This window comes from Myotis yumanensis, unplaced genomic scaffold (genome assembly GCF_028538775.1).
Source record: "Myotis yumanensis isolate MYYU_CA2020_CCGP unplaced genomic scaffold, mMyoYum1.0.hap1 SCAF_12, whole genome shotgun sequence".
Lineage (NCBI taxonomy): Eukaryota > Metazoa > Chordata > Mammalia > Chiroptera > Vespertilionidae > Myotis > Myotis yumanensis.
Genome location: NW_027223763.1, coordinates 60254094 through 60326182, shown reverse-complemented (window position 1 = coordinate 60326182; position 72089 = coordinate 60254094). Strand labels below are relative to the sequence as shown.

The 72089-nt window shown below is 41.9% G+C and overlaps 1 long non-coding RNA gene across 2 annotated transcripts; it reads left to right on the top strand.

The window, feature by feature from the left end:
* The first annotated feature begins 21275 nt into the window (after positions 1-21275).
* On the top strand, positions 21276-69929 carry LOC139020553 (uncharacterized). Of its 2 annotated transcripts, XR_011473328.1 has the most exons (4): positions 21276-21525; positions 61052-61151; positions 68532-68768; positions 69612-69929. It is a non-coding gene; the product is annotated as an uncharacterized lncRNA (long non-coding RNA). The 2 variants fall into 2 exon arrangements; XR_011473327.1 differs by lacking the exon at positions 69612-69929 and having other exon boundaries at positions 68532-68937.
* The last annotated feature ends 2160 nt before the right edge of the window (positions 69930-72089 follow it).

Below are 72089 nucleotides of genomic sequence, written 5' to 3'. Positions count from 1 at the left end.
GGGGTCTGGTACCTGAGTATATGATGATTCCGTACTAAGGTGATACCTAAAGTAGTCCTTGAGAAAAGCAGTGAAACCAGCTAAGATCGGACGAAGTGGAGGCTTGATGGGGCTGAGCCATCAAGCTCGGAGTCAGTGCATTGACATGAACGAACGATGCTGATGAATCAGAATATCTGCGAAGGCTTCAAGTTTCAGTCTCCCGGTTGGCCTCAGAGATTTATTTTCAGATCTTGTTTTATTTGTCTCTGCTGCATAGTAAAACGTGGGTGGGCAAAATTCTCCCCATTCCAGGGACCCTGCATAGACTGCTGTAGGGTTTTATGGGACTGATGCTCTGTTCCTTTTAGAGGGACAGTTAGGCCCAGTGTCTGTCCTCTTCTTAGCCAGCATCCATCAGCCTCTCAACCTCCCGCCCCCACCTTTGAGAATTTATGGCAGCTTTCAGCCAGGCTTGGCTTAAAGCCATTGACCTCTGTGGCCTGCGTTATTGACCAGAACACAGCATCTTCTGCCCACATAATATATGTCTCTTTATCTCCCTGAAAGGAAAGGAAATGACGCTTGGAATAGCCAGGAACACAATAAAAATGAGAGAGGCTTTCCCGTGTTTTGCTTTTTTTTCTTTCTTTTCCTTTTCTTTTCCTTTTTTTAAAATTTGTCCATGGCATTTTGGCTTTACAAAAAAATCACACTGAGATGGGCATGTGTGCTAGGCAGCACTCTGAACAGTGCATTGGGAGGGCACCCTCGGGAGCAGGCATGGTGGGTCAGAAGGCCTGTCCCAAATAAAATCATTGTGCGAGTGCTCACCTTGAGTGTGGGTGGAGTGAACAGCTCTACGTCAGCAACACCTCGGGACTGAATCTATGACTCATTGACATCGTAAGCCCCCAGAGACCCTGGAGAAAAGCAGCAGGGCTGCCAGGCCCCGCATGCCCCTTGGGGGAGGGAGCACAGTGGCACAGAAGCCAGGAGCTGGGAGAGGCATGAGCATTCATCTGGTTCAAGCTCCTAAATTGGCAAATGAGGACATGGAGGCCCAGCAACAAGAGACAACTTACCCAAGGCAAACAGGTGCTAGAAACAGAGCCCCCCACGAATATCTGAGTCCTTCAAAGCACTCCCTATGAATGCTCCACAAAATAAAGACTCAGAGTACCATCGAGTAGCAAGGCTGTCAGCCAAAGCCTCGTCCATTCCCTGTTCGGGTATTATTTCCGAAATCCTGTACTCAAGTGTCCTCACCGCCCTGAACACGCGATCCCAGATGCCTCTCCCTGTCACCTTCGGACAGAAGCTGGGAGCGGCCAGAGGAAAACTCCGAAGGCAAACGGTGCAAACACGTGGCACTCGCAGACAGCTTTGCAGCCTTGGACAAGTTCCTTACCTCTCACCCTTCACTTCCGGTGATACAATGGGGATGGGAGCGCCACCCCTCCCAGGGGTGCTGTGAGGAGTGAGATCGCTGGCAGAGTGCTCAGTCCATTCGAGCACTATTGTGACAGCCTGGGGTAGAGAGAAACTGTGTCTGAGCCCTGAGCTGCTGCCAAGCACTCGGCCTGAGCTGGGGCGTTTTATCTGGGTGTCTCGGGGCTTTCTGGAGAAGGACTTTTGCAGAAGTCATAATATTTAGCCTCGCTGTAATTCACTCAGGGCTGGCACCTTCCTAGAGTGTCAGTTCTGGTAGGTTTAGAGGGCAGACCACCTAGGGGGCGCCCTCCTCATTGCAGAACATCAGGAGAGGTTAACATGCTCAGTTATAGCACAGACACTAGAGTCCAGAAACAAGATTACTAGCAGAAGACATACACCATCTACCTAGTTATATTTATGATCTATCATAAGCAGTCATCTATATCCATGAAAATAAAAGTTAATGGGGGTAGCCACCGCAGGCACCTTAGGAGTTTTCCCATTTCCATCACCATTTAATGATGGTTTGTTTGTAAGTTTTATATGCAGACTCAAGGAGACACGCTGCAGCAGACACCAGAGTTTTAAGTAAAATCTGTAGAGAGAAAACTTTGAAATTAGAAAATTCTATCTGGCAACTTTATTCCCCAGAAAATTGGAGAAAACAGGCAGTATTGAATCTTAGCGATAAAACAGCTCAGCTCAGCTTATGAAACAATTTAAGAACCACTCACTAGAGTGTGAACAAACCAGGGTAAGTCATCTCTCCAGATCCTCATCAAAATAAGGGCAAGAGCACTAGAAACTTGTAGGTTCAGATGAGGTTTTAGTGTCTTGCTTTAACCAATAATAATAAAAAACGTAAAGCAAAAAGAACCTCTTTCAGGATCGGTATCTAATTCTTTAAGCTAAGACATTTTAACAAGCCATACTTCTATTTATGACCATGAAATTTCTCTCTCAAAGTAGTAACAGAGTGTCAAAGTACTAGGACATTCATAGTAGCCTTAAAACTATGACCATATAAATCAATTGGGACCTTAAAATATTTTTATCCTGTTTAGAATCTCATTTAGTTTTTGTGAATTTTTCTTTTGGAGAATAGCATATTAAAGAGCTTATCAATTCAATCCTAAAAATTGAATTTTTATATCATATTTTAAAAATTGGATGTCCAACAGCAGGGAACTGACTGAAAACCTGAATATATAACAAAAATGATGGGTGAAGCAGAATTTTTAAAAATTTTTTTGCAAAAAAATGTCTAGTGGCCAATAGTATTAATGCTAATATCAGCTGGTTTATGTTCTCCTTTTCATATATTTGCTTTTTTAAAAAACTTTTTTTTATTGATTTCAGAAAGGGAGAGAGAGAGAGAAATATCCATGATGAGAGAGAATCATGGATCAGCTGTCTCCTGCATACCCCCTACTGGGGATTGAGCCAGCAACCCAGGCATGTGCCCTGACTGGGAATCGAACCGTGACCTCCTGGCTCATAGGTCGACGCTCAACCACTGAGCCATACCAGCTGGGCTATATTTGCATTTTTTAAAAATATATTTTATTGATTTTACAGAGAGGAAGGGAGAGGGATAGAGAGTTAGAAACATCGATGAGAGAGAATCATGGATCAGCTGCCTCCTGCATACCCCATACTGGGGATGTGCCTGCAACCAAGGTACATGCCCTTGACCGGAATCGAACCTGGGACCCTTGAGTCCGCAGGCTGACGCTCTATCCACTGAGCCAAACCAGTTAGGGCTATATTTGCATTTTTAATAAACATATTGCTTTTGCAATAACCAAACCACAATTGCTAGTGTAAAAATTAAATTTGAGTTTCTGTGCAATGTTATTTAATTGCTGAAGCACTGGAAATGTAACCATTTCACCCAAGGCTGTCCCACCACATGTATCCTGAAGATACCATTAGAACACAGTTTTCATGCCCAGAGAAAGGCACAGGAAATACGCATGCATATATGTGGTTGTGCTTATAATAGTACTTTATCTTTGCACAGACACAACATATATCTCTCTCAGCTTGACTGTTGGGGTCCATGAATAAATTCCAACAAACATTGATTAGTTGTAATCTAGGTGCTCGTTGGAAACCACAGCTTCAAAGCTCATTGTCGCCTAATAATTTTTAGTAGCTCAGTTGAAAGAAATTCAATTTTTAATTTTTTTAAATTAAAATAACGATTCTGTTATTACAAAACTAAATCTACTTTTCCAAACATTCTAAGTCTATGCCTAGATCAAACAGGCGTTCCCATGGAACTATTTATGTGACGGCGCTTAGGTGTGACTCCTCCCGTCCGGGTTGAGCATCGCTCTGAAGGAAAACAAAATGATACATGTCAGGCATTGTTGAGGATGCTAATCACATCTCCATGTCTTTTTTAGGAAGACCTCAGGGAAAAAATTTATTCTGACATTTCCATTGCAAGAGTAGGCAAAAGTTCCCCCCGAAGAACTGGTTTGCTTCCACCTTGTGGACATTATGAAGCGACTGACCAGGGTCCCTCTTTTGATTGCTCTTACACAGCTCGGAGACAAATGTGTGCCCAGCTGTGGCAAATGTGAGAACCAACGTGGGGTGTGTGTTTAAAACGAATTCACTTAATTTTATGTTCCCGCCATGTTTTCCTTTCTCTCTCCTGACTTTGTTTTTTGCTTTAAAAAAAAAATCCACTAAACTAATACGTGTGTGGGGAACCAGTCCACAAGGATAGAGGAACTTACGGTGAAAAGCAGCAGCTTCGTGGCCCTCCGCACTCTGCCTCCACCCCCAGCCCACTACCCAGATCCAACCTCATTTAGCTGTTTGCTTTTAGTCCCCTTGGTAGTTACCTCCATAAATCCAGATAAGAGGCTTAACCTCTTCTTCTCCATTCATCAACTTGAGATAGTATTGCTAGACACCTTAATACGAAAAGGGAGGATTTAGCTCATTTATTCTCAACCTCCCCTTCTTCTAAGTGTTTTATATTCATATGACCCTTTTCAGTTCTACCATTCTTATCTTTGGAACTTTCAATAATATGCAAACCTTTTCATCAGAGACACCCCCCTTCCCTCTCAGCTTTTTGATCGTCTGTACTATTGTGAGCTGCCTAATTTTAAAAAGAAAAGTAACAACACATGCCAAAACAATACGGCCTGTAGGTCTTCAGGATGAATCCAAAGCTAAATAATTAGAAAATAGGAAGAATGGTAACACGGGCTAGCTTCGTCTCAAACGTCGCATTCCGCTCTTACTTTTATCATGGTGTCAGCCTCATTTACTGTTAATCTTAACGTTAGAGCTTAAACTGAAGTTTGAACATTGCATTGTAAACATTTACCCTGATACTCAGGTGAACTCCTTTTAAAACATTTTTTTAAAATATATTTTATTGATTTTTTACAGAGAGGAAGGGAGAGGGACAGAGAGTTAGAAACATCGATGAGAGAGAAACATCGACCAGCTGCCTCCTGCACATTCCCCACTGGGGATGTGCCCGCAACTAAGGCACATGCCCCTGACCAGAATCGAACCTGGGACCCCTGAGTCCACAGGCCAACGCTCTATCCACTGAGCCAAACCGGCCAGGGCCTTTTAAAACATTTTGTGGCCCCAGCCAAGTGGGTGGCTCAGTTGGTTGGAGCACTGTCCCATTCACCAAATGGTTGCGGTTTTAATTCCTGGTCAGGGCACACACCTAATTTTTGGGTTCAATTCCTAGTCAGGGCGCATGTGGGAGGCAACCACTCGATGTTTCTCATTCACAGCAGTATTTCTTCCTCTCTCTCTTACACTCTCTCTCTCTATCTCTTGCTCTCTTTTCCTTTCTCTGTAAAACCAATAAACATATTCTCCGGCAAGGATTATCATAAAAAGAAAAACATTTTGTGGTTACTTGAAGCCTTAGGTTTCAAAGTTTATCTTTCTGAAAATTGTAAAACACTTGTTAAACATTCCTTCTTTCCAATAGAAATGCTTGTTCTCCTCCTGGTCTCTTGTTGCCCCCATCCAGATGTTGCTTTAAGAGCTCCGGTGATGGGTTGTGTTGACTTCCAACCTCCTCACCATGGTTTAACGTGGTGACACCCCTCCTATGGGTTCCTCACCCTGGGTCACACAATCAGACGACCTTGCTGAAGAGCAGTTGGGATCGCTCTGGCCAAGACAGCAAGGGCAACAAGCTGGATTTAGCCTCCCATGCTGTTCAGCACAGCTCTGCCCCTAGACAGTCAATATGCCAGGTCCTGACTTCAAGTACAAGGGCTGCCAACCAGGCAAAAATTAACCCTGCACCCTGTCTCATGATGAGTAGGTATGGTAGGCCAAGTTGAGGGGCAGCAGGGAAGCAGCAAGGGAGGAGAGCCAGGGAGCAGCGAGGCTATTAGAATTGCCCAAGTGGTATAGTAGGGTCCAAAAATAGAGGGTAGGGGTGGGGTGGGGTCAAAGGAAGCATGCAAAGATGGCAGGAATTCTTAATGGGGATATGCATGGATTTGAGAAATTGTGTTTAATGTTTTAACATTATTTTATGTATGAGAAACATTTTTAAAAGTAATATATGAATACCTTGCTCAGAAATTTCTTGAGCGAAAAATCAGAAGTTACCAAAGGTTGAGAAGCACTGCTTTTAGATCCTCTGTGTACTTAATTTGGAATACCCAAATAAATCCTTTGATTCAAATCTGCCACGATTTATTATATTTGCCTGCTCTTAAAGTTTATAACGCACCATTTTAAATATCACAACATTGCTAGAGAAAGGTATTAACCTTGCACCTGGTCTGAACTTGTGCCCAGAGCAAGTGAATGAGTGTGGCAGTGACAGAATGGGAGGTGGGGGCGGGGGCATGTCTGGTGGCAGTTTTGCTTTGCTTTCTAATTTCCTTTAATAGAATGAGTCATTAGTTTGTATTTTCTGCCCAGTCCCTCTCAATACTACTGCTCATAAGTGCTGGGGTTGTGTGTGTATGTGTGTGTGTGTGTGTGTGTGTGTGTGTGTGTGTGTGTGGTGTTGTTGTTGTTGTTTGGGGGGGGGGGGGGTATTTGCTTTTGCTTTTAGTTCCTTCAGACTCTCTTGAGCAACCCCTAGCTACCCAGAACTAAAATCTTCAGCAGGAAGGATTTGGTACCCACCAGAGGCTCTTAAACTTCAGTTTGCTTAATAACCATACAGCAAAATAGAAAATGCACATTCTTATGCTAGAACTGTTACCGTGGAAGTGGGGTCCCCCTTCCCCCACTGAGTGCTGGGGGTGGTGGCCTTACGGTATCTCAAGAAAAAATTTTCTGAGACTCAAGGATGGTTGATGTTTATTTGCGTGGAATTACATCCCTGGGTTTCCAAAGTCCCATTTCCCTTGTCCAGTCATAGAAGAAGCGTAGCTGGGGCTTCCGTGGAGCTAGAAGCAATGCCAGTGTCCAAAGCTTTCGTTCCATGTTGCAGCCAAGGTCCTGCTCAGCACCGGGCTAGTTACAGTCCATTAGTCCATTGTGTGTGGGGTCCCCATGGCCGTGAGCCATGTGGGCAAATGCGGGGGAGCCAGGAAAGCACTTGCTCCTCCTGCAACAAGAGTCCCAAGAGAACCAAGAATGACCAAGAGCCAAGAGTTCGAACTCCTTTGTTTAGGGGATTAAATACATCAGATCTTCCCACGCTTGCAGTGGCCGAGCTGATTCTGGCCAATGACCTGTTCTCAGGTGTGACTGACAGTAAGCACCTTCCCTATATTCCCCCAGCTTTACCGGGCATGCGTTTATCTCCCCCAATCTGGTTGCTTCCCCCAGGGACCTGCTGGGAATGGACTGGTGGCTCCCTGGGAGTGTGAAGCTTTAGCTTCCTAGTGAAGCTGCCTAAACGACATGCCTGTAATATGTGGCCTTCCCTTTGCTCCTTTCCTGTTATTAATAGCTAGGTTAATTTCAATGGTGTCAGAATCCCCATCAAGGCCTTCTTGATTTCCAGTACCCTAGAGGTCAGGGCGGAGGCTGAGGAACCTACTTTTTACAGGCAACTCAAGTGATGCAGATGCAAGTGGTCACTGGCCCAAATTGAGAAATATTTTTCACCTGACCCTGTCCCTACCCCGCCTCCCTGGCAAAAAGTGGAACCAACAACATTTACCACCAGAAAAACAAAAGGCCAGGGCCACCAGGATGACTAAACTCACCTCTCTGAGATCCCTGCCAGCGTTCTTTCCTCCACCCCAAACCTCCACCTGTAAAGTCTTCTCTTCCCCCACCCACTTCTCCTCTTCTCCCTAGAGAAGGAGAATATAGTAAAACTAGTAGACTCACCACTCTGCCTTCCTGTCAACAGAATATTGCTGCCACCAATCCAATGACAACAGGGTCCCCAATCCGGGGCATGGAAAAAGGAGAGACTTGAATCAGATAAACAAACCGGAAGTGTGCTCCTCTGAGAAAAGTGCCTGCCCTGGTCTCTGATTGGTCCATTTTTATGTAAAGGAGGAATCCAATTTTGCACAGTTTGGTTGACTCAAATAGCACTGTCCTGATTGGTTAGAATCGTGCATTCTGATTGGTAGTTATGGAGCACCTCTGATTGGTCAGTAAAGATGCAAATAATGGTGCAGCTGCACAGCTCCAATTGAAGGGAACAGCTCTCAGCCTATTTGTCAAAATACATCATAACAGGAAGTCCTTTCTAAGGGTCAGCTCAGAGGGCAGAACCCTAGTGCTGGAAGCTGGTAGCTTAGTCTGTGGCTTTTCCCTGAAGTGCAGAGTGCAAGAGAGACCTCTGCCAGCAATGGCTGCTGGACCCCAGTTATGAACTTGAGCCCATTTAACCACAAGGAGTCCTTCTTGGCAGGTATATTCCTTCTGGGTCAGCAGGTCACACGTCACGCCCCCAGAGGAGCCGCCCCTCCCCAGCCTTGGTTAATTAACCACTCTTAAGAGGCTTGATGAGAATCAAGCAAAAGAGAAAGTTCCCTGTCTTTAAAACCCTCCGGGAAGTCCAGGGTAACATTTCCTCTCTGAAAGCTCTTTGCCACAATTTTCCCAGGGCTGCACTTGAGTGAAACCCCCAAAGGAAATTACCACTTAGATTAGGCAGGATGTGCCGGCTGCTTGTTTGGCCTCAGCTGCTTATGCAGCCCAGCAGGCAGGGCGGCAGCTACAGAGCCCAGCAGCCCAGCAAGCGGCCCAGGTTGCTGGCCCAGGAAGGGGGAAGTCGCTTGTGGGACTCAGGGGCCTGGTGAGGGTGGCTCTGTGAATTCATTGTTGTCATATAGAAATTATATAGACAGACCATACAGGGCACTTATCCTTGTTTGGGGGAGCTTGGGGTTACTCTCAAGATGAGGGGTTACCTGAGCCACATCTTGAAGAATATTCAGGATTTACCAGGTTGGGAAGGAGAAGAAGAAGAAAGAAAGAGGCTCCAGGGTATGAGAACGAGGCAGAGGATGAGCGGTAAGTCAGGATATTAGAAAGATGACACTTGTTAAGTACCTTCTATGAAGGCCACAGCATGAAGGGTTGTATGTGCTATGTTAAACAATTGTATTTTATCCTGCACATAAATCTTTGGGAGGATTTTAAACCAAAGACTAACATAATCAGACTTGTAATTTAGAAAGGTCATTCTAAGTCTTTGGCAACCTCCTTAAATCTCTATTTCCTCACTGGTCAAGTGTCAATCATACCTACCTTAGAGAAGCGTTCTGAGGATTAAATGAAATTGCTGTAAATGTTGAGCACTGTGCCCAATCAATTTTGATGGATATAATTATGTAAATTCCTGTCTTCACTGCACATGAGATGCAAAGCATGTTGGGAGGCAGGGTCAGAGGAGGAGCTGACAGAGAAATGGGACACGCGGGGCCTGGGAGGGATTTGGCGCGGTTCTCGCAGCCACGTAGCCATGAAGACTAGGAGCCAGGACTCAAGCTCAGGTCTGTCCCCCTCCAAAGCTCATGCTCTTTACCCCGGACCCTGACCAGAAACTTCTCCCTCCACCTTCTCAGCCTCTAGGTCTGCATCAAGAACATCACTCCAGAATCTCCTAGAGACCATGCTGGCTTTTCAGACACAAACCATTCCCTTGGAAAGAAAAGCCTCTGGCATCTCCATGCCCTGGCCCAGATCTCTGTGTGCAGCAGCTTTTCCTTGTAGAAGCTGGCGGGGGGTTTGGAAAGAGCTAGAAGCTGCCTCCCGGCTGGGGGAGGAAAACCTGGCCATGCCTCTGGGAGCCTTCCAGCAAAGCCCCTCTTTCTCCGTGTGCCCAGCTCGCGGGAGTCCCCAGGACAGAAGCCTGCCAGGCCTCGGAGGGCGCTGCTGGGGCCGGGCCGGCTCCGGGGGTGGGCGGGGGTCCTGGTGCACTGCGCCCCGGCGGGTGCAGCAGACCCTCCCCGTGGGCGCAGAGTGGCTTGCTGGCTGCGAGGCCAAGGGCAAGAGGCAGGCAGGCGTGGTTTCATTGCTTGGACCCCTTACCGAGCTCAGTGCTTGGGGCTTGCAGAGATATTCTTGAGTTTCAGTTCACACCCCATTGGATTTCCCTTCAGCCTGAAAGCTCACAGGGAAGGGCAGCTGAAACAACTGAGTGTGGTGGGCTCGCCCCTCAGAGCCATAAATCACACCGCCGCCGCCACCACCACCGAGGAGAGGAGGCCAGATGAGAAACTGGGCCCATCCTGGGCTAATTCACCCCAGGAATGTGTGTGTGTTTGGGGTGGGGGGGCAGCAGGGCATGTTGGGAAGGGCGGTATTTTCCTTGCACACCTGCTTGGGTTTTCATGATGAAATGTTTCCATTGTGGCCCTGAGGTGTGCTTCCTGAAAACCAGATTCTGCCCAAACGACGAATAACCATCGAGCTGCACTTCCCATGGCCAAACAATGCCCTGAGCACTTGACTTCCAGCATTCCATTTGAACCCCAGGCGGTAGGTGCCATCGTTCTCCCCATCTTGTAGAGGAGGGACTGGACTCGGCTAGAAACATAGCAGAGCTGGGGTGTGAACCAGGCAATTGAACCTCCCATCAGGGAGCCCACGCAGGGAATTCTCTGACCAGAGGCCCAGGAGCCCCTCTTCACAGGATTCCCAGCAGGGGGCCGCGGGCCCTGGGGCTGGGACACCGCATCTGGGTGAAGGCTGGAGGTGCCCGTGAAGGCCACCTGCTAAGATCCCTTGTGACTCAAAGCCTCCTGGTGCTATGGCAGGCCCAGCGGGAGGAGGGCAAGCGCAGTCTCTCTTCTGCCAGCATGGAAGGCCCCCCCCACCCCCACTCCCCGCATTGGGGACTCAGTCCCTGGTCTCCCTAATCTTGTTCTTCGTGAGCATAAATTCCATTAGCATTAGTGGGAGTGACCCTCTGCCTCAAGGGGGACACCGATTTCTATTGTTGTGAAGAGGCCTGGTTGACCCCACCCTGCTGCCACCCCAGTTCTAAGGTTCACTTCCTGCTGCTCTCCACTGGGGTGCCAAAGCCTGGCAGCCGCTCTCCCCCAGCCTCTGCAGGCTGGTGTGCAGCATTTGGTTTGGTTTCTCGGATTATTAAGTCATTTACAAAATAAAACTCATGTGCTCTTTAGAATATTTAAAAAAAAAAAAAGCCACGGCAGCAGTCTGCTTTCTCCAGTCTCCTCTGAGTTCCTGCCTGGTGAAAGGCCAATTCCAGTACAATGAGACATGGCAGATCTGGAACCTATTTGGTCTGCATTCCCTAAACAGAATACAAATTTATAATATCCTGATTCACGTAGTCTAAAGCTGCCTCTTTTTTTTTTTTTTTTGGTAAAATCTGCATAAATAGCACTACCCCTAAGTTATGCAGAGCAGACAGTGGGCCCATTATGAGGTATGAACACCCTGACCAGGGCTGGGTGGCATTTGAAAAGAATTGTGCGAAGAGCTGGGAGCGAATGCTTTCGGTGAGCAGGGGAGCTGAGGCGGGCAGAGAGCCAGGGTCATCGCAAGAGCCCTGTGTGCTCCCAGACAAGCCTGGGCCGGCTTTCCTTGAACTGAGGTGCTGAAAAGAAAGCCACGTAACTACAGCGCAGAGAAAGCGAGACGGAAAATGGTGAAGTCGAACAAAGGGGCAGGAAGAAAAAGCAGAGAAACAAAAGTGTTCCTCCCCGTGCAGGGTGAACGGAGCCGCCACCGAGATCCCAACTCAGTCCCCTCCCGCCATCTAGTGGTCACAATTGGGGACTGCAGGAGGACTGCCCCAGGAGATCTTGACACCGGAGGTGCCCAGAGATGTCTACCTTCTGGTCAAAAGAGAAGACATACCCAACAACACAAGGGGTAACTTGAGCCAAAATCCTCGCCAGGAGAGCAGACCCTTTTCCGTGGGAGGACTTGTTTGTTTTGGTTCGAAATACTGTGCAATTAAAGAACAGATGTGTGTCTTGCTCAATCTGCAGGTTAACAGAGGTTGGGATTGGAAATTCCCGAGCCCCTAGCAATTTCTTTAAAAGGACCACACGTATAGCACTAGATTAAAATTTCCCTCGGGAAAAGCCGGTTCTTAATTAATAAAGACTATTTGTCACTTCCGTTTTCTGACACTATCCAGAAGCCAAACATTGTTAAGTTTTGCAAAGGAGAGACCAGGAGTGATGTTACATGGATTCACTGGCCAGAATCCACTCCCTAGGGGGGAACCCCAAGTTTTACCCCTGTGTACTAAGTATCTTTCCTTTGAAAAATGCAGATTCCTGCCCTGTTTTTTCTCTGCAAGATTGTCCCCATTCTCACACATGAAATCTTTGTGGTTTCTGATGATCAGATCTTGATTACTAGTGTTTTGATGAAGTAGTCTTGTAAAATGTAGAGTGTTTTAGCAGCAAAACTAAGATACTAGGAATAAAATACATATGTACATAAAGAGTTACATTTCTAGAAACAAATATGTATACCCTGAGCGATTCTGCTTACCACAGACTTTGATATCTGTCCATGTCAAAAATTCTCATGTGTGTTAGATTCTAAGAAATTATGACCAGGAAGTACAACCTCTTAAAATTCCATCTCTCTGTGCCTATATATATATATACACAAGGTGAACAAAAATTGTCGCTCTAAGCATCTGTCTGCTATCTCTAGGCTCCTCTGTGTTCTTTCCTGATCACTGTCCATGTGTGTGTGTTGGGCTGCCTGACAGATACAGGTGCAGCCTAGAGGTCAGATGTTGGTTCCACAGCACATCTGTGCAAGTCCCTGAGGTCACTGGGGGTTCTGGATGACAATGTATGCTCCTTTAGATGAGGCAAGCTGTGCCTTACTTTGGTCCTGGAGACCGAGGGTCTAAGGATGCCATAGAAATGTCCAGTTTGATGCATTGGCGTCCTCTGGGGCCAAAGACCTGTGGTGATTGACTCCACTTGCAGCCTGACCTCCAAGAGCACTGAGTGGCACCGTCAGAGGCCCTGGCTTGGCTCCATCTGTACTGCATTCAAAGGCCTGATTCTCTGCTCGAAGAGCCAAATGAGCTCAAGGACAGCAATTATAGAGCAGACAATAGACTCTCTCGGAGGTAGGGAAGGAGAAAGAGGCCGAGGAGGTTGGCAGTTGCTTCGGTTAAGTCGTTATTTCACTTTGTGTTTTACCCTCAGAGATTTCGTCTCTTTTTTCTCCCCATGTATCCACCCCGGGCCCAACCTTGGGAAATTAACGTCTGCAGGCAAGAAAAAGTATTTATCTTGAGCCAAGTGACGGGGGATCTCTCTCTGGGCTCTTGGGTAGGATTCAGTTGGGAAAGAACTCCTTTCGGAAGCAATGCCTGTGACAGAGATTTGATTCGCAGTAGCACTTGACTTTAACTCTTGCAAATCAATCGTCTAAAATTTCAGTCCCAAACTGAGTGCTAATAGAACCTCCTATGGCATGACCCTGGAAGTAAGCATAGGCCGGAGTCAGTCCCTCTCTCGCCCCCTCCCCTCCTCCCAGGTGCCCCAGGATCGCTGATAAAATCAGTGTTACCCGAGGAGGGCATCCTCAGCAGCTTCTGCTGGGAAGATGTTTGGAAGCAGTGAGCTTCCCAACACCCATGCACACAGCTTACCAGAGCAGTGATGGAGACTTGACCAAGATGATATTATTCTAGAAGACACAGGGGGTATAAGCCATGGAGAGGGGAGAAGCGGGGAGCAAGACAACTGGTGATGGCAAGAGAAGTGGGATGGCAGAGTCTCCCCAAAGCAGCCATAATGGTAGACCCTCGGGAAGGGAACAGCTGATGTCTGAGGCTTTGAATGACACAATAGCACAGCCTCCCTAAATGACCTTCACATCTCTGCTCAGCTGGCTGAGAAGGACATACTGGCCACACTCTGTCATTTCTGTCTTCCTGGCTCCTTGACAATAGTCCCCATCACCTGAGCACACTGGGTGTGTGTCCCTGCTCCTTAAAGAACCAGGGATGATTGTGGCACAACCAAATGAGCAAAATGTCACTTCTTTTTCATGGCCCTTGCCACCCACTTCCCTCTAGAAGTGACCCTAACCCTCTATGAATGTGACCCTTTGGGATGTCTGGCAGAGTACCTTCTCCAAAGGTGCCCACTGGTACCTCCTGCCCCACGTGCTCTTCTGCCATGTGACCCTGCCGTTCTCCCGTGATGTGGGTGGCTTGTGACTGCTTTCTCCAAGAGCACAGCAGGGTTGCTGCGGTGTGGTTTCCATGGTGTGGTATAAATGGCAAAGGACTCTCCTCTTGGTGTGTGGCTGCATGGGGAGGGAGGTGGAGAGCCAGGTTAGAGGCGGTTCTGAGAGGAATGACTGCTTTTTTCTCATCAGGCCTAGGGTGCCATATCCTTTCCAGCTTAAGTTGTTGCATGTGTAGGAAGTATTATCAACTTGCTCTGGCCAAGTGTCTCAGTTGGTTGTAGCGTTGTCCTGTACACCAAAGATTGCGGGTTTGATCCCTGGTTGGGGCGCATACAAGAAGCTGTTTCTCGCCCTTCTTCTTCTCCTTCTTGTCCTCCCCCTTCTCTCCCTCCTCCTCCTCCTCCTCCTCCTCCTCATCCTCATCCTACTTGTCCTTCTTCTCCTTTCTTCTCCTTCTTCTCCTCCTCCTCCTTCTTCTCCTTCTCTTTCTCCTTCTCCTTCTCCTTCTCCTCCTTTAAAAATCAATGGAAACATGTCCTCAGGTGAGGATTTTTTAAAAGTAACATCAACTCAATGAGGGCATTTAAGGAACAGAAGGACCACCCCTGCCATGGTAAGTGTCATCCAGTGTATGATGCATCATAAGAAAGATGAAAATATGAAACAAGTGCACAAAAGGCAAAGAAATATAACAAGTCCTTTAGCATCTTTGAACACCTTTGCATCACTGGACACCTTTCTGTACATTCGGAAAGTGCAGGGGAGGCAGGGTTTCTGGAATTAATAAGCCCAACTTATTGTGTGTGCAAACAGGACTGACATCCGCAGAGCACAGTGCTGAGGGCCCACAATGCCTCTAGTGTCCCACAGACATGTTTAATGTCTAAAAATCTAAAGAAAAAAAATAACTTTTAGATAAAATAAAATTTTTAATATAAAATAGGAATATGCTTATTTTTTACCAGCACACTGATAAAATACAAGTTTTAATATTTAAGATATTGAAATATTTAAAATTGAATATTTTGTGTTCTTTAGGGAGGAAAGTCCTGGGGCAACCCAGTTGTCTTGCTAAAGAGGCTCCGACGTATCCAAGTTTCTCTCTCTCTCTCTCTCTCTCTCTCTCTCTCTCTCTCTCTCTTTCTCTCTCTCTCTAAATCTCAGGAATCCTCTAGAAAAGAATCCCAGAAGGGATTTTTTCCCTTCAGTACTTCCCTGTTTGGAGTCTAGATGGCCCCATTGCTCCAAAGTTAGCCACGCGAAGTGCTCTGATTTACAATGTGCCTGCTGCCTCCTGTGGAGCAAGCAGAGGTTACTTCTTGGCGGAGACAGTATTCAGTGTGCGCGGCTAGAGGCAGGCCTGGGTTTCTTCACGGCTGTCATTCCTTTAAAACCTCAGTCCCCGAGGATAATCCATGGACAGTAAAACGTGGCCATTTTAAGCTATACTTGAATTATTGAGCATGCCAGGCCTGCATGAAAAATTTAAATGTCTGGGAAAATAAATAGGGTGCATAAAAAGATTTTATTGAACTTCTCCAGTCAAGGAAGAACAGTAGATGGCTGCCTTCTTTCTTTCTTCATTTCATTCTTTCTTTCTCTCTTTCTTTCATTCATTCATTCATTCATTCATTCATTCTTTTTTTGTTGTTGTTTTCATCAAAGGAAGTCCCTGCAATTTGTTAAAAGATCTCTTGGCTCCCTTGAAATGAACAGACTCAAACACTTAGGGACAAACTAACAGAAAAATTACAGCTCCCCGAGGCAATCTCATATTGAGGGAACTGGCTTATAAAATTTTTGAATGAAACACTAAATTTTCCACTTTCAGGATTCTTAGCCCAGTCTAGATGGTTGCTCGTGAAATGATAACAATGACCTAAATCATTCAACTGTATTTTTTCTAGCTGCTGGGGAAGTTCGTGCAACTGTGTGTGAATAGAAGCAGGGGAAGCACGGGCATTTCCAGGGCTTAAAAACCCACTCCCAGCCTCTGGGAACAGGGGGTCATGCGTTATGTATCTGCTTTTAATTTGTGTCTGACATCCATGGAGGCTTCTTAACCCTTTTCTTCCCTCTTGGCCACTTTGGAAAATGATTTGCTCCTATCAGGTTAAATTCAAATTCCACGTGAATAATAGATGCACTTTCCGTAATGTGAATTGCCCAGCTCGGGGCCTCTTGCCTGCGAGGTAACCATGATGGAGGCTCAAGGAACGAGGCAGGGGCGGGAAGCAGCCTTGTGCCATGGGTTCCCTGTGGAGATGTGCGCCTAAGCATTGTGCTATCTCCTGGCGGGGGGAGTAAGAATCAACTAAACTTTTTCAAAATACGCTCAGGTGAGGGGTTTAAATGCTTCCCCAGATTATGAATATGTGTTTATGTGTATGAATGAAAAACGAACTTTATTTTCCAAATGAGCTGAATTGTTCAATATTGCACATGGCATGGTAAGTTCTAAGTTCTTAGAGAAGCTGTTAAAACGATCAAAAGGTGCCTCGTGTCATTAAGGGAAAGTGAAGGAAAAATACAGGTGAATGGTTACTGTTTACCACAGCACATTTTGGGGAGCAGGTTGACACTTTATTTTGGACGCCCCCCCCCAATAAATAAATAAATAAATAAATAAATAAATAGAAACAGTTCATGCAATGTGTCCACAATACCCTAAGCTTGTTACTCATATTGAATCACTTAAGCCTCAAAACAACCCTATGAGGTTAGGTCCTATTATTATCCCCTTTTTACAGATGGGGAAACAGGCACAGAGAGGTTAAATAATTTGTCCAAGGTCACAGAGGGCATATCACGTTTGAATCCAGTTTGGTTTCAGACTCCATCTTCTTACCCCTACAATCTTCTGCCTCTCAAATCCAGCTCCAGGATGTAGCTGTGCTCTCTCTCCGCGTCCCCTCAGAACCCAAGGTTCTCATCGAGGCAAATAGTTCTCTACTGCGGGGAGGACTCTCTGGTCATAGACACTGGTCACACACAGGCCTATGGGAAGTGCTGGAGAGCTGACACCACCCACGCCCAGCAGCTCTCAACAGTGCCCAGCAGGAGCTGGTGGATGAGCACCAGCCGGAGGCACGCCCTCGTGGGTCCTTCAGAGGCTCCGGGAGCACTGAGCCCACAGGGTCATGTTGTCTTTCATGTACCCTGTTCTGCTTCCTTTCTTCCCTGTCTCACTTTCCTTCCTGAAACGCCCCCCCCCCCCCCCTTGTTAAGCACCCCTCCCACCAAAGTAAACATCTTGTACTGAAGTCCTTGTCTCAGAGTCTAGATCTGGAGAACGTGGGCTTTGTCATTTGAAAAACCATAAATGCTAAATTAGTCATTGGCAAGTATGAGAAATGGTCCTAAAACAACTCTACTTCTTTGTATCATGATGAATTTATTCCCCACCCCAAAAGGATCAATCTGCAAGAAATGTCAAAATCCTGCCGGATGATCTTAAACATTCTCAGTAGATAATTTCTTTCCAAGCTGCTGTACTTAATGTATGTGGTAAATTTTTTCTTAACATAAACTTGCCTTTAATGTAACTTTTAAAAAATGGAACTATATCAAACATTGTATGACTATATCCCAAGACCCCAGATTATTTTTAGGCCCTGACCTAAATGGTAAGAACACAAGTAGAATATTGAAAATACCCAGGTCAAAGTAAGAAATGGCCTAGTCCAGGGGTGGGCAAACTTTTTGACTCGAGAGCCACAATGGGTTCTTAAACTGGACCGGAGGGCCGGAACAAAAACATGGATGGAGTGTTTGTGTGAACTAATATAAATTCAAAGTAAACATCATTACATAAAAGGGTACGGTCTTTTTTTTTTTTTAGTTTTATTCATTTCAAACGGGCCGGATCCGGCCTGCGGGCCGTAGTTTGCCCACGGCTGGCCTAGTCCATTATAATTCTTCCAATATATTTTAGAATACTCTGGTGTTATTTTTTTTCCACACACTATAGGTTGTAAAACTTAATAATATTTTTAATTTGCTCCACATGTTGCTTTTAGATTTATTTTGCCAAAATCCCATGTGAGCCTCTTTCACTGATCTTTTGAAGCTCTTCCCTTTCCTCCCACTTTATTTTCAATGAGCAACTATATCAATAAAAAGCAATAAACAGCCCAGCCAGTGTGGCTCAAGGATTGAGTGTAGACCTGGGAACCAAGAGATCATGGTTCAATTCCTGGTCAGGGCACATGCCTGGGTTGCAGGCTCATTCCCCAGTAGGGGGCTTGCAGGAGGCAGCTAATCAATGAGTCTCTCTCATCATTGATGTTTCTATCTCTCCCTCTCCCTTCCTCTCTGAAATATATACAAATTACAATGTCTAAGATTATGCAGTGTATTGGCAGCACCTCCCGCAGCACAATAGAGCGGAGCATTCTGAAAGTAACTGTCGAAGAGACGGCCAGGAATCCCTGTCAGCAGCTGCTCTCTAAGTGCCTCTCTTGGGGCCTGTTTGCCCATTGAGCTGAGCTCAGGGGGATGAGCGGAGGCAGCACTAGTCTTTCACACAACTGCCCCCCACTCTGCTCTGTGAAAGCATTCCCCTTGCTACAAGCTTGGGTGGGTTGCATAGCTTCCTGGGTACTTTCTGGTAATAAAAGTTCTGCAACTGTTAAATCATTAACATCTCATCCAGTGTAATATCAAAACGCCAAGCTTCACTTCATTTTAATCTCCCCGCGCCCGAGAATGGCCTGTCAGGCAGAGAGAGGCACAGGTGACTTTTCATTCTGCTCAGGTTCAGGCCCTGGGTGAGGAAGAAGGGAAGCTTAGGGCTTACATGGTCTCACTTGCCTGGGACATTGCACCCCGGCAGCGGGTCAGTGTGGCACTTGCACGGTGGCTGGCCTCTGTCACCGAACTTTGGCAGTTTCCTTGGGGACCTTCCTGTTGGGCATCTCTCAGGGCATTCTCCTGCGGCGACGATGCCACGTCTGGCTGGCACGTGGACTGCCCCCAGGCTTGGGGCTTCTCTTGGACCTCCCGTGGCTGGCTCTCTTTGCCCCTTGATTCCCACGGTACTCTTGGCAGCTGCCTTTACTATGGCTGGCACTGGGGACTTTGACGGAATCCACAACTAGACTCTTTGGAAAAATGTACACGGCTGCCCCTTCGCAGCAGCAGCAGCAGCAGCATCAGCAGCCTGCATCTTGGATTCCTCGTGACCCCGGTTGGCAACACGGGTGAGAAGAGGGTGAGAACCAGAGGTGCAGGAATTGAGAGGGGAAAGTGATAGAGCAGCAAGAGAGGAAACTGCAGTGAATGAATCTAAAACCCACAAACCATTCCTGAACACAGAAAGGACAATGCTGCCCTTTGTTTTTAAAAGCCAGAAAAAAACTATTATCCAAACATGACACAAATACCACCACCAACCACACGAGAAACACTCCTGATCAATCCTGCTTATGAATATAGACACAAAAACTTCTAAATACTCACAAATATAACGCAACAGGAAATTAAATGATATACCACAACCAAGTAAAATATTGCCCAGAATATTTTACTAGCTTAGTAGTAGGAATTCAGATATACACATGTCATGTCAGTTATTGGAATAAGTGATTATTTCAAAGGATAATAACAAGATAGGAATAAAATTTATCCAGATCCTTATTTTTTTAAAAATATTTTAGCAAGCCAGGAATATAAGAATGCTTCCTTAACACGAGGAAGAATATTTAATTTAAAACAAGAGCCAGCCATTTTCTTAACAGCAAAGCAAGCACTAGAGGCATCCCCATTGGCAACAGGAATAAGATAAAGATTTCTTCTGTTCCCACTATTATGTAATACCATATTCAGCAGGGCATTCATATTTAAAAAAGAAAATAGAGATAGCTATGGGAAGTGAAGAGACAACATAACACTATGCAAATAGTGTCACATCATATAACCTTAAAACTCTAAGCAGTGGTTCTCAACCTTCTGGCCCTTTAAATACAGTTCCTCATGTTGTGACCCCCAACCATAAAATTATTTTCGTTGCTACTTCATAACTGTAATGTTGCTACTGTTATGAATCGTAATGTAAATATCTGATATGCAGGATGGTCTTAGGCGACCCCTGTGAAAGGGTTGTTTGACCGTCAAAGGGGTCGCGACCCACAGGTTGAGAACCGCTGCAAAGCATCTACTGAAAAACTATCAAGATAGAGATTCGAGACAAAAATAGAAATTGAAATATTTATTGAATATCAGTGAGAATATATTTTAAATAGAAAAATAACAAAAAGCTTCTGTTCGCTATTTTAATAAGACACACAAAAACCCTAGGGATAAGCTTATGTGCTTGATCCATATGAAAAAAAAAAAAGCACCAAAGCATGCTATGGGACATAAAAGCAGAGAGAGATATGATGTGCCTGAATGGAAAAATGAATATTATAAAAATGTCAAAATAATTCATTATTCTAAATGCAATCCAAACCCAAATCTCAATGGGATCTAAAAATATTCGGCCGTGTGATAATAAAATTCATCTATAGGCAAAAATGTACATGAAATGCCAACTAGACCACAAAAAGGAAGAACTTTCAATGAGCACCAACCCTGCCAGATATAAATTGTAAACCCATAAAAAATACAATAGTATCGCTATATCACCATACAGTTGCAGTGACCAATGGCAAGGTTATTTTGGCCTGGCTTCGGTCAGGTAGCCTCTCTGGTCAAATCAGCTATGACCTAAAGCAGGAGTGGGGAATGTCCAGCCCGCGGGCCATATAAGGCCCAAGAAATCATCTGGCCGGGCCCTGCCAAGGCATTAGGGGTGCGTTCATTAAATGTTTGACCAAATATAGCAGGATGATTTTTAAGTTGATAATTTTGTATGGTCCGTGAATGATGTTATAAATATCCACATGGCCCTTGGCAGAAAAAAGGTTCCCCAGCCCTGGCTGAGGGACGAGGTCACATGGGGATCTGCATGGCTACTATTTATGTGCTGTGAGAAGGCACATTCTCTACGAAGAGAGTGTTGACAGACAAAAAGTGACTGCATCTCTGATATAAGGCTGCAGCCAAACCTCAAGTGGAGATAAGACCATGGGACCTCCATTTTACACAGGGTGGCTGGAGACCTTGGGGTCATTAGCAAATAGATGGTGGTTGAAGTCATTGGTTTAGAGGAGACAACCTGGGGAGGGCGGGGAGAGTGATGTGACATGTGGACGTGACGGAAACTGGGCTCCAAGAAACAGAGGGCAAGAGCCAATGAACGAGAGAAATAATTGTCAGAGAGATATGAAGAACACCAAGAGAGACGGAGAATAGACTTTAAAGGAGAGAACAGTTCCATGTTAATTTTTTTAAAGGATTTATTGATAGCGTCACAAGCCTTCAAGTGGAGGGAAAAGTTAGATACAGTGTTCTAGAAGTCAGCCACGCATTTGACAACATATTTCATGACATCCTTCAGGGACAGGATAGAAAAATAAAGACTGGATGACATTCAAATGGGAGGATTATCAATCAGGCAAATGAAGAATCAAAGGGATACAGGTAAATGAGATGGATCCACCATTGGAAGCTCTAATGTGAGCTAAGAGGCTCTAGCACAGTGATGGCGAACCTATGACACGCGTGTCAGAGGTGACATGGGAACTCATTTTTTTGGTTGATTTTTCTTTGTTAAATGGCATTTAAATGTATAAAATAAATATCAAAAATAGAAGTCTTTGTTTTACTATGGTTGCAAATATCAAAAAATTTCTATATGTGACACGGCACCAGAGTTAAGTTAGGGTTTTTCAAAACGCTGACACGCTGAGCTCAAAAGGTTCGCCATCACTGCTCTAGCATCATCTTTGCGAACGTTTTTTAAACTATGTAGATAGAAACAAGGATGACTTATTTATCCAATTTGTGAATAGAATAAGGCTTGGGTGAGGGGAATAGCAAGAAATTTCTGTGACAGAGGGGGTTCCACATGAGTTCAGTGGAAAAGAGTGGGAATTGTTTATTGTTAGATAAATGAAGGGACGCTGCATGTTGTAATGCAAAGAGCAGAGAACTGATATTCTAATTCTGGCTGATGGGAGAACTTGGCAACTCACTGAAACTGATGATTTCCAACCTGCACTTGAGTAAAATCCCTGCTGATGGGGTGGGAATAGGGAATTCTTGTTTGTAACTATTTTTCCAGGACATGCGAATGTTTCCTGGCACTGTCTCTGAGCTAACATCTGGGAACACTGACCTAAAAGCTCTCATAGGATCGTTTCTGAACTTGTAAAATTAGAGTTCATTGAGATGATCCTTAAGGTCCTTTCCAGCTCTAACGTTTGTGCCTGTGCTTCTGTAAGGAGCAAGTGTGCCTCTGCCAAGGGTTGCCTAATGTCTAACTGCTGGCCTTGGTCCCCACACTGGATATTTCAATACCTTCATGACACCACCTAGTCAAGAATCCTCATTCTGTGATCATAGTGAAGCAACGTGGTGGCTTTAAAGGGATGCTTACGATGTACACACACATTTATATCAAATTACTTGAGTGATTGGACAAATAAAACCTTAGGGTCTCAGACACTTAAAGGTTCAATGGCAGTTTACACAGACGGTTTCTTTCTCAAATGTATCCATATCTGTTTGCTTAACTCCAAGCGCATCCTTAAACATCTGATTTTATTCTCAATGGAAAGAGAAGCCAGCGTGCCAGGATAAGATCTAAGCAGGAATTAAAAACAAGTGATAATGGCTGTGCATGATGGGTGTTTCTCTCATAGCCACAGGTCAAGTTGATTTCCTGCCACAAAACAGACTTAATGGAGCAGTGAATGGAAGGCTAAGGTAGAGCCATTAACATCTCTTAGAGGAGATGCTGGCCATCCAATGAAACTGTCAGCAGTGGAAAAGCTCAGATCATAGCTCACCTGGGTTTCATTCGATAAACATTTATTGAGTTCCTACCCTGAGCCAAATACTTTTCTAAAGATGCTCACAGCCTAATGAGAAAGACAGACAGACTGCTATAAAATAATATAATAAAATAATGTCAGAGCATAGTAATGGATAGGCACACACAGCCACTATGGAAGCATATAGGACACCTATCTCCACCCTCTGAGAAGGGGGACTATGTGGTAAGGCTTTGTAGAGTAGGTAATAAAAAGCTGAGGTGTGAAGAATAAAGCTAGGAATCTCTGCAGGTAAATACAGCTAGGTGTCAGTGGGCAAGAGGAGACCAGGAAAGAGTGTTCCTGGTAGTGATGAGCTTAAGCACATACACAAACTGAGCATGTTCTGTGTGAAGACCTTCAAGGACAAAAAGCAAATCAGGGAACTACCAGAGGTGAGGTCGGAGATGAAGGCAGTAACAAAAATGAGAGGTGCCACCAAGGAGCTCAGACTTTCTCCTGTGGGAAATGGAGAAACTTTGAGATGCTGAAGGCCTGGGACTGACCTCTATAAATCTCACCTGGAGGAGAGACTTCAGGGAGCTGAAACCAGAGGCAGGAAGACCAGTTACAATGACCACTGATGAGTAAGAGATGATCAAGGCCAGTCTAGAAACAGGTGGTAGGGATGGAGAGGGTGGGAGTATTTAAAAACATATTTAGGTAATAGTACCTGCATTTGGTGATGTGTGGGGTGAGGAACAAGAGGAAACTGAGATGAGTTCCTAGGTTTCTGGTTTGGTTGATAAGATGGCACTAATTTAAGGAGAGACTATCTGAGAATGAGTACGTGGAGTAGATTACTCTGAGGTTTGGATGGTAGCTAAAGGTGGTGGAGATGACAGACTATGCATTTCAGGAAGACAGAGATAATAGGTCTGTACTATGCACCTCCGATATCCTCAGCACTTAGATCAATGCCTACTCTTGGTAAGCCCTCAATAAATATTATTTTGAATTAATGTGAAAAAGCCATTGGAAGGATCACTGAGATGAGAAATATTTGAGCATATTTGCAAGAAATGAAGAAGAAGCAACCTAAACTATAACAAATGGAGGGTGTGCTTGATATAAAGAAGGGAATTCAAATATGCCACCGCAAATATGCCACTTTGATATAAAGACTATGTTGAGCTGAAGGCAATTGAGAATCAGTTGATACAGGAAGAGTTCTCTTCCCTTCTCTCATCTGATAAAAGCAGGACATAAATTTCCCTTCATGAGGTGCCCTCAGCACCACCAAGAAAAAAAGAACAATTCTTAACCCAGAGATGGAAAGTCAACACCCAGATGAAGTTTACATAAACAGGCCTTATTAAAATAACCTGTATCTTCCATTAGTTCCCCCATATATTTCAGGTCACTTCTCCACTTTTTATCATACCTTAAAGCCCAAATCCTCTTCCCTTTGTTAAAATAAGTCTAATAGCTTTCTTGAGTTTCACTTCTTTTCTGTGAGTTCTTGTGCATGCAAATATTAACAAAAATTGTGTGTCTTTTCTCCTGCTAATGGGTACTTTGTTCATTTATCCAGGGCCCCAGATACTGAACCTGAGAGGGTAGGTGAAAAGCTTTTCCTCCCTGACAATAGTAAGGTCCCGAGAGAGGTGGGAAAGGGCAGGGTCAAGGGCACAGGTATTTCACAAAAGGTGAAACATCACATCTTCTGAGACAAGAGACATGTTGCCAAGGATGGGTATGAATACAGGTGCTTATAAGGAAAATACTGGAGTGTTGATAGAGTTTATGCCTGATGGGCTCTCATTTTCTTTGGTAAAGTAAGAGGCAGTCTGAATGAAACCATCCCTCTGACCTGCTTTCCTCCCCGAACCAATAGAGCCAGAAGGACTGGGCTTTTCATTTCCTACCTGACAGATCCTGAGTTATGCCTCCCTAAGCATAATTGAGGCCCATGAGGCACTTTATCTGTTGAAGGAGAGTTAAAGAAGTTTAGAAACTATTTTACAAAAAAAAGAAGGAAAGCCTAATTCAAGAGTTTCTATATGCTTTGAAACTCAGCAGTCCTTTCTTCTTCACCCTCACTCTCTTCTCTTAAGGTGAATTCTTTATCATGAGGATCTTCACTCCACTGAGTAAACAGAACCCTGCCAGCCTTCTCTACAAGCTGTGCAGACTTGTCCAGATGTGACTAAATCCCAGGGCAGAATAAAAAGCCAGGCTGTAAGCTGGGTCCCCTGCAATGCAAATTTATGAGGGTAGTTCATATCATAGACCCAAGGATTCTCTCATTAAGAGGTGAGTGGAAAATGTTAAATGTACAAAAGACTATAAAAAGAGCTGAGCAATGTGAAACAACAAATGAGAAGCCACAATGGATGCCATATTCATCTTGTCTGACTGAGAAAGAATCATGACTAATAAAAAAATAGACAAATATAAAAATAATCTTTATTCACCCCTCAAAGAGCATTGATCAAGGTAAATGTAGTTTTATTATTTTCTACCACTGATTTATTTTAGAGGACCAGTTTTGGTCCAATCCAGTGACCTTGGTCCAATTCAAGAATTCAGTCAGTCTCTATTTTTTTTAATTGAAATTATTGGGGTGACATTGCTTAATAAATTTATATTGGTTTCAAGTGTACAATTCTATAATACATCATCTGCATATCACATGTGAGTTTCCCACCCAAAGTCAAATCTCCTTTCCTCACCATATGTTTGATCCCTTTTACCCTTTACTGCCTCCACACCACCTCCCTTTCCCTCTGGTAACCACTAGACTGTTGTCTGTGTCTATGAGTTTTTGTTTGTCAGACAATCTCCTTGGGTAACTGAGTCTCTTTTAGCTAATAGTCTTTTGCATTTTCTCCCCCTTCTTTTGCTCCTAAGAGAGCATATGGCTATAGGGTATAGTTATGGTATGTGATCTCTCGGTGGGTTATAAGGGAGAGAAAGAGCCCATACATTCACACAAGGTCTTCTTAATCAGTGCTTCTGAAACTTGAAATGTGACATGAATTATCTGTGTATCTTGTTACAGCACAGATTCTGGTCCACCAGATCTGGGTGTCAATCCAAGATTCTGCATCTCTAACAAGATCCCAGGTGATACTGGTGCTGCTGGTCTTTGGATAGCCTTTAACCAGTGAGGGCCTAGATTCTGCAGGTCTCTGCTGCAACATATCTGGGCAGCTCAGCTTCTAGGCTGGTGGCCACTGAGGTATGACTTGTCCCATCAGACCTTTCGAGGTGACATGCTGGTTCTCACAACTGATGTCCATAGCCTTAGCCCCACCTTCCTTCCATTACAAAGTCTCTGTACATAGAGAGTTTCTTTGACTCTGCATAGCTCTGATCCCCTCTTGGAGCATGTGCATCCACTCACTAGGATGTGGAGGAATGTCTCAGTTCCCTGTATGCCAGACAAGGCATGGGAGTACAAGGCACAACCTCACACTCACTTATCAAGCTCCCTTCCACCAACTTTGCGCCATCTCCTGTGCCACATTAGAAGAGTCACATATCAGACTTCTTCAGGCTTACAAATTTCCTCTAGCTCCATGCAGGCATCCATTGTAGAGGAGGAAAAATTTATTTTCCTACTACTCTCCTGGGTTCTCCAGCTGGGAGCTTATAAATTATACTGAGAGAAGACAGATTAACAAAAGGACAGCCTATAAATTTATTTAAGTTTTATGTGACATATGAGCCTTCATAGGAAATGAAGACCCAAAGAAATGGTTATACCTGAGCTTTCTTTTTTTAAAAAAAAAAAAAAAAAAAAAAGGAACACAAAAGAGACTTGGGGGAAACACCCGGAATGCTAGTTTTCCTTACACATAGAAAAAATAAAGATAGAAGGGAGGGGGAAAGAGTGAGGGAGATAGAAGAAGAGAGATTGAAAGGTATAGGTATATACCCCTGAAAAACTCTGGGGTTAGGGCCACTGACCTCATGCAGTTGAAAATTCACGTATAACTTTTGACACCCCAAAAATTTAACTACAGTCATCCCTCAATATCTGTGGGGGATTGGTTCCAGAACTTCTTCAGATATAAAAATCCATGGATGCTCAAGTCCCTTACATAACATGGCATGGAACAATGCTAATTGCCCAAGGCCACCTGATGTTAGCAGTTGCAGAACTGGGACTCAAGCCTTCCCAGGCATGCCTGATGCTAAAATCTACTCTTGTAAGGTAATGGAGCTCACCACGATAGACCAGTAGGGAAGAGGGAAGGGAAGCTAATTATGAATTAATATTTACTGGGGGTGATAGATATTTGTCAAGCTTTGTGACCATCAACATTTTTGAACACCTTTCCTCTATTTAGATAATTTTCCAGATTAAAAGTCCTGCCTCCCAAAGGTAAAATCCAGACATTTTCTCACACAAAAATGGAAAATGCCACTCAACACACACACCAGCCCCTAGCTGGTTTGGTTCAGTGGATAGAGCAATGGCTTGCGGACTAAAGGGTCCCATGTTTGATTCCGGCCAAGGGCACATGTCTGGGTTGCAGGATCAATCCCCAGTAGGGGGCATGCAGGAAGCAGCTGATCGATGATTCTCTCTCATCATTGATGTTTCTATCTCTCTCACCCTTTCCCTTCCTCTGTGAAATCAATAAAAAATATATTTTTTAAAAAACAAACATACACCCACCAGGACTAACAGAATGAATCAATGAATGGAGCTCACAGAGATGGATGCAGGACCCTCTTATCCATGTACTCTAAGGTGGTGTACCAAGCTCTAACAAGGCCAGGCAGTAGGCTCAGAGAGAAATTCACACCTTGGGCCATGGGGCTTCTGAGCTGCATGATTAGGGAAGCACTGACCCCTCCCTTGGGGAAGCAGAAATGGGAGTCCCAGAGTAATATGGCATGGTAGAATATTGGCTCCAGCCCTACCCTTGTCTTTCATGGCCTTCCTCTGGTACAGCGGTTCTCAACCTGTGGGTCGCAACCATCAGAAAACACATATAGTATATCAGATATTTACATTATGATTCATAACACTAGCAAAATTACAGTTATGAAGTAGCAACAAAAATAATTTATGGTTGGGGATCACCAAAACATGAGGAACTGTATTAAAGGATCGAGGCATTAGGAAGGTTGAGAACCAGAGTCTGGTATAATGTGGCAGCTGGGCATCAAGGCTTGCTATTGTAGCTGCAGGATACAGTTAGCTATGGGCTTGAACCCCAGCAAGCAAGCAGCATTCAAGACTGAAGAAGTACCAGCCCTTCCTCTGATATGATCAGAGTGCTAGGCTCTAAGCCACATGGTTGAGCAGAATTGACTGCCTTAAGCAACAGGTTATCACCAATGTCCATTAAGTTTGCAGGGGAGCAACTCAGTTTTTTAGAAGGCAGTCTGCAGAACAGATTTCCCCCTTCTCTCCCTTGCTTTCCCAGCCTCCTTTGCAGCAAGGTCAGAGACATGGGATTTAGGCTCTGCCAATCAGATATACACATGTGAGATTTTGATATAGATGAGAGTAGGGTGGGAATGCGGGAGCATGAGATCCATTTCCTGGAGAGGCTGATAACAGAGGCCCTGGTTTCTGAGAACAGCAGTTATGGTGACTCTGGGGTCCAGGGCCCAGCATCAGCAGTGCCTGTTACGGTGTCTGTGCCTAGAGGAGGCCGCCACCTAGTGGGCTATTTCTGGGACAAGCTGCAGTTTGATATTGTTTCCGTTCTGTCCATGTGTCCCCTCCAAGCTGATCTGGCCCTCCTGGGAATTCTCTGAGCTACCTAATAACCTGGAATAAACCTCTCCTCTCCTTCAACCAGCTGAAGTAGGTTCTGTTGTTTGCAACTTAGAAATAGAGTGATCATTGATCATCTATTTTGTCCTAGGCATTGTCCCACTTGTCTCTCTGAATTCTCACACAAAACCAACAAGACAAATACAATTTGCAAGAAAATGTGGTAAGGCAATAGCATGGGATGAGGCTGACCAGATAGACAGAAAAGGGATTGCAAAGGCTCTCATTTGTCAGCTGTTGAGTTTGGGCTTTCTCCCATAAGCATGCTGTACACACCCCGCATTGTAGGTAGAATGTACACCACGACATGGCGGGAGCGGTTGCCATGAGGCACCAGCTCCCACAGACCTTACAACAAGCTTCTCCTTTGTAATCCCTCATTGGCAGCTGGACATGCAAATTGTTATGCCCAGATTTCAAGATTCCCAAGAAACCACATCAGGGAGCCAGCCAATCCGATGCAAAAGCATAAGAATCTGTATTTCAAGCTAGCTTGAGCTCTCCATCCACCAGACTCACCGACACATCGGCTAGCCAAGTGGCCAAGAGAGCGAACCCCGCCCAGAGACCGGTTATATAGGGGGGGGTTGGAGTAAGGGGAGGAGAAAGGACTGTGCTCTGCCGATTGGCCAGGCGCAAGCCGGGTCCTGTTACACAGGATGTGGTCATATCTATGGCGCGTACTTCCCTTGATTGTCATTGGTTAGTTTAAAATCCCGGGCGTGGCCAGCAGAGGCCTGGGCTTCCGGGAAGAAGGCCACACGTGGCCCCAACATGGAGGATACAGGCAAGATGGAGGGCATAGCCCTCGCCCTTTCACAAATCACCTCAAGTTCCCCAATAATCTCTGACTTACCTCGTATCTCAGTGCTTCAGAGGAAGTGGCTGGAGATTGCTCTCTGACCTACAATTCTTTCCTCCGTGCCTTCACCAAACTCCCCACCATCATGCAAGCTCCAATTCCCACAATGAATCTGTGATTTTCAAAATGCATAGCTTTCCCCTGACTGAACTGAGACTGATACAATCAGTAAAATAACAAGTGGGATAGGCAATAACGTGAAGTAAGAATGAATCTGAAGTACACAATTCTGTTCAAAGTGGCCTAGGACAATGGAAGAAACTAGGGCCTCAGGAATCATTAGGAATTGGGCTGTAATCTCAGCTTTGATGTTCTGTATGTCGGCATAAGAAACATCCAAACCTGTAGCGAATTTTTACGGGTTTATTTGAGCTAAACAGACAACAATTTTGGAGAAACAAACTCCCATTGGACTGAGAAAATGCAGCTTATATTATACATTAGAATCAAAGAAGATGTAAGGGGGGTTATGTGAAATTCATTGGTGGTAAATTAGGGAGGTGGGAGAAAGCAAAATGGGGAAATTTCGGAGACTGGATAAATAGCAAAATGGAGAGACATATTCTTCTTTTACATTGGTGGGTACATTTGGTGTGGGTAGTTAATGAACATTTACAGCACGTAGAGATGGTATGAGGCAAACAAGATAACAAGGAGGGATTCTGTAGTCTCCTGCTCTGGTGATGGGTGTGCCCTGAAGGGTCTGGGAAATGTCAGATTACTCTGACATGCCAAAGGTAAGTTATCTTAGATACAAAAGGACAATAGGCAATCTCACCTGATGTTTAGATTTATCTTTATCAAGGAAGCTAGAGGCCCAGGACATGTCTACCTGCCATGACTAGCTTTTAGTTAGGAATTTTTATGTTCAGACCATCCTATGTGGTTACTTTCAGTCTCTTGAGTTTGTAGGACCCACCATGCAGGCCTCCAGAGTGTGTCAGGTTTAATATGTAGTCTCTTGTTTGCCCACAAGTAAATGAACCACTCAACATCTCTGAGCCTCAGTTGTCTCATTGTTACATGGGCTTAATACTTACCACATGGGCTTGGTGAGAACACAGCGGACTCGAATCTCAGGCCCTTTCCATTCTATGACCAATGTTTAGAAATCAATATAATAAGAACATGTGTTTTAACTAAGAATTCTCATTCTTAATACTTATTTATATAGATTTTCATGTTAAAAGTGAATTCCTTTAAAATACATCATTTTAAGCAATATGAATCTACATAAAATTGTGATTGGTCTGGATTTGCTCTCTCGAATTGGTTTTTAAAAGTATTCTGTGCTATGCTTCTTTTAATATACTTCTAAAAGAAGTGTAAGCTTTCATAAGCTATGGATTTTTGAATTTTGAGAAAATAAAAATCTCATTTTTCACTTTTATAAATATTAAAACATGAACATAATGTATCTTTGCTGCTAAGTATTTACATAATTGCACATCCAAGCAATAAAACGAAAGCAGAAGAGTAGAGTTCATTGAACTCACATGGAAAGGCTCATCAGTAGCTTTGAAAACAGCCCTGCCTACTGAATGGCTCTCTCAGTATAAGACCCCAAGGATGACTCGGCATTTTGGGTCTCAATTTCCTCATCAATTACTACAAAGAAAGCTTGATGTGGAGTCTTCCAGGTTTTATGAGTCTAGGACCATGAATGTGTTGGGAATAAACAGCATACTCACCCACTGAAAAAAGTGGGTGATAATTAGTCTTCCCAACACTTGAATGTGATCATTTAAAAGAATAATAATAGCACTGTGTGTATAACAAGGCACTTCACTGAATGTTTTATCTCGTTATGTAATTCAATCTTTACAATCCCAATGAAGCAAAATTATTTTTGTTCCCCCTTCTCAGACGAGGACAGAGAAAAGCCACCTAGCTCTCACAATGGCAGCCAGTTAAGAAGCGCAAAGGCTGAGGGAGTACCGAAGTGTGATGAAGGATATTCGCTCTGGGAGTCACATTGTGATTTGGGGGCTACTTTCGTGGTTTGGGGCTAAATTACTTAATCCCTCCAACCCTCCATTTTTTGCTATCTGTTAAATGGTGAAGTACCAGTTGTACTTACCTTCAAAGATTTCTGTGAAGACTAAGTAAAATAATTTGTTTAATGTTCAACATGTGGTAGCTATGTTGGAGATGTTAATGATTTATATTACCTCCCAAATTTTTTCCTTTTAACAATGCTCAGTCTCCTAAACATACCGGCCGTTAACAATCCAAGCACCATGCACCAGCATTGTTAGACCAATGTTAACCTTTTCACCGATTAGAAAGACCTATGCTACATAACTAAGCTGTTTCACACTGTATACGTACTCAGAGACAAAGTCCAAAAAGTTGGCTGTTTCTGACAGACTGCTGTACATCATATTTAGAAACCTGTTTCCCATCACTCACTGCACCTGGCAATCCAGAAGGAACTTTTCGGCATGCTAATTGATGCAGATAATGAATTGTCCCTGCGTTCCAAAAGGTCAGAGGAATGCATCAGGCCTCGCTGTCATCAATTAGAAAACAATGGCATCCTCTTCTGACCTTTCCACTACTTTACCCAGCAGAACTGAGGATGCCCGCCAGGCATTAATGCTAATCCTTGCCTAATAGCACAGACATCTCCATGTCTTTGAGCTCAGCTGTTCTCATTAAGTTCAGAAATGCCCAGAGAAGATAACGAATGTATTTAAATTTTTGTTAGTCTGCAGTTTGATGTAATAGTGTTTTAATTTTGGCCCCTGATTGCTCAGCAAAAAAAAAAAAAAAAAAAAAAAAAGTCCTTGGTTAAGCTGCTGATTTCCTCTAAATCACTGAGCGCAGGGATGGTTGCTTGATAAAGTCGTTTAGTTGCTGGGTGTTATAGTCAAATCATGCCAATGGCTCTTGCTGGAGTGTTTCATGTGGGATGTGATGATGCTGACTTCCTTATGGAATTGAAATATCTGTGCATTTACCCATACTACCTTGCAAGGGATTCTTAAATTTTTATTTCATCTTTAGGGCTTTGAAATTTAAAAAAAAAATGTATTCAGATTTTTAGTAAAGAAAATATCACAAAGAAAAAATATGTAAACTTTGACTGAATTGTATAGGGTATGGTTGCAACTTCCTCAAATATTTCTAAATTCTGAAACATTAATGCATTGATCATCAGTCTTAGCTGCGGCATACTCAAGACATTTCCTAGGCCAGTATTATGGAGGTCCATTTGGATAGAAAAATTCATAATTGGGGCATCAATACTATGGTACATTTACACAGTGGAATACTATGCAGTTGTAAAAAAAAAAGGGGGGGATCTCTTACCCTTTGAGACAGCATGGAGGAACCTGGAGAGTATTATGCTAAGCAAAATAAGCCAGTCAGAGAAAGACAAGTGTCACATGATCTCACTTATATATGGAATCTAATGAACAAAATAAACTAAGGAAGTAGATCCAGAGACATGGAAGGGTGGAACAGACTGACAAATCTCAGAGGGAAGGGAATAAGGTGGGAAGAGATTAACCAAAGAAGTTATGCATATATGCATAACTCATAGACACAGACAATAGTGTGGTGAAGGCCTGGGAGGGAAGGAGGTTGGGGGGGGTGGTGTCAGTGGTCAACAATTAAGATAAATTTTTTAAAGAAAGAGAGAGAGAGAAGGAAGTAGAGGATAAAATAACTTATATAAATATACCTACTTCCTTTCCTCTTTTTTTTCCTGTGTTGTTGTTTTTTATTTGTATGTTTTCTCTTTTCTTTCTCTGAACCCTGAAGGCAAAGAGATTAGCTGAGAATGTAGGCTGTGCTTATTCAAAATCAGAAAAAATAAGTTGAAATAGAAAAGCTGTTGACTTGCCAGCCAGCCAGCCAGCCGTCCATCTATTCAATAAACATATATTTGCTGAACATCTGTAAAAATGCCAAACAATATGCTAGAAATACATAAACAAACAATCCTGGGTTATTCATTAAATCAGTCCTTTATGTAATAAACATTACAAACTAGCCACTGTTCCATTCGTAAAAATGGAAAACAAATCATTATACCATATGGTATGAGTATATAAAAATAACCATAATGCTGAGGGAGCAAAGATGTGAGGAAATAACAGCTTGTGACACGTGTCAGAGGCTGAGTGAGCAACGAACTGAGGAAAGACAGCTTGTGACTTGTGTCAGAGGCTGGGTTTCAGAGGCGCCGGCTGCCCCAGGACACGAGGCTCGGCTGTCTGGAAGCCTCGGCTGCGACGGTGCTCAGGTGGCAGAGTGTGGGATGGCAGAAGAAAGGTTATGCTCTTCACAACCACACAGCCCAAACTTACATCCCTATTGTGGCAAAACACTGATGGTCCTCTAATACCCATCTCCTCTTCTTCTCAAAAGTATAAACTCTCAATTGAGCTGGGCACATGGTCCCCCAGAGTAAGTCTGTTTTCCAGTCTCCCTTGCAGCTGGGTAAGAAGACTCTGAGGTTAAATTCTGGTCAGTGGTTTCAAGCAGGAGTGCTATACATTGAATGTTTATGTTCCCCCCGCCCCCAGATCATATGTCAAAATCCTAACCTCCATGTGTCTCAGGAGGTGGAGCCTTGTAAAGTCCTAAGTAAAAAGACCATTATAGATGAATTTCTAGGCTGGGTGCATTGACCCTCCCTGTCTTTTTTCAGAATAAGTAGTGCCCTTTACAGGGTAGAGCTTCACCGAGGGCAATTACTGTCTATAGTACCATGTCTTATGAAGATCCACAGTGGGAGTAGCCTTAGAGATAACATCTAAAATGAGGTAAAGATAGATGGATGAGGGAACTGAGCCCCCAAAGGGGAAGCAACTTGAACAAGTTCACATAGTTTACAGATAAATTAGGTGAAGATTCTTTGCTTATAATATAACTCTTTGGCCCTAGCCAGTTTGGCTCAGTGGATAGAAGCATTGGCCTATGGACCAAAGGGTCTAGGGTTCAATTCCAGTCAAGGGCATGTACCTTGGTGGGGGCATGCAGGAAGCAACCAACCAATGTGTTTCTCTCACATCGATGTTTCTCTCTGTCTTCCCCTCTCTCTTCAACTCTCTCTAAAAAAAAATCAATGGAAAAATATCCTCAGGTGAGGATTAACAACAACAACAAATAAATAAAATAAAAATAACTATAAAAATAACAAAATAAAATAACTCTTTGCTTTACAAAATAACATACTATGTTTTTCATTTTAATTGGTGCTTACAATATAGATTTCCTAACCTGTGACCATATTATAAAAAAACTCTATTGAATTTGTAATGCTTTGATTTGCACACAGGTCAGGAAAGCATTAATTGCAGCTGTATATAAAACCAATTTGAACACACTACTTACACTACTAGAAGTTCAGAGTCTTTTAAATGAATCAGTGTTGGGATAGATAAAATCTTTTAAACAGCCAAATCCCAATTTCTTGAAGAAGTAGAAACATTTGCCTAGTGGAAAGAATATTCCTGTTAAATGTTCTGGCAGTTCTTAAAGCAATAGGTGAAATCCTGATTGCTGTAATTCTTGTATTACTAGGTACTTTTTAATCAATTCCTATTCTAAGTCACAAATGTTTGACCAGTTCCTCTTAGAGTGCAATTATTTTCATCAATCTTTCTGCATAGCTAATGGAAATGCTAGAGCCCTGACAGAAATCATGTCAGCCACCTCTGTGAACTATAGGAGCCTTTTGGTCAGGGGAGCACAGCTCAGAGTAGGAGAGTTTAAAGGGTGGCATTCTTCAAATTTTCATTTTGCTTTTATTTGAATTACTGGACTCAATTCTCCAACTCATGGGTCAGGTTTTGTATATCTTTAGAATGTATTTCTGGGTGGAAGCTGATTCTCAATTTTTTGCCACCTCTTAATCCCTGTAAATTCTCAGAAATTCACTGTGGAGAGATCAAGTCTCCAGTGAGTTATAGCTGATGGTGAGTAATGATATTATATAAATATATATTTTGTATGCTTTTTGTGCCAAATTTTTCTTCATTGCTTTTCAGAGGACTGAGGAAAATGTGGGGGTAGGTGTGGTACTAATCTTAAAAGCTATTGGTCACAAGGAAGAGATGTCATACTTACATCAAGATAATATATAGCCATAGATACCACAAAAAACAAAAAGGTATAAAAGAACAGAAACATAAAAGTGTCAGAAGAAAAAATACAATGCTTAATAGGCAAACAAAGAAACTGGCTTTTGGACTAAAAATTAAAACAGCAGTGAGATACCTTTTTCCACTAAGAGAAACAGCAACAACTTACACATGTATGTTCAACACTGACCAGAGCGTGGTGAGGTGGGCACTCTCTCTGTTGACATATCTTACGTCAGTTTAATGTTTCTGGGAAGCTATTTAACAGCACATATCAAGAGTCTTTAAAATATTCATACCTTATATCACTTCTGAGGCAACCCCCCCAAAAGAAAATAGAGATAATGGCAAAGATTAATGTATGACAGATTACTTTGATGTTGTTTGCAACCATAAAAAATTATAAACACTATCAATGTGCAAAAGAATAGCTAAATGAATTATGGAACAGTCATAGGTTGAATTATTAAATAGTTATTAAACATGATGTTTCTGAAAAATTTAATAACATGGAGAAATGCTCATGATTTAACACATTGGGGAACTATAGGCACAAGACAAATGTACTGCAGAAGAATCCATGAGACTGAAAGTACCTGCCACTCCCCACGCTCCATTTTGAGGAAACCAGCCTGGGCAGCTAGGCCTAATGTTACCTTAGCTTATGATAAGGTAATGGTGTCACCTCATTTGACTTATGCAAATTTAACTCTGTGGCCTCATCAGAAATAAAATATCTTCTAAAACAGTGCTAGCAATGTTACCTGCCTTTCCACTCAATAAATATTTGCCTCTAAGTGAGCGTTAGATGGAAATTGTGAATTTGCTGTTCCGTTGGTCAGTTTCAATCTCGAAGGAGCTGTTATTGTGGGGGCATCTTACCAAAATGAGTGAAATTCTAGTGTATCTATAAAGATACAATTCTATAACATTAGCCTTTGCATATGAACTGTTTATGGTGCTACACTTCCCATTGGGATAGCTCTTGTAAACATCCCCTAAGATCTCTAAAACTCAGTGGGTGATTTCAGGCTTCATCTAATTAAACTTGTCAATAGCACTAGATGCATTTATCCCTGCTTCCTTTTAGGAAATTTTCACTGGACTTCAGGAAACACTATTCTCTCTTCCTCCTCCTCTTATTCACTTTATAGTCTCTTCTATTGGTTCCTTTTCCTCTCTCTTCCTGCAATCTAAAGATGGGGTATCTCAGATCTCAATATTTTAGCCTCTTCTCTAGCTATAACCAGGTACTCTCATTGGGTACCATGACTTTAAATATCAACTGTACTCACATGATAATAATAGGACTAATGGCTTATACTCTTACTTTGTGCCCCATTCTAAGTATATTATATATACTAATCAACTCTCATAATAGCACTAGGAGATAGTTCCTATTATTGTTCCCATCTTAGAAGAAACACTGAGGCACAGAAAAGTTAAACAATTTGCACAGAGTTACAGCTAGCAGGGAGTGAAGCCAGGCTTGAACCCAGGCATCCCAGCTTCAGTTTGTCTGCTCCTAAGAACTATACTCCTTTACACCATATCACCTTCTCTGTGATTCCCAAGTTATACCTCTACCTGCCAACTTTCCCCTAAAATCCAAGTTTTGTACATTCCACATCTTTGGTTTAAAGGTGGCATTCTTCACATTTTGGTTTAAGATGAATTTCAAGCTTAATATATCCAAATTTAAATTCTTATTTCCCCCAAATCTCTTCCCCCATAGCTTCCCCTTTGAGTAAATGGTACCCCTACTACTCCATTTGCTTGAGTCACCCTTGACTTCTCTCTTTCTTCCATTTCCCACATTCATTTCATAAGTAAATAATATTGATTCTGCCTTCTAAATAAATCAAGAACCTGACTGCTTTTTTTACCTTTTCCATAGCTACCAGCCTACAGCACATCAGCTTCCCTCACCTGCACTCTCGCATCGACTTTCTAATCTAAATTCTACATAAGTTGAGACTATACTCTGTACTGAGAAAAATCAGCCCCACTGCTCTGGCCATGATATAGTGATCCAAGGATCAGTGTCACAACCAATGGTAACCCAGTATAAGTAGACATTGAGAACAGTTAAACCCCTTTAGTCAGTAAGGATACTCCAAATGTGGTGGTAGATCACCTTAATCAGTTGATAGCTTTGGGGATATAATATAAGCTTGTATGCCAAGCAGTGCTCAGTTACTTCCCTGGTTCTCTGGGGCCTGTTATGTAAGTCTAGTCTTAGATGCAATGGGTCCCTGTTTATAGGCTAAAAATAAAATATCTCATTCTGCCCTAACTGGTTTGGCTCAGTGGATAGAGCGTCGGCCTGCAGACTGAAGGGTCCCAGGTTCGATTCTGGTCAAGGGCATGTACCTTGGTTGCGGGCACATCCCCAGTAGGAGGTGTGCAGGAGGCAGCTAATTGATGTTTCTCTCTCATCGATGTTTCTAACTCTCTATTCCTCTCTGTAAAATATCAATAAAATATATTTTTAAAAAAATATCTCATTCTACCTCCCATCCCATTGCTCACTTGCCATAAATACTCCTTTAAAAAAGTGATCCTATCATAGTGCTTGCTTACCATTTAAAACAGGAAAATGTGCATGGTAAACTGCACAAGAAAATAGTGAAAGAAAATAAGTCAAAACATAATTAGTATTTGACGTAAGGCACTCCTCACGTGGGTTTTTATTCTGTTTCGGTTTGGTTTTTGGTTTTTGACTCTACTTTGCAGATGATATCTTGTTTTAATAATCAAGGGGGAAATTTTAAGAACCAGGTATAAGAAAGACTCTGGAGAGGGCATTTTCATATTCAAAACGGAGGAGATCAAGGTAATTATAAAAGTACATAATTATTTATTCATTTCTGTCATTTGAGAAATGCACTCATTCTTTTATACAAATACTTGAATCCTCCAAGCAAACATCTCAGAACCAGCCTCATCCTGACCTCTGCTATTTTTGGCATCTTCCTTTATTCCAAACATTGGGTGATTCCACTTCTAGAATATATGACTTTATTAAAGTAAAGGAAATAGCACAAAGGAATTTCTCTACAGAAAAGGGACATTTCAGTGGGATATCAAAATGATCGCTGCCTCTGGAACCCATAGGCCAAAACCAATACAGTTCCTCCCTTGCCAACTACCTCTCCTTTTATCCAGAATCGGTCTAGTCGTGGCAGGCTCCAGCTGACTTCCCAGAAAGGAATTTTTACACTAATTTCCCTTCGGAAGTCCAGGACCCCAGCCTTCACTAAGGCCTAATAAGAGGGGAGTTAAATCACCTTTTCTTCATCCTTAGTCTCAGGCCCTTCTTCTAGGAAATAGCATAATAATCTGGCCAGATGTGAAAACCCTAAAGAAAGGCAATTGCTCTTTAGCAGTCAGAGAAATTTATCTCCCAAATTGCCTAAATTCTCCACTCTGGAATAAAATTTTGGCTTTACCTTTGCAGAAGATATATGAAAATATTTTTCCTAACGTAGAAAATAGCCCTTCTCCCAAGTGAATCAGAAAACAGCTGGCAGCTCTAAAATAGCAGCTCAATCTGACTTAGAGCCATCAAGATTTCAAAAATATTGACTCAATATTTTTGGTGGGCCACAAATATGGTTCTAAATCTTCTAGAAACCTCTGTAGAGGGAAAGATGATTCACTTTGAAACACAAAGATAAGATAAAAATAAACTTTCCCCGTGGCTATCAGAGAGAGAGAGCGGAGAGAGATAACTGTGCAATGTGATGGAAATCTCTTTCACAATGCTCATATAGTTAACATAGCAGCAACAGCTTTATGAGGCTAGGTTTTACAGTGAGCCCCACTTTCAATTGGAGGTGTCTTCATTCAGTAGAAGCAATTTCATAGAGGGCCAATTTAAAGGGAGTTAAGAACATCACTTGCTGTCGGTCTCACTTAATCCAGAGGTGGATTTTAAAAAATTCAGCCAGATGTTATTGACCCAAATATGTATAGCTTATAAGAGTCCAATGCAGCGGTTCTCAACCTGTGGGTCGCGACCCCTTTGACGGTCGAACAACCCTTTCATAGGGGTCGCCTAAGACCATCGGCATATCAGATATTTACATTATGATTCATAACAGTAGCAAAATTACAGTTATGAAGTAGCAATGAAAATAATTTTATGGTTGAGGGTCACAACATGAGGAACTGTATTTAAAGGGCCAGAAGGTTGAGAACCACTGGTCTAATGAATTGGTATACACACACACACACACACACACACACACCATTTTTTTACTTCAATTTGTTACTATTTCACAATGGTCTTAATGTCAATTTATAGCTTGAGATACTGTTTAATTCTAAAATAAGTCTGGTTTTTATGGGATGTTTTCTATGCTCTGGATCTTAGAGCATGTAACAAGGTCTCATGATTTCCTATTGCACATGCTCTCACATACATGGTTATGGACATTCTTTCTATGTTTCTGTGCACTTAGGATTAAATTGGAAAATATTCGAGAAAAGAAAATATGACACTAGATTGTCCTCTGAGTTGGCATTCATAACCAAATTTGCTGGAGCTAAAAATGTTAAAGGAAAGCTTCGCTAGCCAGATAGTGAGCTTTGTTTGTTGTTTGTTTGTTCTTCTTTAATAAAAAGACTTGGAATTCTAATAAATTTTGAGATTTTCCCAAACATAAAACCTTGTTTTAAAACATTGAATAAGGTTGCTTATGACATGACCAAGCACAGCTGAAGACGTCTTGGTTAATCGATGTGCCTTGGAAATAGTATTGCTAGTGTGTGACTTAAAACAGAGAAAGAAATCTGAAACAGCATCTTATTCCATTGATGTCATCTACCTCCAAATTCCTCTCATGTTTTTAAGCATGTCCTACAAGAATTGGAAACCACTCATTCTTTCCTTTCAACATGCAGCTGGATGACACCATTGCCTTTCTCACCACATTCCCAACCCAGCTCCAGCCTCTGGGTGCAACCTCCACTTCAAAGAGGAATTCTTCTCTCCTGAGTCCTGTTTTGCAACTTCAAAGGCCCTCACTGTTGTCAAAATAGTGACAAGTTTCATTGCCAAGAAAATCTTCCCATGAGGATAATCTTGATATCCTTGATATTCTGGGCACAGATGGAGCCCTTGCAGGACTTGGTAACACATCTGGTTTGCTGCTTTGATGAACAAAGACAGTCCATATGTCATCATGACTCATTGCCGTCCTCATCAGCATGCATTTCGCTCAGAGACTCTGCCAACAGACTTGAAATAAGTTTTGTCATCATCTACTTAAAATAAGTCCTCAATTTCATCAGACTCAGGGCCTTGGTTCATCTCATTTTCAAAATGATATTAAGAAATGAGAGCAAAAGAGAAATGTTTTTTACTAAATGAAAGTTCACTGGTTTTCTTGAGGACAAATCTTGGAAGGATTGATTGAAGCATCTGAGAGAAATTTCAGCTTTTTGAGAGAGGAAAGTATAATATGACAAGATGGTGTTCATTCATGATTTGGCCACAGGTGAGAGTAAAATCTTTCCATTCAATACTTCCCAGTCGCCATATGGATGCTGGTAAAAACAAGCAAATGAAACAAGCTATTTTTCCACCTTCCGAAAGATAAAATTTGACATAGAAAACTAAGCTGAGGTTTTTTTTAAATACATTTTTATTTATTTCAGAGAGAAAGGGAGAGAGAGAGAAAAAAACATCAATGACGAGAATTATTGATTGGCTGCCTCCTTCACTCCCCGTACTGGGGATCCAGTTTGCAACCCAGGCATATGCCCTTACAGGAATTGAACGGTGACCTCCTGGTTCATAGTTCAACTCTCAACCATGGAGCCACCCTGGAAGGCAAAGCTAACTTTTGAGAACTAGAGGAAGTACTTCTATATGCAAGGGAGAGGGGATAGATAATGCTTTAGAGAATTTGCTATAGGCAGAAATCTGAAGACATGAACATTGCAGAAAAATACTTCTGCTCAGATTATTAGCTTAAAATTCTGAAACAAAGAGTCAGAAGAAATCCTTTCCTTGGTGAGTTAGCATCAATAATGCAGACAAAGACAAAGCTGACCTCAGTGGCTCAAGACAAAGAAAATGATGCAATATGAGTTCAACTGGAAGAAACTTAAAGGAATTCACATGCCCAGAAATAAATCTGTCCTTGTCTAGCAAAGGAAGATATTAATACATGTACATTTCTAAAATGTTTCATTTTTCTAAAATGAAAAGTTGGAAAGCTTTTGGGTTAAATTCATACTATTCAAGACCATTCCACCTTTTCCAGCTTTTTTTTTACAGGCCAATAACAACCTCCTTGATCCTGACATAAACCTTCAGAATTGAATTCTACTTTTAATTTTGTTTGCATTTTTTTGAAGTTTTATAGCAAGTAGTCAATTACATTTATATAAACACGAGAATGGAAGATATAATTTTATGGGCAACATTTTTCTATTTTATCTATGTGAAGGAAATTCATTTCCAGTGCAATAAATAATATTGATTGAAAAATGTTGTATATGCAGGTTTACAGAGTTTTTGCCTGGAGTTGAAATATGTAGCTTTTGGCAACAGTTCAAAGAAGTTCATGACTCCAAAAAGTTTTAGAATTGCTGACTTAAAGAAACAGTTGCACTAGTGATCCCAAAAGCAGGCAATAAATATTTTGAACTGGGACTTTAGTGGATATTGGGAGGTGGTGATTTGGGGTACTGGGAAGTACAAGGAGTCCAGTCAGACCATCTCGAAGTTTGAGTGCTGTACTCCTCAGCATGTAGAATTAAAATCCTCATAATAGAACTGAGTTACCTCTAAGAATTTGTACCTAATAGAAGCCCATCTCTTCTATCAAGTGAGGATTTTCTTCTGAATGGAATTTGGGTTAGTTATACTACCAAGACAAATGGATAGTTGAAGCCCTATAGTTTCATGTCACAGAATACAATAATTTCATCTGGGAACATTTTTTAAGATTTTCCTTTTTAAAATATATATATATATATATATTGATTTCGGAGAGGAAGGGAAAGAAAGATAGAAACATCAATGATGAGAGAGAGTCATTGGTTGGCTGCCTCCTGCAGGGGGGTCAAGCCCACAACCTGGGCATGTGCCCTTGACTGGAATCAAACCTGGGACCCTTCAGTCCACAGGCCGACACTTTATCTACTCAGCCAAACTGGCTAGGGAAGGATTTTCCATTTTTTAAAACAGGGTAAATCTCTCTCATATGAAGGAGACTAAAACAGCAAGTTTAGGAACTTTTGTGGAATTAAGGAAAAGTCAGCTCTCTGTGGCATGTTGAATTTGTCCACATTGAAAATTAACATGTGGAAACTTTTCACACTGGGATGTAAAACTGTGGCCCAGTTCAAAGGAAGGAAAGTGAAATACGGGGAAGGGTTGAGTTTTCTATTGTAAATGCACGTTCACTTTGCACAGCACCCAGGTGCTAGGTGAGCCTGCTGGTGCAAGTGGGAGAATCATAAAGGGTAAGACTTAGATGGCTTACTCGGTGCTGAGAGCTGCATGTGTGTTGTTTCATTGGTGCACACTTCATAAATAAACCCACAGCCATCTGATTCCACCCCCTAAGCCTTTCCTACAAAGACCATTATACTTCTTGAGGCTTTCTGGTTTCAAACAACTTGGTTTTTAATGATTAAGCTTATCAGTTGAAGCTCTGACTCCTTTCAAACCTCTGAGTTACTCATCAGCGGGATCTTCTCCCTGTACTGCAGTCTTTGGAGTGGGATCCCAGGTGTCTCCAAAGCTGAGTACTTGCCTGGCTCTCCAGTTTCCGCTCCCATATCCCCCAGGGATACGATTTGCCTTCCTCTGACCAAATAATGCGACTCTCTGGTGTCCTCTGTGACCAGACCTTCCCAGCCCAATCTCCAGCTTCTACAACTGGGCCTGACTCCCGGGGAACCACATCGGCCACCACCTTAACATTAGCCCAGTAAGACTGGCTTTGGAATTAACCTCAGAACTATAAGGTAATAGGTTTGGGCTATTTTAAACCACTAAGTTTGTGGTGGTTTGTTACAAGAGCAAGGGGAAAATAATACATTTGTTAAGATGGCCATTCTTCCCTAATTTATTTCTAGATTCAACAAAATCCCATCATGATTTTTATTTTATTTTTATTTATTTTTAGAAACTGGCAAGCTAATCCTAAAATTTCGTGGAAATTCAAAGACCCTGGAATACACTGGAAATGGCTGAAGGGAATTTGGGGGGATAGCAGATATGTTCTAAAACTGGATTTTGGTGATAGCTGCACCACTTTATAAATGGCTAAAAATTACTGATTTGTACAGTGATTTATGTAATCTCAGGAGAACATTCTTATAAAGGATTGAGAACCAGGCCCTTACTCAGAAACATAGCCCTATTTTATAACATTGATCCTATTTTTTTTTTTTAAAAAAAGGCGATTTTATTCTTATGAATTAAACTGTAGGCCTCCTCTCTGGGAAAATAATCTGCTGGGAATGTGTTAACTTTTTTTAATTTGTTCACATATATCAGATCCTTCCCCCCGCCTTCATATTAACCCTTTAAGAACTTTCTATAAGAATCCACTATAGAAATACTCACTTGAAATATCATTTATTGTTGATAAAATATCTCAGTGTGTTGCTCACAGTTTAGATCGGTGCCTGCGATAGTGTGGCTTCTTAGAGTCATAACATCCCAGACAGGGAAGGATAAAACTGTTTCTTGGCGACTTGACAGAAAATCTATCACATAAAAATATATTTCTATGTGATAGCCTACCATTGGTGAGTAAATTTTATCTTCACTCATATTCACCACTATTTTATGGCAATGCATTCTATTTTTAAGAATAAATATATTTTCCCCAAGATTGTTTCATTGAAACATTCTCAAACTAGGGTCATGAGCATCATGATAGTACAATGTCTTCAAAGTTGACATCCGCAGAGTCTCTTCACCTGCACACTTAACCGAATTGAATGATACAGCCTCAGCAAAAACAATAATTTCAGAAACAAAAATACTGCCAAATGCCACTTGTGCACTTACTATTCTATACTTCACATTACCAGAGACAGTTCACATGTGTGCAGATGTGCATTTGTACAGGATTTATTCTATATATACTTGCTTGTGGGCAAAGATAATTGGGCCCTATACCTACTTGGTCTGTTTTTGCCTTACTCACTGGCTTTAGTACCTAAACCCCAAACACAGAGCAAAGGAAAGGTGAAGATGCAAAGTCACACTACCAGGAAAACTCCTCTGACACCCCTCCCCAGGGGTCCCTGCCCTCTCTGTGACCCCCAGGCCCCTGCACATTACTCACACATGCAGCCTTCCTGGGGATGCAGCTGTGTCTCAAGGTGTCTGCCTCCCTGACTAGGGTGTGCTTCCTTTTCATGTGGAATCCATGTTTTATTTATCTTTGCATTCCCAGTGCCTGGGGCATCCTTGGCTCTCAGTAAATATAAGCAAGTCAGAATTCAGATTATTCCAGGTCATGATTTATTGAATATCTGATGTTCAATAAATGCTTGGGTCAAGTGGGGAATGAAAGAATGAGTGGATCCACTTCCATTGACTGCAAGGAACTCAAAGTGTGTCACAATTTAAATAATCAAAAATAATCTTTTGTGTTTATAAGATCTTTACATTTTTTATCACACCTACTGCCCTTTAAGTAAAATTGTATGTGACATATTTGGAAAGTAATTTTTTTTTGAATAGCATTTGTTTGTAATGCTTATTATACATGATTCTGCATCTATAGTTCTAAAATATTAATAATAGCTAACTCTTGCCTGAAACCATCATAAATACTTTACATACAATACTATATATCATTTACACACAGTACTTTCTTTACATATGTTACTATACATAATATATATACACATTTTATATATATAGTTAATACAGTAGTCTCCCCTTATCAATAGGGGATACATTTCAAGATGCCCAGTGGATGCCTGAAATTACAGATAGTACCAAACCCTATATGATAGATAGGTAGATAGATAGATAGATGACAGATAGATAGATATAGAGATATATATAGATATATGTAAAATGTTCTTTTCCATACCTACACACCGACGATAAAGTTTAATTTATAAATTAGGCACAGTAAGAGATTAAAAACAATAACTAATAATAAAATAGAACAATTATAACAATATACTGTAATAAAAGTTATGTGAATGTGCGCGCTCTCTCTCTCTCTGGTAACCAATCTGATCATCGGAACAGCTACTAAGTGACGAATGGAGGCAGCATATACAGCATAAATAGCCTGAGCAACGCGATGGTTCACATCCCAGAAAGGATGGGGCAGGTGGCGAGAGATTTCATTCCTCTACTCAGAATGGAAAGATAGGCAATTTAAAACGTATAAATTGTTTATTTCTGGAATTTACCATTTAATAGTTTCAGAATGCTGTTGACTACAGGTAACAAACGGTGGAGGGTCAAACCACAGGTGGGGGAGGGGAGCTTTTATATATATAATTTATATTATATATACATTACTTACCTACACTACTATATGTCATTTATTCTCTACACAAATATTCCCATTTTCCCCATTTATAGATGAGGGAAGAGAAACATGGGAAAGTTAAATAACTTACACAAGTCATTTAACATAGAGCATGACAGAACCTACATTTTAACCCACTTGTTTTTTCCTCTGAGTTTTAGCATAAAAATTTCAGCAAATCTACAGATTAAATTCCTCTGTTCACGTGGAAAGTTGAACAAATATCCATTTGTTCTGAATAATTTAAATAACAATGCAATGGATGATCACACAGTCTGATCCACATAAGAACTGCCGTCACAAGGGAGTTGCTGATAGTTGTCAAATCTGAACTGCAGCTTCCCATTGAGAAAGAAAAGTCCTTTGACAATCAGATTCAAAACCAAGATCAAACTCTACAGCCCGCCCAGGCTGCGAGCTTCTTCCATCCAAACATAAAATGACCAAATAATTAGTAGAGACCCTGTGAACTCACCATCTATTTGTTCTGAGCAAATTAGGCCACTTGCTCACTGGTGTGAGGAACAAAAGGAATTACTCAGAATAAACTCATGGGGATTAGGATGGTATGCAAATGCTGACATGGACTAGCAAAATATGTGCTGTGCTTGCTTTCTGTGTAAGCACCGAGTTTTCTGACCAATGTGGATAGTTCTACTTATTAGTGGTGTGTTTATTATTTTACCTTTCCTACTCTCTACAAGCAATTGAGACGAATTACCTTAAGAGCACATATATGTAAGGTCAGTCTTTAAATATCTGAAAGAAAGACTAAGAACCAGAGAAGGGAGAGATTTCTATCAGCAACCACTGAAAAGATAGCTTAATGCAATTGAGAGTTACATTTAGTGATGAACTTCTTGGCAGCCAAGGCTAAAAGAGAAACATTATAAATTATGTACTTCATATGATCTGATAAAAGAATGGAGTTTATTCTTTGGAACACATACAATTTTTCCTAACATTAAGTTCTAAGAGAAACTTCTCCCAAGGATATATAAGTAATGGACAATATTAAATTAACAGTTGGATAGCAGTTTTGTAAAAGATGCAGAAATGGATACTATTTCTTGCCATCTGAATCATTCTCTATTTTCTCACATATTCATTTGAAACTGTGTAGCATTAGCTCCTTCCCAAATAATTCAAAATAACAACTGTATAATGTCAAATAATTAAGAAAGCTAGTTCTCCTTCTAAAGATTGATCTCAAAATCACATGAACAGGACCCAAGTCAGATTTGCATTTCTATTCCAGCATTCAATACAAGTAGAAATTTCTGAACAAGGAGAATTTAGGATGCTTAACAACTCCTCCAGAGCAAGATTCAGTGATTAGTAAAGTCCCAAAGGAATGAACACATCTTCACCATAATTCTCCCAGACCATTGCACTATTTTTTAGACTTTGGGTTTATGAAGGATTACAATCCCTCACATTCAGGGAGAATAGACATAAAGCTTCTGATTTTTTAAATTTTATCAAAGAAAGGTTTTAAAAAACCCTACCATCTATTATTACTGCAATTTCAAAGGAAAAGGAGCATAGTGACACAAAGAAAGTATGAAGGGCACAACTTCAAAATAAAGAAGTCCCCTAACTTGAATATATGAGCTTTTTATTATTTATTTGTTTGTTTGTTTGTTTTGTTAGTCCTTACCCAAGGATATTTTTCCATTGCTTTTTAGAGAGAGTGTGGAAGGGAAGGGGAGAGACAGAGAGAGAAACATCCATGTGAGAGAGACACATTGATTGGTTGCCTCCCCCATGTGCCCTGACTGACCAGGGCTGGGGATCAAGCCTTCAACTGAGGTATGTGCCCCGGACCCTTCAGAAAACCCACACTCTATCCACTGAGCCAAACCGGCTAGGGCAAATATATGAGCTTTTTAAAAATCTGGCTACATAATTCTTATTTTATTCCTTTTTGCAGCAGACTGCTGACAGCAACCACAAACCGCTTCCCCAGACTTCCTGTCACCAATATTCCATTCCTGCCCAGTGCTCTCTATTGACAAAGCTTCAATGTGAGCTGTCGAGGAAAAAGAAAATATTTAAAGGACCCAGATCTGAGTTCACAAAGCCAGCCAAAAAGGGTGAATTCCGAGCTAAGAGGCAATAAATTGGTAACTGACATATGATCCAACATATCAACAACTCTCTTCCAAATCCCTCATCTCTGACCGTTCCCTGCAAGGCTCACTTCACCGATGCATGTTGAACATTCCAGGTGCACGCCTGCCTCGAGGGCTTTGCCTGCCCTCTCACCTGGAATGCCTGCCCCACACCTCTTCTCAGGGCTTTGCTCAAATGCCATCCTCTCAGTGTCCCTGGCTCCTTAACACCCATATTCCCCTTCTCTGCCTTGTTTTACTCTGTAAGGCTTACTGACATATACTACACACACACATTTTTTTCACTTATTTATCTTGCTTTTTTTTTTTTAGTCTCCTCTCCAGAACATGATTTTCACAAGAGTAGAGATTCTGTCTGTTTGTTCACTGTTGCATGCTCAGCACTCAGAACAGGGCCTGCCTCAGAGTAGGTACATGACAAATATTTGTTTAATAAATGGTCTTCTAAATACTCAGTTATTTGTATGCATTTAAGTCAAGAATAATAAAAAATGAACAAAAACAGATTTAGAGACAGAGAAGCATGGATCAGACCGTCAAATCTCAGAGGGAAGGTAGGAGAGGGTAGGGGTAAGGGAGAGAGATCAACCAAAGGACTTGTATGCATGTATATAAACCTAACCAATGGACACAGACACCAGGGGGGTGAAGGCATGAGTGAAGGGGTGGGGAGCAATGGGGGGATAAGGACACATATGTAATACCTTAATCAATAAAGAAAAAATTATTAAAAATAATAATAATAAAATAAAGAGTATTTGCAATGAAAAAAATAATAAAAATATATATGGTTTAAAAAATTAAATCACTTGTCCATGCATAAACTTATATAAGAATTTTTACTATTTTACTTACAATAGAAGAAACTGTAAACTACCTGTCTATCGACAAGAGAAATGACATATATTCTTATAGTGGAATATTAGTCATCAATAACAATGAATTAACTACTGAGACACACAGCAACATGGATAATTCTCAAAAACATATTGAGCAAAAGAAACCAATTGCCAAATGCACATACTACATGATTCCATTTATGTGAATTTCCATTACTGTAAAACTAATCTATAATAACAGAAATAAGAATAGTATTTGCCTAGGGAGAAGAGGAAGGAGTACAAGGGTGCTTTCTGGGGTATAGTAATATTCTAGATCTCATTTGGGGTGAAGGTTACACAGAAGTATACACTTATCAAATTTCATCAAACACACTTAAAATGAATACATTTCATCCTATGTAAATTTTACCTCAACAAAAAATTCAGTTATAATTTCAATTTAAAATACAGTCACAAAAACAACCTATAATCCCAATTTGATGATAATCTGTTAAATAAACCAGACAAACACTGATGACTTTCTCATTCATCAACAAGACTAAAGCAAAAACATAAGTTTTGTCTTTATAGGAGGCAAGATTTGGGTTAATTCTCCAGAAGTCAAGACACAAAAGAAAGTGGCTAAGGTTAAACTCATCTGTAGCTGAACAGGGTCATAGGAAATCTAATTAAGTTTCCCCAAATCGCCTTTCCTTTTCCAGCATGGTTCTTCCAGTCCTGTTACTTCTCATGATGGCTACTGCTAGCCAAGGCTGGCGACTGGTTTAATTTTTGAAAGAGTCACGATGACAAGGATTGTAAACTATTGAAAGTGGTGACCTAGGAGAATGATAAAGTTCCCCTTGATTACTCTTTCATATCCTCACCTGAGGATATGTTTATTGATTTTAGGAAGAGAGGAAGAGGGATAGAGAGATCAAGAGAGAGACATGAACATGAGAGAGAAACATCAATCGGTTGCTTCCCACACCCGCCCCGACCAGGGATCAAACCCACAACCCTTTGGTGTATGGGACAATGCTCCAAACAGCTAAGCCGCCTGACCAGGGCTCCCTCCATTACCTTTACGTTTTTTTATTTTTTTAATCCTCACCCAAGGACATGCTTAGAGAGAGTTAAGGGAGAGAGAGAAACATAAATGTGGGAGAGAAACATCGATTAGTTGCCTTCTGTACGCTCCCCAACTGGGGATGAAGCCCACAACCCAGGTATGTGCCCTGACCATGAATCGAACCAGCAATCTTTTGATGCACAAGATGGTGCTCAACCAACTAGGCCACTCCAGTAGGGCCCTCCATTACTTAAAAACAAAAATGCTGCATGGGCAACTACTGTTACACGAATCTGGATGACCACAGTTAGTCTCTCTGTGTACATTCAGTTTTCCTTTAAGTTCCTATGATTTTACCACGTAATTGTTTTTAATTCTATTTTTGCCATTTTGAAAATGATATACTCTGATTTCTTGGAATTACTGCTAGAATATGCTGTGCTTTATAGAGCCTGATGTAAAAACTTTCACCAATTGTAGTTAAGTTCCTAAATTGCCTCGACTTTCTCCATTAGTATTCACCAGTCCAGACTTTGATCCATTCTTTAAACAGCTGGGACTCATTGTTCCTCTCTCTTGAAGTGTGTGAGCAATCCACTACACAGTAGAATTTGGCCAGTAGTTCCACAAATAAAAACAAAGAGATTGCAGAGTACGTTGGCCTCCTGGCATTTCTGGACAGAGTAAGAATAAAGAAAGCATTTTGCCATTATACCTACTAGAAATCATCCCTGTCTCTGAGCATGTTGCTAAAAAAATAGAAATAGCAAAAAGGAACTGGAAAATTAAGATGGCCCTCAGGAAACTGGTGATAAAGCGAACAGGTCAGGCTTTTTAACATCAGTAAGAAATCTGTACCTGCTTGTACCATCTCTTTGGCATAAACCAATGATGGTGTCTGAATATAGGCATCCATAAATCCTTCTTTCAAACATGAAGAAAAGTTTGATTAGTTACAGGTTTGGTAATCATTTAGTGTATACGTATATCAGTGTAAATATCTTACTCTAAAAACCCTTTTTACCTGCATTTAATACTGTATTTCTCAAGCTTAGAGGGCCATGGAATTTTTTTTTAATATATATATTTTGAATTGATTTCAGAGAGGAAAGGAGAGGGAGAGAGAGATAGAAACATCAATGATGAGAGAGAATCATTGATCGGCTGCCTCCTGCATGCCCCCCACTGGGGATTGAGCCTGCAACCCAAGCATGTGCCCTTGACCAGAATCAAACCCCTGACCCTTCACTCTGCAGGCCAACGCTCTATCCACCAAGCCAAACCAGCTAGGTCATCAGGGAATTTTTTTTTTTAAGTATCATCTTTTAAAATTGTAATGAATTGGTGCTGCACTGAACTCACATTGGAAATTTCTAGTCTACACAACATGACTTGGTCAATCATTTTGACAGAATTAGTTACTAAGCACTTCTTTAATTCACAGCTAACCTATAACACGCTTTAAGTAGGTTTGTGTATTGAATGATAACCTTCCTCGGATATAAATTGGAATAGGTAGTAGTTCAACATAAGCCAAATGATTTCAAAGATCTAGAGTGTGGGCTCCCTGTTGAACTTCTCAGTGGTATAGCTGTCTGGAGTTATGGCTGGAATATTTTGCTCATGAGACCAAAATTTGAGATTTCCTCTCTCTCTCTGTGCCAACTGGATTCTGCCTCTTCTGAAGCCAGTAACCCTGACACAGCTTTGGCATTTAATCAATGAATTGTGGGAATGATTGGGTAAGACAGTGCAGACAGGCATCGGTATGATCTAAATCTATGCTACCACTAAAAAAAAAAGAAGAAGAAGAAGAGTTCAGCCTAGCCAGTGTGCTCAGTGGTTGAGCATCAACCTATGAACCAAGAGGTCCCCGGTTCAATTCCCAGTCAGGGCACATGCCTGGATTGTGGGCTCGATCCCCAATGGGGAGCGTGCAAGAGGCAGCCGATCCATGTATCTCTCTCTCATTGATGCTTCTATCTATCTATACCTCTTCCTCTCTCTTTAAAAAAACAATGAAAACATATTTTTTAAAAGGTCAAATATGCAATGGATACTGAATTGGCAATGTTGTCCTTCTCATTATTCTGGAATATTTTTAATTTGATGGATATCATGGGCAAAACGTTTGCTTCTAGAATTGCTAATGCTTTTAATGCATACATTCTTCTATTCTAAGTTTAGCAAAAAAAGAGCAACTATAATTTGAATGGTATAGCTTGGCCCTAAATGGTTTCCTTATTTAAAAATCAATAACTTTTGTTTCAGAAGGAAAATAAATATTTGGCAAGTTGATGGTTTGAGATTGTTTTTTCACTGCCAGAAGTCTTTGTCCCTTTTTTCTTCCTTGTTTTATGAACCACGGAACAAATCTTAAGATAATATTGTATTTTCCTAATTAAAAATCATTTTTAGAATTCAGTTGGGGAAATGAAAGCCTCTGAATAAACTGTAATTGAGAACCCGATGACATTGGTAGCACTGCAATTGTTCAAGTTTATTTGATTGCAAATTTATTTAGGAACATGCTTTAAAAATGCATGCTTAAATGAAATCAAATTTCAACGTAGCTTAGAAATGGCTCTATTTTAATGGTCTAGCAGGGAGGAGGTATTTCAGATGGGAGGGCCAGTGAGAGAGTGAGAGTGGTGGAGGAATGCTAAAAGAGGCATAAAAGAATGGACTTGATTTTTTTCACTCAGACATGTAGGTGAGAGATATGACAAGGAGATCTTGAATAGTCCTCTCCCCAGGACTAAAATATATAAATGTACTTGAGATAGCTGGTGACGAGAATTCATACATTAAGTATATGTCAATCATTCAATGTCCTCTGCTTGGCTCTTTGGCTCATGGGTCAATATCAAAATCTTCAGAGTCCCCTTAATATCCTGCTAGGTGTCTGGAGTCCACTGGGTCTGGATGGCCATCACATTGCAGAGCTGCTCGGATGAAACTTTCAAGGCCTCACTGGCCCCCAGAACAGTAAATTCCTGTAGGGTCAGTCGTTTCATTTCATCCTGTGAGGTCCTGACATAGTTGGGAATTAAAGTTTCAAATGGATGATCCAGGACCCCCAACTCTTAGCTGTGTCCTTGTCCTATTTTTCCTGGTATAAGGCTTCATGAAAAGCAAAAGACAACATTGCAGATATAACTCTGTAAATCTAGGGTTGTGGAAAGGTGCTTGAAGTTCACTTGGAAATCATCAAAGAAAGAGCCAGAGTTCAAGATCTCGTAGGGGTTGAAGCTGTTCAAAATGAAGGTAATTAAAATAGGGGATAATAAAGAATTGTAGAGCCAAGGAATTGGGACAGCCATCAACTTGGATGTTGAAATACCTTACCAACTCATAAACCAGATTAAAATAATCTAGTTCCCAGAAATTAAAAGATTTTCTAGGACTTGTGCAGATGGCAGAATCAAGAATAGAGGCAGGAGGGAAAGAGAGAGAGGGAACTGAAGAAAAATACTGAGTGCTTGCAACATGGCAAGCTCTCTGCTAGACGTTTTTCAACAGTGAATCATTTTGTCTTCACAACCACCCAGAATAGGCTTATAGTGGTGGAGGTCAGTGTCAAACACACCTGTGCTCCAAACTGCACTCTCTTCCCCCCCTTCAAGTGGGTCATGGAAGAGACCCTGTGGGCAGTCCAGAAGGAGAGTCTGGAGAGAGAGGGTAGAGCCAGAACGAAGTGGCATAGAGGAACAAGAACTCTGCAAACCCTCATATCCTATAGTGTCAGGCACATGAAGAAAATGTGGTCTCTACAATGAGAGTTTTATAGGGAATGTCAGATTTCAGTTTTTGTGTAGAGACCAAAAAAGTGAGAAAGGAGTTGAAGATGAAAAGAAAAGGGAAGTAAGAGAGTCGGGGGAGAGGAGAGCAGGCAGTGTGGGGAGGAGCTGGGCCTGGAGGAAAGAGCTGCGGGAGGTCCATTAGCGATTCAGAAGGATAATTGTTGAATTTGTTAAAATCACCCCACCAGGATAGCAAATAGAATGGTGGTGTAGAAGCAGGGCTTCTCTGGTCCTGAGAAGCAGACCCACATGTCTTTTTCTTTTTAAAAAAATATTTATTTTTATTAATTTCAGAGAGGAAGAGAGAGGGAGAGATAAAAACATCAATGATGAGAGAGAATCATTGATTGGCTGCCTCCTGCACACCCCCTACTGGGGATCAAGACCCCAACCCAGGCATGTGCCCTGACCTGGAATTGAACCATGATCTGTTCATTCATAGGTAGACACTCAATCAGTGAGCCACACCGGCCAGGCCCACCTGTCTTTTTCATACTCCCCTGCTCCCCTCAATTCATTGAAGCAACTGGCCCTAGATTAACCCCCAGCATCCCCTCCCCTCCACATACCCATCCCCTCAGGCCACGTGTCCTTTTATGATACCAGTTCACTTTTTCTAATTCTTGCATCTGTCCAATCTGTACACTTCAACTAAATTTTATCCAGTTTTTAAAACTCATGAGAAAAACTGAAGGCAAGAATATGATATCATTTGCCCAGCCCCCATGTGAATCTAGATATGAGCCCCTCTCATTCATGAATTTGCAGTCAGAATGCTAGGAAAACAGCCTCATTTCCTATTTTTAAAAATATTTCATTCATATTCTGCATTGTAGGGGATAAATAAAGCCATCCACCAAAGTGCCTCTACTTGTAATTGTATCATCATAGGCCCATTTGTACATAAAAAATAATAACCGTCATAAAAGGCAGTCATGTTTTCAAAAATTAATCCTTTGCTGCTCTCTGTCGTGAAGGGCACTGAGGACAATTAGACGGCAAAAGGACATGCACACGTGGGAAATGTTCTGATGAGACTTGGTTTGCAGAGGAAAGGGCATCGGCTGCCAGAAATAGTCTAGATATGCCTTATACATGGGTGATTCCAGAGTTCACAGAATCCTCTGGGAGGGATGCTTAATCCTCAATAGGAAATTTTAAGAAGATGACTTTTCCTCACCTAGCTAATAAGAGACAGGTATGAGGAATAGAAAATATCATCCTATTCCCTTGATTGTCGACAGCAATTTAATAAGAGCTTTTGGCTCATTTTTGTTTTTTATTTGGGGGAGAGACGGGGGTAAGTAGAAGGGAAGGAAAACAAAGAGATACTCTAGTAAACATGCATGTTGAATGTGAGTCACAATCCCATTTCAGAAATGTCAAAATACATGAAGAAGTGCGTCTTGGGGTCAAGGAACGATGGTAATAAAGTTAATAATACCTTTTTAAAAATAGTATTGGTAGGTATTTCTCTTCCTCTGTGGTCATTTGAATGCCCCAAATAAGAAAAAAATATTAGCATAGCTTTTTAGTCTCCTTAGCTTGGCATTCTCAGGAAGAAGGCACTCCTATGAACTCAGAGATTCTACCATATTCATCCAAGTTATCCTGGGTCTAGAACAGTGATACATTGGGAAGTGGAGGCAAAGAAGCTAATTTGACTAAAATACTGAACCTGATTAGAGCCTCATAGACCAATCTTGCCAAGGTGCGTTGTTGGGAGTTGGTAGAGGACCATTCTTCAGATGACCCACAGCACTGGTTCACTATAGTGGTACACGAGCATCCCTTATCTTGGCGATGTGATGACAACTTAGAAATATGAAAAAGTTTGGCCTTGTGCTTCAACAAAGTGGGGTGTGGGGAACAAGAGAGGAGGGAAGCCTAATCATAGAACATGTCTCTTGATGCCAAGAGAAAAGAGCTGGAAATGGGAGCATACGGGGAAGAGGGAATGTTAAGAGAGAACGAGGAGGGAAAACAAATTGTTCCCAGGACTCACTCATGGAACTAGAAGATTTAATGGGGACCACACTCCAAGTTGCCCCACAAACTGCCCCAAATTCTCTCTCCACCCTGCTGCTCGCTATTCTCCCACAAGTGCATCGAGTCCCAGAAGATCTTGCCAAGTGGGGCTCCCCACTCTTGGATACACTTGAGTACCCCATTCACTCTAGTGCTTTCCAGTCTCTATGCCTTTTCCAGTCTCTATGCCTCCCATAGAATGTAAGTCTCCAACTATGCCCAGAAAACTTCTTTACTTCTCTCTTTTACTGACTGTCTTAAATGCTACCTTTTCCATGAAATCTTTCCTGAGCATAACTCCTTGTAATCTATCTTCTTAAATCACTTCTCTCATATTTTACTCTATGAACATTTGTGTCCTTGTCCTATTTTTTCTGGTGTAAGTTCATTCAGGGCAGAGATTTGGTCTTAATAATCTTCCATCTTCTGAATATATAGAACAGTCATTCAGTTACATTATGTGAGTATTTGACAGAAACTAGTTCAATAAAAAGAATGAGAGAAATAATTTAAATGGTGGTGATGCAGACCTCAATGGGCACATGCCCAGAGAGAGCTCGAGTTAGCAAGTCCACCAGAACCAACCTCAGAGGGTTTCTATTTTCCCATGTGCCTCTCATGGTGAGCTTCTTACCAAGGTAAGTTTTAAGGGACAATATGGTCCCCATAAGCAAAATAACTACTTCATCTCCTGCTTAATCAAAGAAATGATCTGTTCCAGTGCAGAAGACAAAAATCTAGCTGCTCTGGATTTATTTATAGGGCAAGATGTGAAATGGCAACTGGGAAATGTTCACCATCCATGCAGAATTTAGACCCTATACCCCAGCAGAGATGAGTTCTCACTGACTCTCCCCACATACCGCACTGCAAGCCTCACTCCAACACTAGTTACTAGTGTGTACTTCCTGGAGTAGATTTGAGCTCCTTAGACAGGCCTTCTTCCCCACCTGAGTCTTGTCAGTGCCTGCCAGATACTGAGTAGGCACTTAATAGTTATTCATACAATTACATTTCAGGCAAAGTAAAAGGGATGGCTCTAAAGACTGACCTATGATTTTCCATTATTCTAAAAGATATTACAGAGACCATGAGAAAGATCTGTTAGATAATAGGATCCTTGTTATGTAATAGGATTGGATCATTGTTAATTCTCTGACTGAAAACTGTGTAAGAAATTATATGTAAGAAAAAACTATGTAAGAAAATTCTTTATTTTTAGAGAAAACATGCTGAAGTATTTCAGGGTAAAGAAGCATCGGGCCTGCAATTTTCTCTTAAATAATTCAGGGGAAAAAATGTGTGTGTGCATGAATATTTGTGGAATCTGTGTGAAGATATTCAGAAATTCTTTGTACTATTCTTGCAACTTTTATGTAAGTCTAAAGTTATGTAAAAAGAAAAAACTGGCGTGTGAAGAAGAGGCTCTTGGACTGGCCAAGAACCTCTGAAGTCCCCTGCCCATCCTTGCCATAACCTCAGTAGGTAACAGATTTTTCAACAGCTCTTGGCCAAGTACACAAGGCACAACAACCCAACAGTAAGGAAAACCCTACCACAGGCAGCTACAACAAACTTGGTTATGATCCCCCTGGGCTTATGGGAGGTTTCTTTCCCAACTATATTTGGGAATCCAGGACTTCTCCAAGTAAAGGTAACCTTAGCTTTCTCAACTTCCTCCTAAGCAGAGACTTCCAGAAGCACGGAAGGGTGGAAAAAATAATAATGCCAATTATTATTTATTGACAAGTGGCCATGTGCCAAGCGCTATGCTTGGAATTTTTCATCCATTTTCAAAATTAATTCTCATACAATACAAAGAACTTAAATACTATAGGGTGTCCCAAAATTCACGCAAGATTTGCAATTCTTGCATGGATTTTGGGACACCCTATATTATTTTACCCCTGTTACTGCTGAGAAAGCCCATGTTTATAAGGGTTAATCCCAGCTAATAAGTGGGATGTTAGTTCTGGTCCTCCCAGAAGCAAATGTCAAAAGGAGATTAAACATGGAAGAGATTTTACTGAAAGAAACCCTCATAAAAGGTAAAGGAAAAATAAACAGCAGTGGGAAGGGTGAGTCTGAAGACAGGTCTGATTCCTGAAAGGAAAGGGAGGAGAGTGGCTTCCCTCATGTAAGGGTCCCAAGGCCCTCTTCCCCCCCCGCCCCCCCCCCCCCACATTCTTGGATTAGGGTTCTGAGGTTTCCGTATGAATCAAAGTAAGCTTATCATTTGAATGTGTTAAGAAAGTAGAATGGGACAGGACCTTTCCTCTGGCTGGGAAGTACTCCCTCCCATCCTGCAATGTAATTCTTATAAATTGCAGTGTTATTTTTAAATTCTGAGTTTGTGCTCTTATTTTCCATAAGCATATACAATTACATCATTTCAGAGATAATGCAAAGTGAGCTGTAGCTCAGCAGACTACCTAATTAATGATATCTTTCCGAGCCCAGTCCTTGGTGCTACACATCATCAATCTCTAACCACAAACTCATGGAGAAGAGAATCATTCCAGCAATGATAAGGCTTTAGATCCACACAGCATTACCAGAGGTCACACCCAGCAGATCAGGCATCATGGGGGAAGGCCAGATCAGGAAAAGATCAGGCATCATGGGGGAAATAGGACCAGCATCAGGCATGAGGCCTAAAAGAAATTATTTTAGTTAATGCTTTCAGGCCTTTGTCAAGAATAAATTTTCATAAAAACTTAAAAAAGATGTCCATCATCAATTGTATATTTTATTCTAAACCAGTACTTCCTGGTCTGGCCTTGTAGCCCTTGAAGGGTCTACAAGTTCATACGAAGGCATAAATAACATGCCCCTGCCCAAACACAGGTCTTATTTTTTTTTTATCAAAACATACTAATGTTGTGATGATTAATAACATGAGAATATATCTTCAAAGCATGGCTAAGCTCAAGAACTGGTAATATCATTAAGTTATTTCTCAATCTATTGACATTAAAAGTACAGCTTCCAGCATGCAACAGCTTGTGATGTTTCTCTGAGTTTCAAAAGGAGCCTTATATACAAAAACTAGAGGTCCGATGAAGAAAATTCATGCAAGAGTAGGCCTTCCTTCCCCTGGCTGCCGGCACCAGTTTCCCTCTGGGACCTGCTGCAGCCAGTGGCCTGGGCTTCCCTTTTTGGGGCAATCATGGGGCTATAGCCAGGCCCCCAACCAATCGCATCACACCCGTGTTGGCTGGCCTGGCACCAGTGGGTGTCGTAGTGTGGTCCCGGATGGTCGTCTGGAAGGTCATCTGGAAGGTCATTTGGTTTAATTAGCATATGACACTTTTATTATTATAGACTAGGGGCCCAGTGCACAAATTTGCACACCTTGAAAGGAACTGTGGGCTGCAAGGCTGGGGTGGCACAGGGGCGGGTCTCAGCCCATCCTCCACATCCCTAACCAGCCCCTCCCACCACAGCCCCCCCCCCCCCCCCCGTCTCCTGTCTGCAGGCAGCCTCATTCCTGCTGCCACTCCCACATGCTGACAGCACCAGCCCGGCTCGCACCCACTGACAGTGCAGAGTGATTGGGGCCAGTGCCAGCAGCAGGTGCAAGCGGGGCCAGCACTGTCAGCAGGTGCGAGCAGCGGCTGCTGCCCTGATCACCCCTCAAGAGCAGGGGGAGGTGGAGAAGTCCTCAGGGGCGATTGGGACCTGCACCAGGTGTCCGCAGCAGGTGCAAGCGCTGGGCGGGACACAGCGTGCAGGAGCAAAGAATTTTCAGTAACCACCAGAGGCTCACCCCAATGACAGTGGCCAGTGCCCTGCCTTAGTCTTGCACCCCCACTTACCTACTACACCATCCTGCCATGGCCGACGCCTGCCATGTTCTGCGTGTGCCCCCTGGTAGTCAGCGCACATCACAGCGACTGGTTGTTTGGTTGTTCGGTTGTTCAGTTTTTCCTCCATTCGGTCTATTTGCATATTAGGGCTTTATGTATATAGATATTGGAAACCTGTGCTATAGAAACAATTCCCTGTGCTATTAAATATATTGAACATTATATAAAGTCTCCCAGTATCCTTGGACCAGGCCTTCTTTAAAAGTGATCTCACACATCCTCAATAGATTATTTTAGATACTTGCAAATCCACCTTTTAAAGGCAAAAAGTATCTGTAAGATACTTTTACAATCTGTAAGATAAATAGCAACATGGAATATCAATATCTTAATTAATGAAACAAAATGAAGGAATTGTGCATTTATCTGTGTATTCTAGAAGCAAAATCTAGATTATGAATTCTATGTGAGCAGATTTCATCTTGGGGATCCAATCTGATTTAGTACCAGTCTCTCCCACCTGTTCATGAATCCTCACAGTGTGGTATAAATTGGCAGCATTAGAAGAGATACAGACATGTGGACAGTTAAATTGGTCTTTTTCACACGTGTATGTAAAGCTCTTTGATGTTGCAATCATCCAGAAACCATCCAGTACCAAAATTTTTTTCAAAAATAAGCTAAAGCTATTCAGAGAGCATTTAAGGTTTTAAAATAGCTAAAAGTACTTTTCTATAAATGTAACATCTGAGGAAAAAAAGTTTAATTATTCAGTAGAGACATCTTTGTGCAGACTTGAGCCTGGGGTCTAATATGTGCCCACATCTGCATCATACTGAAGCTGCTGCTTCTCCAAACTCTGTACATCAGATATGAAATTGTTATATTGCTGCTCATCCTAAACTACTTCAAACAACTGCATTTGTTCTACAAATATTTATTGAGTGCCTATAGGGTTTGCCATTGTGCTCGATGCCAGTGTACACTCTGGTGTGGCAAAAATGAGTAGAAGCCATCAAAATTTCATGCTCCCTCTTCATGTTGAGGTATACCTAGAAGTGGCTGCCCAACCAGGAATTACATGTCCCAAACCCCTTATACCTTAGGTGTCACCATGTGAGTTTTTCTTGACATCAGAATATGCTTACAAATGATGTATGTCACTTCTAGGTGAAGGTGATTGATTATACGAGGGTATTTTCTGTATCCTCTCTTTCCCCTACTAGAAGCAGAGGACTCTGAGATCCTAGAGAACTGGGGAGCCACAACATGGAAAAAACCTGGGTCTCTGAATAACCGTGTGGAGGGAAGCCACTCACCAACCAGGTGAGAATAAGGAGGATTTAACTATGCAAAGAGGGAAAATAGGCAGAAGACAGTGCACATATAGGATGCTCCTACTAGGAAAGTACACATGGGAGGGACTAAAAGAGACCACCATGTCTCTGTGAATTTCAGCAACTGGTTGCCACAAACCATACACACCAACAGAGCCATCAGAAAACAACCAATTTTAATTAAGGTAAAAAAAAAAATAGGGCAAAAGCTAAATGGGTAAATAATATCTGTCGAAATATGGAAGTCTTTGGTATTACTTGCAATCCATTGCTCATTACACTGGCTACCATTGTTTTGTATATTTCTTTATGTTTTTATTCAGTATGATCTTATGAACTTGAAAAGATGTCATAAAGTAAAATGTTGGAAAGTAGGAATACAAAGGAACCTGATTGTTTACAAAATGTTCAAAATCTGATAAATATACATTAGAAAAAATTTAAATGTTTTATCTCCTTTAGTTTAGAAGATATAAAATTAGCTCTTGCATGTGCTCTGGGGAGTCTATGAATCTTCTGAAACTACAAGCAAAAGTCTGTGGTTTGTGCATAGATGCATTTTTCTAGGGGTTGATACCACAGCAAAAATCTGATTTTATGAGACTAAGGATTAAATAGATTATTATCTATAAATATTTAAAAGGGGAGGAAAAAGATAACCAAACATTCCAAATGATTTTTTAAAAACCACCGTTAAGCCCTAACTGGTTTGGCTCATTGAATAGAGCGCCGGCCTGCTGACTGAAGGGTCCCAGGTTCGATTCCGGTCAAGGGCATGTACCTTGGTTGCGGGCACATCCCCAGTAGGGGGTGTGCAGGAGGCAGCTGATCAATGTTTCTCTCTCATCGATGTTTCTAACTCTCTATCCCTCTCCCTTCCTCTATGTAAAAAATCAATAAAATACATTTTTTTTAAAAAAAAACCACCGTTAATAAAATGATGAATTTTAATCGAGCTAGTAATTAGGTAAGAACAGGTTTTAGAGGAATCAGCCCAGAGCCCATCCAATGAAGTCAGGATCCTTCCAGTTATTATTCCATTAGTCTGATCAATATGTCCTCAGAGGCCAGATTTTATCTTCCATAACAGATTGGAGAAGGAAGAGATTAGAGTTAGAAAAATTAAGTGCCTTTTTCAGAATCTGTAGGAGAATCCCAAAGATCTCTCCATTTACCATTTTTTTCTCTTAATCATCTGATTATTTCCATAAAATTGAAATGGGTGCCAAGAGAGCTCTTTGCCTCAGAATTTAGGGCTCTTCTGTGTATTACAGCCTGATGTTTGGCAGCGACTAACTTATTAGGGAAGTTCTTTCACAGTAGCCAATATCTACATTCTGCTCGACCTTGGAAAAGAACAAACAGCCTATCTAATAAAAGACAATAAGGGCAATTGACCGTACCTTCGCTACACTTCCCATTGGCTAATCAGGGTGATATGCAAATTAACAGCCAACCAAGATGGCGGCCGGCAGCCACGCAGCTGAAACGAGCAGGAGGCTTGCTTGCTCCAGTGATGGAGGAAGCCAAGGTTCTCTGCCTGCCGCGGCCCGGCTCTGAGCTCCAAAAGCAACAAAGTTTCAATTATAGAAGCTAAACAAACCCCAGATACCTGCTTTCAGCAGGCCGTGACCTCAGAGCTGGAGCCGGCTCTCAGCTTCAGTGACAGCAACAAAGTTTCAATTATAGAAGGTAAATAAATCCCAGAATTAAAAAAAAAAGAAAGAAAAAAGGAGAGGCTGGGACCTTCAGTCCCAGCCAGCCTGAAAATGGCCCTCAGTCCCTCACCCAGACTGGCCAGGCACCCCAGTGGGGACCCCCTACCCTAAAGGGGATGTGGTCAGCCTGAAAACAGCCATCAGCCCCTCACCCAGGCTGGCCAGGCACCCAAGCGGGACCCCCACCCTGATCCGGGACACCCTTCAGGGCAAACCAGCCGGCCCCCACCCGTGCACCAGGCCTCTATCCTATATAGTAAAAGGGTAATATGCAAACTGACCCTAACAGCAGAAAGACTGGGAATGACTGGTCACTATGACACACACTGACCACCAGGGGGCAGACGCTCAATGCAGGAGCTGCCCTCTGGTGGTCAGTGTGCTCCCACATGGGGAAGCTCTGCTCAGCCACAAGCCAGACTGATGGCTGCCAGTACAGCGGTGGTGGTGGGAGCCTCTCCTGCCTCCTCAGCAGCACTAAGGATGTCCAACTGCAGCTTAGGTCTGCTCCCCGCTGGCAAGTGGACATCCCCTGAGGGCTGCCAGGCTGCCAGAGGGATGTCTGATTGCCATCTTAGGCCCAATCCCCCAGGGAGCAGGCCTAAGCCAGCAGGTGGTCATCCCCTGAGGGGTCCCAGACTTCGAGAGGGCTCAGGCCTGGCTGAGAGACCCCCCCCCCCCAGTACACAAATTTTTGTGCACCGGGCCTCTAGTTTTTTATAATCCTCAAATTGCAGACCAATCAATCTGAGGGATAATCTTTTAGAATTCTCTGTGATATTCTTTTCACCAAATTTCAGGATCACACTTTCCAGTCACGTATTTGACATAAGCAGAAAATAGTTTTCAGACATGACCTTTCCACTGTTATGTTTCATCTCTTTATTGAAAACTTAGATATCATTTGCAAGATCTTTCTAAACAGAAGATTCATCTTTCATTCCACACTCAGGAACCTGCTGCTAGATTTAGAAGGTGATACCTAATGTCTAAATGTTGACAGTACTTATTCAAATTCTGGTAGGTCAAGAACTGTCTTTTGTCATTTTATCCAAGGCAAAATGGGCTCAAGAAGACTGGTTCATTATGCAGGTGATGGCATTGTTTTTTATTATTTACCTTGAGAAGTATAACTGCCAAACTAATTGGCAGAATCATACTTTCTTATCAGGACATTCTCTTCAAGTCTCTAAGGAAAAGCCAAATCACTACCTTGAGGTTCTTTGGTGATCATGAATCCAAGCATGGAGCCAAATGATCAAGTTATGGTTGCTTTATAAGCTCACCTAAAGCCACAGGCATGTTCTGGCAACCGGTAGCCTCACTATATGGGAGGAAGTTCCTCATCTCACCCTGAAACTATAATTGGCTTCCACCACCCACAGAGTGCTAGTTGTGTATCCCAACACCAATTATTCCCATCTTTCCTAGGAAAGGAACCTTGATTTTTAGTTGGGCATATTATCACTCAGAATTTTAAAAATTACCTTTCACTGCATGGGATGTGATGAAATGGCTTATAGCAGACCAACATTCCCACTGAGAACTATTAGCAAAGTCAAATAAAATGACAGAATAAACAAACATGATTTATGTTTAAAGCGGTTAAAGGGCTGCTAAAGCAACCAGAATTAGAGGGGCCAAGATCTTGGAAAGGGGGGAACAACCGAGAGGTGAGCTGCTCATTGCAACTGCTTTTTCTCTGAGGGCACTTGTCCATTCTGAGCAAGGACAAGCGGCTGAGAACCCAAGCTTTGCACACACAGAGGGCTGCTGAGGGCTGACAGAGTAGCCAGTAGAGATTGTGGTGGTTTCGTGGGGCCAGAGAGTTAAAATTAGAAACATCATAAGACAAGACAGAGCATGGTGGGGGAACAAACCATTCACCAAATTCTGAAACTACACAGACTGCAGGCTGAAATCTCTATGATGACCTCTGGAAAAAACAGTGAAAGAATGTAAAAAAAAAAAGTTAATAGAGAGGGGAAATGGGCTGATAAAAAATTGTTTGATTCATCCAACAGGACTCAAAAAAAAGAGAAAGAAAAAATAGATATTCCAAACCAAATATAATAGTAATCATAAATTTGCAATGAACCCATTGCAAATTTAAGTTCAATAATGAAAATGAAGTGAATATTTCAAATATTTGGAAAGATACACAGCACACTGGTAACCTGATACCTCTAGGGAGTGAAGTGTTTAGGAGAAGATAAGGTAAAATATTTTATTTTTCAAAATTGGTTATTAGGAACATTCCCAATAAGCATATTTCACTTTTGAATTTAACGGAAGAGAAAGGTGATACCATATTTTATACACCTATTTATCTAGTCAATTCTAAAAGTTTTATCCATTTTTCCTACAGACCTCACACATTTCTTGTTAAGATTATTACATGGTTTTAAAAAATTATTATTGTGATAAGATTCCATTGTTTTGTTTTCTAAGAAGTCACTGCTTGTATACAACAGAGGTATGAATTTTGCCCTGGTTTTTCCTATAACCATCTACTTCACTCAACTCATCAACTGAATTAGCACTTTCTGATTAGGATGCTTTATCCTCTTGGGCATGGTGTGCATCCTTCATTCTACTTGGTTATGATTATGTGTAGTCACTTATTCCACCTGTGACCATTAGAGCTGATCAGTTCTTCACGTTCTTGACACAGTTCCCTTTTTTTTCTACGACTGCTTGACTTAATCATAGTCTCCTATGTTCTTTTCTATTTACACAGATTTTTAAAAATCATCTTTGTAAACAGATACTATATTAATAGATTAAATAAAATGTCTATATATATGAACTTCATCCACCAGGTGCTCACTCCCAGGCACTGAGCTCCCTCTGCCTGGATAGCCCAGCTCCCTGTAGTTGGTACTTGCTCTCCTGACACTGTTCCTTGCCTGGCCACAGGGTCCTAAGGCAGGTGGGACAATGCTGGGTTGGGGTGTCCAAGACAACCTCACCTCGTACCCAGAACAATCTCTCCCCATTCGGGCCTTTAATAGGATGCATTACTCACTCAGGGCTAAATTTCTCCTTGCTGCTTCCTATGGTTCCAACCAGCAATCTTTAGACCAGAGTTTCCCAAGCTGTGAAACATCCTGGAGACAATCATCTGCCAGGTGCATAAGTTTTCAAAACTTTTAAAATTCTAAAGTTTTTTTTCTGTTCACTCTGATACATCTCAGAGTATTTAATCTGTTCCTGTGTGATATAGGAAAATCCAATAGCATTTGTTGTTGTTTTTTAATCCATTGTTGATGGATTTTTTTAAAAAAAAACATATCCTATATAATAAAAGCCTAATATGTTAAGTGTCTGGTCATCCTGTTGGTCATTCAACCAATCAAAGTGTAATATGCTAATGATATGCTAAGGCCACTCAACCGCTCTCTATGATGTGCACTGACCACCAGGGGGCAGACGCTCCAACAGGTAGGTTAGCTTACTGCTGGGGTCTGCCCAATCAGGACTAAATGAGACAGGCCAGACACACCCTGGAGCCCCTCCATGGTTCTTCCCTGGCTGGCCAACCTCCCGTGTCCCTCCCCAGCCCCGATCATGCACCAGTGGGGTCCCTCGGCCTGGCATTTGCTCTCTTGCAATCCAGGCTGAGGGACCCTTCCCTTCCAGGGCACGAATTTGTGCACCGGGCCTCTAGTATAGCTATAAAGACAGAAACCAAAAACTAGCCTACCATTCTAAGCTCCAGATAACTCATATGGACATTTTTTGATATTAAAGTAATATCCTATATAATAAAAGGGTAATATGCAAATCGACTGAATGGCAGAACAACCGGTCGCTATGATGCTCACTGACTACCAGGGGGCAGACGCTCAATGCAAGAGCTGCCCCCTGGTGGTCAGTGCACTCCCACAGTGGGAGCGCCGCTCAGCCACAAGCCGGGCTGACGGCTGGCAAGCACAACAGCTTTCCTCTGCGGCAGCACTAAGGATGTCTGACGACTCCCAGGCTGCGAAAGGGTGCAGGCTGGGCTGAAGGACCCCCCTCCCCCCACCCCCGGGTGCACAAATGTCATGCACTGGGCTTCTAGTGTGTAATAATTAAAAGTGAAAAGTAGAAGAAAAGGTGAAGAGTATATTCATTCACTCATTTATTTGCAAATATACAACTAGTAGTTGGGACTGGACCAGAAGTAACACTCAGATGCTGCAGTTGGGACTTCTCAATAAGTCCTTATGGTCTGGATGGAAAAGCCTTACTAAATAATCTTGAAATACTCATTTCCAACGTTGCATTAAAAAAAAAAAAAAACTTGTTCTTAGACTTATTAATCATTATTCTGAAGAGAGGCAAAACTTAGTTTCCCTTCATGTCAAATACTCTTTAAATAAATGTCATCCATTTCTTTCCTGGGATATAAAGAGAGCTCCAATGTCATTATTCACATGCCTTTTAAAAACAGAATACATGTATGTCCCTTAAACTTAGCAGAGATACGAGAGAGCATCTGTGTAGTCTGGTAATACCGAGACTGTCACGGTGGTTTTATTTCAGGCACCTTCCAGCATTATCTATATTTAACTACAAGAAATGGTGGCTATTTCTTTTAGGATCTTGAAACAAGAGCTGGAAAGAACGCCAAAAGATTACTCAGTATCACTCCCCCTATACAGGGAGTCCTTGGGGACCAGAACCCAACTTTCTCTACCTGAGTTTCCTAGCATTTAATATTTGCTCTATAAATGTTCTCTGAATTGACTGAAAGTCGTGACCATTGACAACTTACACCTTAAAGATTTTTTAGGGAGATCCTCATGCTCTTCATCACCGAAAAAGGGTCCCCCAGCTCTGACTCAACAAATGAAGAATCAGTCACAATGTTGGAACGGCTGTAAAGTAGCCCTTACACAAGGGAACTCAAAGTACTTAGCAGTACTATTACAGGTCAATAGTTTGGTTTCAAGGATATTCCGTCCGGAAACCACAAAGTACAAGAGGAGGTGGGGGCCTGTCAGCAGTTTGAAATGGCAGACTTCCTCTGATTGCAACTAGCATTGAAAAGATTTTCATATCCATCGCTCGAAGACACCACCTTTGTAGTCATAGTAACTCTTTTGCATGTAAATTTGGTTGCAGCTACAGGTCTACTTGAGTCATTCATTGTATTCTCCTTCCCAAACCTACCAGTTTTCTTTCCCTTTGTTCTTTCTAACAGAATCTACTGTTGCTCCTTTTTTCTTCTAACATATTGGTTCTCCCTAAAGGATGTTAGAAAATCTAAATAAGATATCATACGAATTACCAAATTAGGAAAGAGTTTCCTGGATTAATAGGAAAAGCTAGCCGATGTGGCTACATTCAGATATCTGGCAGGTGTCAAGTTCTTACACAAATTTCAAACCTATTGTCTTCCTTTCGTTCCTTGTTACCATAAAGTTACACCATTTTACTGACTTAAATTCCTGGAATTATAAATGGTCCCATTTTGGTTATAAGGTTTGAGAATCAGGCCAGCGAGTTTGTTTCCTAAAGAGGACAGAATCCAAATGCTGAACAGACTTTAAAGGGGTTTTTTTGTTTGTTTGTTTGTTTCTTCTTATCTATAAAGGAAAAATCTCAAATGAGAGATAAGGCATTATGAAAATTAACATTTCCCCCGGTATTTTCTCTTTTAGGGTCGGTTTTGACATCTGATTTTGTGATTACAGAAATGGATTTTCAGATCTGTTCTACTTAGAAACAGGCATCAAATTTCAGAGCAGAAAAAGACCTCAGACTTGGTCTAGTCCGGAGGCTTTATTTTGCAGGTGAGAAACTGAGGCTGCAAAGAAATGAGGAACCTATCGAGGTCGCACATCTAGCTAATGGCTCAACTCAAGCCCCCGATTCTGGATCTGTCTGTTATTTCCATGGTACGTCTCGTCTTCACGCCATGCTGACGCCACTGAACTCCTTATCACTTCAAATTTCAGGATTTTAGTTTTTGCTATGGTTTTTCCAGATAATTAAACTTGAAAAATAAAATCAAATACTATTCTTTAGTCTGAATTATCCTGATCCTTAATAAATAGCATGCATGCCCTTTCTAATTTCTTGTGGTTCAGCATCCTAGCGCCAGCCGGTAGTATGTGGCTTCTTGACTTCATGCAGGAGAAATTTCACACATGAGTCCAGATGACTATGAGGGAACATTTATTAAAGCTGCGGATGGTACAAGAAAGGGCGTGGTCTAAAAGAAGCAACAGGAGAACCGAGGCTGGGCTTCCGAAGTTCTCTGGGAAATCAGAGAAAAGCGGATCTTGGGGACAGGGTCAAGGGACTAGACTGCAATGCGCCATGGCTGCCCATTGCTCCCAGGTTGAGAGTCTCATGGGATTCCTTAGAGTTTAGAAGATGCATGTCTGTGGGGGAAGAAATGCAGTGTTTCTCAACCTTCTGGCCCTTTAAATACAATTCCTCATGTTGTGACCCCCAACCATGAAATTATTTTCGTTTCTACTTCATAACTGTAATTTTGCTACTGTTATGAATCGTAATGTAAATATCTGATATGCAGGATGGTCTTAGGCGACCCCTGTGAAAGGGTCATTCCACCGCCAAAGGGGTTGCCACCCACAGGTTGAGAACCGCTGAAATAGGGGAAGAAGAGGGGAAAGGGAATGGCTGGGGTGCGGGTGGGGGAGTTCTGGGTGCTCCCCCAGAGGGAAAGCACGAGCTGGATCCTTTGTCTTAAGGCTTTTATTTCTTTCTCACAGGCAGGAATCTTAGGGGAAGCCTCAGGGGACGGTGTCAACAGAATATTCATCAGTGTTCTAGCTGTGCTCCTTCAGAGTCATGGTCTTCACTGATTGGTCAGTGTCAGGGCAGGGAGTCATCAGTCATCACAGCTGGTCCTGGTGTGGCCCACCTGGTTTTGCAGCTTTTCTGGGTCTGGAGCTGAAATACAATGGAGGCCTAGATGTTATCTCCAGGGAGGTGACCTTCTGTGTCTGCTGTCCATTACTCTGCTAGTTTGTTCAGCTGGCTGTTTCAGTTCCCCTGTTCCCCTTGTCCTGATGACTGGCCTGTCTCAAAATGAGGAAATAAAAAAGTTTGAGTTAACATTTAGGAGGAAAACATCTTGATTTGTGCATTCATGATACTAGCATTAATCCATCGTGACATTTTTAGAAAAGGCACTTCATTGGGAAGCTAATAAAGCTGAAGCCTCGGGGATCCAACTTGCCAGGCCCCTCCCAAGGCCCTATAACTAGGTTTGCTGTGTGGTGGGCCCATGAAAGTGAACTTCAAGCCACACAAAACCTGGACCAAAAAAGGAAAAAAAAATGTCGAGCTCTTAATTTGGATACACTTGGAGGCAACGGTTAACCCAGTGGTTGCCAAACTCATTAGTCAGCAGAGCCAAATATCAACAGTACAGCGATTGAAATTTCTCTTGAAAGCAAATTTTTTAAAGTTAAACAATATAGATAGGTACATTGTTATTAACTTAATTAGGGTAGTCCTGACTGACTGGCTCACTCAACTCGTGCATGAATGTTGAGGCGCGCTGTGTATCCCGAGTCTCCTGTCACCTGACCAACCGACACCCCCCACTTCTTCTAACGCCACTTCTTCAAAATAGACTTGCCCAGGCCGAAAAGCGACTTCTGCGCATGGGCCACAAAGTTTCAATCGCACTGTAGGTACACGCCCCGCACGTGGTATTTTGTGGAAGAGCCACACTCAAGGGGCCAAAGAGCATGTGGCTCGTGAGCAGCGGTTTGCCGACCACTAGGTTAACCAAAAAAACCTAATTTCTTATTCTTTTTTGGTTGAATGCTATGTTAGTACACCAAGGGATTAAATTCATTCAGTCCTATAACAAATGTTTATTAAGAGCATCCTATGTGTCAGGTGCAGTTCTGGGGTTTGGGGATAACACAGTGACACCGTACCTGGTCCTCACAGAGCATAGTACAGTGGAATTCACTATATACATCTTCATTTATAGTACATATCCTAAGATGGATTTTTGAGTAAGATAAATGTGCTTTACCTCATAGCCTTGTTGGGTGGATTTCTTGTTAAGGGAATGGCTGAGCATTAAAGTATTAATTAATGGATTTATGTAAACTTGGACAGTATTCTGTAGAAGAATGGCATGGGGAATGTCAGTCTCTGGCATTGTCTTGTTCATTTATTTTACTAACAACCTGAAGGTAAACCACAAGCATCCTTATGAAATGTATAGATGAAGATGGTAAGTCAATACAATGAATGAGAAAGTGAAGACTTGTCAATATTTTCCATAAAGCGTAGATGGGCTTTCATGAAAGGCTATTCCATTATTAACAACCCTATCTCTGCTTTGTCTGTGGTGTTGACAGGTGTCAAGAGTGACATGTTAGTATGTGTTCGATCACTGTGATAGTTTTTCAAATTAATATGTCAGCTTTAGTAATTGAAGCATTTCTTTTTTGTGAAGTTAAAGTACTGACATCTGTGTTCAATTCTCATTTATTAAAACCAAATTTCCAGCCCTGGCCAGTGTTTCTCAGTGGTTAGCAGGGGTGGGCAAACTTTTTGACTCGAGGGCCACAATGGGTTCTTAAACTGGACCGGAGGGCCGGAACAAAAGCATGGATGGAGTGTTTGTGTGAACTAATATAAATTCAAAGTAAACATCATTACATAAAAGGGTACGGTCTTTTTTTTTTTTAGTTTTATTCATTTCAAACGGGCCAGATCCGGCCCGCGGGCCGTAGTTTGCCCACGGCTGGGTTAGAGTATCGGCCCATGCACCAAAGGGTCCTGAGTTCGATTCTGTCAAGAACACAATCCTGGGTTGCAGGTTCAATCCCTGGCCCCTGTCAGGTGCATGTGTTGGAGGCAACCAATCCGTGTGTCTCTCCCACAGTGATGTCTCTCTCTCTTTCCCCTCCTCCTCCCATTCTCTCTCTAAAAATCAGTGGGGGAAATGTCCTCAGGTAAGGATTAACAATCGCACACACACAAATCTCCAAACGTCTGAAAATCATTAATGTAATATACCATATCAATAGAATAAAGGACAAAAAATGATATGATCACTTAATATATACAGAAAAAGCATTTGACAAAATTCAACACCCCTTCATGATAAAAATACTCAATAAATTAGGAATACATGGGAACTTCCTCAATCTGATGGAGGCCGTCTATGCAAAACCCAAAGCCAGCATCATACTTAGTGATGAAAGATTGAAGTCTTC